Source organism: Gymnoscopelus braueri (genome assembly GCF_963280865.1).
Source record: "Gymnoscopelus braueri genome assembly, chromosome: 15".
Taxonomy (NCBI): domain Eukaryota; kingdom Metazoa; phylum Chordata; class Actinopteri; order Myctophiformes; family Myctophidae; genus Gymnoscopelus; species Gymnoscopelus braueri.
Window position 1 is genome coordinate 49,095,400 of NC_137620.1, and position 72,089 is coordinate 49,167,488.

The window sequence follows — 72,089 nt, forward strand, 5'->3', positions numbered from 1 at the left end:
AACAACAATCAAAACATTTGGAAACAAGCCCAAATATCAACTACATTTTAGAAAGAAGCCGCTTATAATAAGCAGACATGGCAACACTGGCATGCTGTTTGGATGTTATTGTTGGAGATCACACCCACATGGAACCTCCCCTGCCACAAGGAGGTGCAGTGCACCAAAGCATTATGGTCATTGTAGTAATGCAGCAGTCCAGTCAAACCCCAGTCAAAAACACATACTTCTATATTGTTCTGGCCAGAGGGTGCAAATTTCAAAATTTGCTACTGTTATCTACTACAAACATTATTAACATTGAGTGACTATAAGTTCTTCCAGGGGTGAAATGCTCCTTTAAAGCTCTATAAGGGTCCATTTGGTTACAAACTCCCAATTAGCTGGGCACCACCTGGAACTACCTCAGGGACCACTGGTTAAGAACAACTGGTCTAGCACTATTAATGTCATCTAAATTGACAACACAATAAAATCGAGTATCCAACAATGAAATCTTTATTCAGTTGCATTCAGAAAAGTACAAAAGTGTGACTCCAAACAAAACATAACTAAATGACGTGCCCAGGCCAACTTCAAATGTCATCATTTGAGCTGGAATTTGAATCCTCATTGGATAGACAGTCTGCATCTGCACCTTCACCTTCCTTGTCAAAATGTCCACGGAAATACATATCTGTCTTACGAGATCTTGCCTGCTGTGGGGGGGAGTCGGGCGGCATATCTTCAATGTCATGAAAAACGTCATTGATCATTCGTAATATGGCCCTTGCATGTTTGCGGCCGAAGACAGGAAGGTGGTTAACAATGTAATCCAAGTCGAAGATGTGTGCACATTTTGCCAAAACGCCAACAATCAACTCATTGCTAAATCCTGTACAAGCTGCCTGGCTAGTGAAGAGGTATGGCTTGTGGGCAACCAAATCATTTTTATACTTCTCTAACTTTTCCTTGAGTAAAGTTTTCTGAATACGCCCCACCTCCCTTGACTCACAGGTACAAAAATATTTTTCGGCAGCTCATAACTGGGCATAGGCTCCACACAAACACCTGGTGCATCACATGAACATAACTTATGGCAAAATGTACAGCATAGATGACTTGGCTCAAGACTTTGGGTATTCTCTTCAAACTGACTATACAGGGCTTTTCTGAAGCAGCTAGTTTTGCCTGTCTTAAGAATTTCTCTTACTTCCTTATCCACACGAATTGATTGTTTTGTGTCGTATAGAACAGCGTGTGATTGCAGTCCATTTCTCCCAGCTCTGCCAACCTGTTGGACTATCGCTTCTGTGTCGTCTGGTGGACCAAACATCACCACATGAGAGATATTGGGAAAGTTGAGGCCCATCCCAAGTGCTGTTGTGGCAACTACGACTCTGCAATTCCCCCCCTGTCCATTAAGTGAACTAATCACTCTGTCCTTGTTATCTTGAAAAGTCTTTGCATGGACAATGCCAATCAGTTGAGTGTCTGCCTTCTGCTCTGGGTCCTTGTCTAACCAGGCATCCTCACCAAGTTCTGCTTTCAGGTAGCAGAACACCTCTCCTACTGCCTTCCATGCACGGCAGTAGATAATGATCGGTGCCATCGATGTTGCCTCGGCTCGAACATCATCCACTATCCAGTCCAGGCATTGTAGTTTATCTCGTCGTGGTGTTGGGGCCAGTCCTAGTCGGATGTTGGTTCTGTTGGGGCTCACAGTCACACGTTTTGCATTTTCCATGTGTAGAAGTTTGGTGACTCTGTCTCTGGACTCCAGGTCTGCTGATGCTGTCACAGCCAACACTGGTGTGCCTGAACAAGACATAAGAATATAATACATGCCATGTTTATTTTATTGATCATAAGGTATGTCACAAATCAACAGTGCTATTTATTGCACAATTGTCAATAGCAATTACAAAACATATATAATATATTTGAAGCTAAAAACTACCAGGTGATTAGCCTGGTACCCAGTGGTTCTCAACCTGAGGGTCCCCAGATGACAGATGAGTACATTGAAATGTTAAGGCCTTTTAAGAACTTTTTAATACTATAAAAAAAGATTTCGAAAATAAACTTATTAAAGACAAGAAAAAGACAATGTACAAGCTGTGTGCTTGTAGATTGGCTATTTTCACAATATTTATCTGTGGACCCGAGTCAAACTAAATGTAATGCCTCAACTTGTACATTCCAAGTGCGAAAGGTTGAGCACCACTGGCATATTAAATAGTGATAATAGATTTGTAATAGTATATAAACAAAACATCACATGGATGCACCTGGGACGTATCATCAGTGTTGTAGCCTGGAGTCATAGGGTGTTTCGGGGCTCGCAACAACATACACCCTCGCCCATCAAAGTTGACTCTAGTCACTCTACTGAAATTAAACTCTAGGTTTACATATATAGGGTAATTAGCACTGAACATTTTTAAGTGTAAAATAAAATGTATTCTTGGCAAAAACTAGTTGTTCCTCCGGGCTATGAGATAATATCTACTCTACTCTATGGCCTGACAAGGTTGAGAACCAGTGACCTAGCTCCTGTACTTGCATTATTTACCTCACTACAGTTACAGGGCCAATTTCACTCACCTGGTTTTACAATGGATCGAAGTTCTCCAAGCTTTGCAAAGCTCTCTCTGAAGGCAGGCTTTCCTTTTGCACCCAGGCCCCTGATGATAATAATAAGGCAGACAGTGTTTTAATTAGCATGTGCACATTGAAGCGGATAGCCTAACGTTCCACTTGTGTTCACAGATAACATTAGGCCTACATTATGACTAGCCCTGGTAGCAGTGGTGGGAAAAGTACTCACATGTTCTACATAAGTAAAAGTATCAATACTGCAATGTAGATATACTTTGTTAAGTAGAAGACCCATTTTTAAATAATTGTAGTGGTGTAAAAAGTATCATATTTGCCTTGAGATTTAGTGGAGTAGAAGTACAATTGGGAATACTCCAGTAAATGTAACTCAAACTTGTACTAAAGCAAATGTACTTGGTTACTTTCAACCACTCCCTGGTAGTCTACTACAACACAAATAATCATAACTTTACACAGTAACAGGAGATCTACAAATACAATGTGTTTATATTTACCATTTGTACGCGACATGTACCTCGTCGACGACTATCCCCTTGAGGTTCTCACGATACACGGGATTTTCCTGCATATTTAGCCACTTCTCATTCAGCAACCAGGTCTCTGGACTGCCGAAAACTAGTTGGTAGCGTCCCTCTTCTATGTCCGTATCGCTGACGCTGTTAACACCAAGATGCATAGCCGTGATTCCTAGCTTTGATGCCTCTTTTATCTGGTCCTCCATCAGCGCAATGAGTGGCGAAACAACGATGAAAATAGGATTGATGTCGGGGGAAAGTTTCTTAGACACCAACGGTGCCAGTTGATAGATAAGACTCTTGCCAAATCCATTTGGAAGAATAGCAAGAACGTCTTTTCCGCCGATAAACTCCACAAGTGCATACTCTTGCTCTTGTTTCATTGATGTAATTGAGTCAATGTCTGCAATAACTTCACCTATGGCTGTTTTTATACGATCGATGTTAACGCTAGTTAGCTCCGCCATGTTTGTTGTTGTGGTGGGTAAAGGGTTAAGTGTCGCGCATTAGTCACGTCATAGTCTAGACCAGTCGGTCCCTGATTGGCCAACGTAAGCTGTCAATCACAGAACAATGAGCGACGACGCTGATAGGCTCGTCCGTTTGGCGTACACAGCCAATATTGCAGAATGGGCGATCAGGCCAGACTCACTCCTGAAATCAAATGGAAATGAGATTTCCGGAGGGAGGGTTTACCAGGCTAGCTAGAGCCTGGCCGATGCCCGATTTGTGGGTCCAATAAAGTGTTGATTTTGTGACGAAAAATTACGAAAAATATTCGTCGACCACTTTAGCATAAGCAACAGAGCCGAGCTCATGCCTCCTTCAAAGCATGAGAGCCAACTGAGCTTTTTGTCACATGACAGGGGGGGGTTTCCCTGGTTAGACGTAGCGCGTGGAAGGAACACGTTATTCCAACCAGTTACTTTCCCCTCCATCAGGCACCCCGGCTGACCAGGGGGAGCTGTATAGTGACCAGGATTGCTACATGTTTTTGTGAGGCCTTTTACCAACCCCACCGACCTAGGGTATGGGCACTGATGACGCGGAGGAGAAGACACGCCCCCAGCGTCCCCGGCGGGAATCGAACCCAGGACCTTCTAGCTGAGAGGCGACAGCGCTACCGACTGCGCCACCGTGTCAGTATTTGATATTAGCTTGGATTCCCCATCGATGATTGAGGAAATGGATTTGGTTCCATGTGTACACTCTCAGAGTTATAGACCTGTAAGGGTCCATTTGGAACCCCCTTAGGGAACCCTGGTGGTCCCTGGACCACACTTTGAGAACCACTACTCTATGTGATTCAATTAAGTCACTCAATTAAGTCCACAGAGGAGAGGGGAGGGAGAGAGACACACTTCATGATAAAAGAGTGCGACAAAAAAGGAGTGCAAATAGCACTCTGCTGATGTGATCAGCAGATAATAAATTATTCTCAGACATAATTGGGGTTTTGCTGCTCCCTGGTGGTCAATGTTGCTCACTTCAGGACACGTGTTGCCAATGTTGATGTGAAGAAGTGGTGAGCTGTAATCTATACATTTATACATGTTTTAAACTTTATATTATAACTTTATTTAACCCTCTAATGTTGATGTGAAGAAGTGGTGAGCTGTAATCTATACATTTATACATGTTTTAAACTTTATAATATAACTTTATTTAACCCTCTAATGTTGATGTGAAGAAGTGGTGAGCTGTAATCTATACATTTATACATGTTTTAAACTTTATATTATAACTTTATTTAACCCTCTAATGTTGATGTGAAGAAGTGGTGAGCTGTAATCTATACATTTATACATGTTTTAAACTTTATAATATAACTTTATTTAACCCTCTAATGTTGATGTGAAGAAGTGGTGAGCTGTAATCTATACATTTATACATGTTTTAAACTTTATAATATAACTTTATTTAACCCTCTAATGTTGATGTGAAGAAGTGGTGAGCTGTAATCTATACATTTATACATGTTTTAAACTTTATAATATAACTTTATTTAACCCTCCAATGTTGATGTGAAGAAGTGGTGAGCTGTAATCTATACATTTATACATGTTTTAAACTTTATATTATAACTTTATTTAACCCTCTAATGTTGATGTGAAGAAGTGGTGAGCTGTAATCTATACATTTATACATGTTTTAAACTTTATAATATAACTTTATTTAACCCTCTAATGTTGATGTGAAGAAGTGGTGAGCTGTAATCTATACATTTATACATGTTTTAAACTTTATAATATAACTTTATTTAACCCTCCAATGTTGATGTGAAGAAGTGGTGAGCTGTAATCTATACATTTATACATGTTTTAAACTTTATAATATAACTTTATTTAACCCTCCAATGTTGATGTGAAGAAGTGATGAGCTGTAATCTATAAATTTATACATGTTTTAAACTTTATAATATAACTTTATTTAACCCTCTAATGTTGATGTGAAGAAGTGGTGAGCTGTAATCTATACATTTATACATGTTTTAAACTTTATAATATAACTTTATTTAACCCTCTAATGTTGATGTGAAGAAGTGATGAGCTGTAATCTATACATTTATACATGTTTTAAACTTTATAATATAACTTTATTTAACCCCCTTGAAGCCCATGGCATACAGTAGGCCTATATACAATGTCATAGACCCCTTGTATATTGTCACCATGGAGTGGAAACTTTATACGTCCTTTATACGGTTCCTTTATATATATATATATATATATATATATATATATATATATATATATATCGTATATTGTAACATTGTGACACTAACATTGTGAAAAATGCAAATCTACAACGCAACACTTTGTGAGCTTGTAGATCTGCTATTTGCACTCCTTTTTTGTCACACTCTTTTATCATGAAGTGTGTCTCTCTCCCTCCCCTCTCCTCTGTGGACTTAATTGAGTGACTGTCACCTGATAACTCAGCTGTGTTGCATCTAAGTTGACGAGACTCTGTGAGTATATAAAGAGTGGGGTTTGCACACATCTGATGGCTGCACTCTCACCATCATGTTGACTTCTTCCTTGTGTCAAAGACTTGCTTGTGTTTGACATGCTCAGATAGCTGCAATGAACAAAGATGACCTTGTTTTCCCTCCTCTGTTGGATAGGAAGGCCTACCTTTGTAATTTACTTGTATAGAGTTGTCAATTGGCCAACTTCCTTATTTTGGGTCCTACTTTTTCCTCCCCGGCTGTGAGAGACTAGTCATGCTCATAGAATGTCTCCCATGCTTGATTGTTTTTTGTTATTGAATACTTTAATTAGTCAGAAACGTAGCTAAACAGCACGAGGTACTGCCCGACAATTAATGCTAAAAGGATAAAACAAAGTCCTGGGGACTTGTTTCCATTGTGGTCCTATGTATTCAATACAACTCGCCAATACTATCAATATTCAACCAATACAATTCAAAAAATCTGAAAATGTGGGGGAAAATATGTCCTTAGTGAATGACACCACCTTACTATGGGAAATTGCATTACCTCCCCCTGTGGTCTTCTATAGATAGTAACTCAGGCTAGTTTTGCAAGAAACCAGTGATTGACATGTTTTAATGGATGGGGTCAGGGCATTCTACAGTCTGGTGGCAGAGCAGTAGAATGATAATTGTCCCATATTTGTTCTATATTTGGGCAGTACCAGATCGGTTACACATCGCTATTTCGACGCACCGGTACTTCGATCATTGACTTCCATTGTTCGGAGTGGGGGGGTTCATCTTTTTTTTTTAAAACCCCGCCACTCCGACAGCCAGACACCGCTATTTAGATCAACCAACACACCTCCATTCCGATTATAAAAATATCAGCCATTTCTAATATTAATAATATATTTGTATTAACATTATTATTATTATCATTATTATTATTTTTATTATTATTATTATTATTATTATTATTATTATTACCATTATCATTGTTATTAATATTACATATTATTATTATTATTATTATTATTATTATTTGGTCCCTGAGTCCCGATGAGACTATAGACGAATCGACAGCAGCTATATTTATTGTATTTTAATGTCAATAAAATTATGTATTCTCTAAATATTAATATACTAATATTTCCTGAATGAATTAACTTGGTAAATAGGGTCGGGATGACATGTTGCTATAGTCATCGATTACCCCAACCAACATCAAAGTTACCGTGCATTAATTATTCATTAATCCTCCTTTTATTTAATCAAATGAAAGTTTATTATTTCATCTGTCTTGCATGTATGTCCTTTCACGAAAGCAATTGGCACTACTTTATTTAGTGTCCAAGTGCAAGCATTTGGAGAGATTCAGTTTTAACCTATAGAAATCATCTCTGAAGTGTCTATGTTACTTCTGTGTATTAATTATGATTTGATTAATACTCAATCAAATGATATATGTTGAAATGTAACTTTCGGATCAGCGCGCATCATGCATTGTATAACTCTGTAATTTCTCCTTCACTTTGCTGCCCAAAAATAGCTGATCTACAAGCTCACAATGCATCAAAGCGCGACGTTTTTGCTCTATAGCTTCTGTCTATTTAAATTTGCTGTATGAGTCATGATAGTAATAGTAGCCTGCTTATTAATCTACAATCACCATCAACGGGCTTTGCCCCATGCAGAATGAAATGACTGAGCGCACGTCAGGGTGTGTGTGTGTGTGTGTGTGTGTGTGTGTGTTTGCGCGCGCGCGCGTGTCTGTGAGGTCGGCCGCGAATGAATGGTGATGGCTTGATAAACTTTCCATGTGAGGATATAGACTATCTTCTGCAGCCAATCTCCTCATTCCACTCCAAACATAATGTTGAAATATCAACTCGCTCGTTCTTTTTTATATAGTGTTTTTATACATGGTGCTCTCTCTCTCTCTCTCTCTCTCTCTCTCTCTCTCTCTCTCTCTCTCTCTCTCTCTCTCTCTCTCTCTCTCTCTCTCTCTCCACTCACCCTCGACAAACCTTCCATTCATACAAAAGACAACTTAAATGTCTTTCATCCACCTGCTTTGAAGTCCACGAGTGAGTGGGCCATCAACGTGTTTATTTTCCCAGCGGGGGGCTAACGATCATGACACCAGCCAGCTGACTGTTAATGGTTGATAGAGTGGATGACAGTGAGAAGGGGAAGCGTGTCTTTTGACCACAGCCTCTTTGTTCATAATGCTTGTTATGTGACGCTGGAAAATAAATATGACTGATCAATGCAATCTCTGCGATTATGAGTAAACAAAGAGAGACTCTTGTTGACTCTCTCTCTCCCTCTCCCCCCTCTGTGTGTGTGTGTGTGTGTGTGTGTGTGTGTGCGCGCGCGTGTGTTCTGAATCCCAATTTTTACAATAACCAATGAGCAAATCAGAGTACAACGCATATACCGAAAAGGGTATGGACAGTAGGCTACTGTATGAACATCAAAACTGACCGTGCAGTGTGAGAGAATGGTTTGGCCTGAGTGAGTAGGCTACACACACAACCCCTGATTCCATATTTCACAGTAAGGGAGGGCTGGGGGTACCAGATATTGAATGGATTTATCTTTTGAAAAATAACAGATCTTCAAGCTCACAATACGTTGCAAAGCCAACCATTTTGAGCTTGTAGATCAGATCTTTTCAAATGGCCAAAAAGGGCTGAAGTGTTTAATATATATTTTGTAATAATAATCAAAATCTATAAAGTAACTAGTAACTAAAGTTGTCAAATAATTGTAGTGAACTACAATATAATATTTGTCTCTGAGATGTAGAAGTAGAAGTAGAACTACTGAAAATTGGAAATACTCCAGTAAAGTAAAAAATACCTCAAAATTACTTTGGTGAAGAGTGATTAAGTGATAAAGTCCAAACCCCTTTTTTCCATCACGAAACCAACAGAAACTATGTAGTATTTCCACTCCAAAAAAGGCCATTAATTTTTCCATTATCCAAAAATATTGATATCAATTATTTTAAGCGTAGAATCAAGCCATCATGGCTACTGGTGAATCATGACCATAACACATTTGATTCTGTGAAAAACTATTTTTGAAAACCGCAAAACAAAATGTATCAATTAAATATAGTATATCATATGAATATATATATATATATATATATATATATATATTTCAAATTATTTTCACATAATCTAATGTTTTAATTCTAAATAGTTAAAGAACAACAAACAATTTACTTTGGTATATGCTGTTTATAGCATTTATTGTGAAGATTATTTTGCTACACAAAGTTGTGGATGCTGTGTTGGGCTGCGTCCCAGTACTGCTCCAGGGTCCTCCTTCCTCTCCGGTAGTGGCGCTTGAGCCTCTGAAGCCTGTTGGAGAAATCCCTTAGTTAATTCATATTATTAATGAATTAATATAGTAATAATTAATGTTAGCAGGTGAACACATTTTTGTTGTGCACAATAAGTTCTATAATAACTAGTAGCCAACTCCAGTCCTCTGCATCTCAGCCTCAGATCGTCCCACCCTCCCTACTCCTTCTCCCCTGGATGCTCCTCAAATGACCAAGCTAAGCTTAGGCCAAAGCCTCCACCTGCTCCCTGGACCCCATGCCTACAGCCTTTTATCATTTAATTATTGTTAGTATAAAGAAACTCTCAAACCTCTCCTCAAGCTGTCGCCATTTCCTCCGTTGGGCCGGTGGTGGAGACCCTCGTTCTGCTATGGCGCACACCGTCTCCACAAGCTTTTGTTCATCCTTCAAAACGCGGATGAAAATCCAAATGTTGGGGTGGCACCTGCCCACCCGTGCGTTCCATCTGTGATGGAAACCTGAAATAATCATAGATTTATAAGAACTAGGCTACATGCACACATGGCACATTGACATTTCATTCCCACATTGCTCAGTGATATTGAAGCAAATAGAACAGATTTGGAAAGAGAAATGAATAATAATGATAATAATAAATGTAATAATAATATTAATAATAATATTAATAATAATAATAAAGTTAATAAATCTTCTTCTAAAGTTCTTACCCTCCACTGCGTTGTTGCTGCGGTTATCGGAGCGACGGTGATAGACGCTCCATACTTCCCGCGGGAATAGCGCTTGCTCCCCCACGTAGGTGGCTTCCATGTAGGCTAGGAAGTCACCTACTGCGGGGTAGCGACGAACCAGCCGGTGGGTCTGTCTGGTCATGGAAAAGAGCCTGAAATTCTGCCTCAGGACGGCAACAGGGAGGTAGCCTGTAGCCATGGCTTTCCTGACCCACTGTTTCAGGTGCCTATCCCGCCGATATGGACCTGTAAAAAGTTGAGTGAAGAAAAAAATGTTATTATTATTATTATCAAATTCCAATAAGTCAGATTTGCAATCAGTATTAGAAATCTTTCCTGTCAACTGGGCTTTAGGATAGCCAGGCAAGATGTTGGCTGTTATTATTATTATCCAGATTTTACTCACAACCATGCTAGACATAACCTACAACACCTCTAAATTGAAATAATTTCTTCTTCAACCTGTGAAAAAAACACACATAATAACTTTTTGTTGTGTTCTGTTAATACACATTCACTGACCTGCCAGACCAAGGTGCTGTATTTTACGCCACAAACTCTGACAGAAGTGGAAATAGCATCCAGTAATGCGGGTTTGTGGCAGCTCAACCCGGAAGGCGCCATGTCAAAGTCCATCAGGACTTTGTCAGGGCTCCATCTTGTACATGTATGAATGGATGGATGGATGGACGGACAGACGGACGGATGGACGGACGGACGGACGGACGGACGCATGGACAGACAGATAGATGGGAGAGATAAGAGAGGGAAAACATGATTATTCTAGTTTCCACAAAATGTTAAAAAGCCAGGTTCAGTGAGATACAGTGAGCGTCCACACACACACACACACACACACACACACACACACACACACACACACACACACACACACACACACACACACACACACACACACACACACACACACACACACACACACACAGCAGCCACTGTCCATGGTGCTGAAGTCTATATTGCAGCATTTAACAGCATGACTTTGTGCGTTTAAATGACATTTAAAAATCTAGTTTTCTAAGTGGTGGAAAAAGTACTCCAGTAAAAGTCAGGAATTCTAAATGCACTTGATTAAAAGTACAAAAGTTTTGGATACAAAATTGCTTAAAGTACCAAACGTACTTAAAGTTATGCAGAATGTCCCATTACAGAACTTTTCAAACGTATGAAAATCTTTTGAAAATAGCAGATCTACAAGCTCACAATGCATGGCATCGAGACGCATTGTGAGCTTGTAGATCGGCTGTTTTCAAAAGGTCGAAATGTATATGCGCTGAAGTGGTTAATGTATGTTTTTTTGAATAATAATCAAAATCTACAAAGTAACTAGTAACTAAAGTTTTCAAATAATTGTAGTGGAGTAAAAGTACAATATTTGCCTCTGAGATGTAGTGGAGTAGAAGTAAAAGTACAGAAAATTCTAAATACTCCAGTAAAGTAAAAATACCTAAACATGTATAGTTTTTCTCCTACTCTACCACATCTCAGAGGCGAATATTGTACTTTTTACTACAAAATGAACCACGTCAGCCCTATACATTTCAGCCATTTGAAAATAGTCGATCTACAAGCTCACAATGCGTCGTAATGCTAGGCATTGTGAGCTTGTAGATCTGCTAGGCCTATTTCCTAAATATTTTAATACATTTTTAACTTGTGAAATGGGGCATTATGCCCAAATGAGTACTTTTGGCACTTTAAGTACATTTTGATGCCAATACTTTTGTGTGACTTACCGTTGTCCTGTGAGGCGCTCGACCCTCCTCTTCACATGACGGAGGAGAGCGCGATACATCTCCTCCGTCTTCCCGCTCATGAGCACCATGATGAATGGCACCACCCTTTCCATGTACCGGCCGTGGATGGTGACAAACTGGTAGAACGGGCCTGGACAGGATCGGAAGGTGCCGTCCACATAGATCTATAACAAAATTCAAATTTCATTTTATTCATACTGATATAAATTAGACTTGTATCAAATTGTTGGGGAAACCCTTATGAAAAATATTCTGCCCCAGCACTTAGCTTGATCAAGCATTTATAATATTTCATATTGAAATTATAGGCTACATTTCATTTGACTGACAGGACGTTTTATGGGAGAGGGGTTCTAACCTGGTCACACTGGCTCAGTTTGAGGACGTTAGCCTCTGTCCCAAACACGAGGAACCCGTGCTGCTGGTTGTGCTTGGACAGAAAGCCGTCCCCTTGCCAGGTGTGGGCCCACTGGCCCTCCACTTCGACCTCGTCTACGGTGTGGGGGATGGGGGGGAAGAGGTTGGCCCGCAGTCTCTCCAAGCGGGATTTCACGGCGTTGAAGGGGGGCAGATGCCCAACTTCGGCAGTTCGGGCCACTATTTGGTCATAGACCCGCTTGACGGGGATCGTAGGGTCGGCCGCCACCTGCTGCAGCATCTGCTGAATTAAAGCCGTGGTGGCGACCAGGTCCTCCTCCGCCTCGTGGCCATGGTCACCTGGTGGCTTCAGCACCACGATGGCTGGATCTTCCGCCTCCACATCCAGCCACCGTGTGTGCATGTAAACGTTGCACCCAGGGCGGGCGCAACGCCAGTAATTTTTTTCCGCTGTTGCCTTATTGCGGAGATAACGGAAATCATCTATAATGAGGGCTTTCCCTCCCCTACTATTGGCGACCTGAATGTAAGCCATGATGATGATGAAGAGAGAGAATCTATCTCAGGTGGGACTCTATTTTATAGACGTATACTGATTGATTAACACCTGCTTCCAATACTTTGCGCCATTGCCTCAAACTCATTGGCCTTGGCTAACTGAATCATTTATTGGCATCAGGTAAAAAACAGTTCAACTTGATGACATCCCAATGGCATGTCATCAAGTTAATCCGTTTTTTACGCGCGGACCTGTCTGTCTGTGGTGACGAGGAGCTGTCTGTGGCGCTGACCTACTTTTGGCGTTGACCTGTCTGTCTAGTGATGAGGAACTGTCTATGGCGCTGACCTGTCTCTCTTTAGTGATTAGGGGCTATCTGTGGCGCTGACCTGGGGGTGTATTTTTCGGCCCTTTTAATTTTAGATTTATATTTGATAAATTAAATTCGGAAAACGGTCTTTTTTCTAACTTAGAAATAGGTTTTATATGACCTGATTCGAAATGTGTATGGTTCTAAACAGAATTAGGAATTTATTAGATATTTCACTAAAAGTAGCAATACCACAATATAAAAATACTCTGTTACAAGTAAAAGGCCTGTGTAAAAAAAATTACTTGAGTAAAAGTACAAAAGTATTGACATCATATCTATACTTAAAGTATCAAAAGTGAAAGTATTAAAATATAAAAAAAATTGCTGATCTACAAGCTCACAATGCATCAATGTGAAGCGATGTGAGCTTGTAGATCTGCTATTTTCAAATAGCCTATATATAAAGTAAGTGGTTAATACATTAAGTGGTTAATGTATGGTTTAATATAATAATCTATAAATGCAAAGTAACTAGTAAATAAAGATTTCAAATAATTGTAGTGGAGTAAAAAGTATAATATTTGCCTCTGAGATGTAGTGGAGTAGAAATGAATACTGAAAGTTGAACCCCCCCCCCCATAATAATAACTCTTAATGATGTGTGCTTGTATAACGACCCCTCAGGTGTCATAACTTATTGAATCACATCTTGAGTTCAATTCCAGCTGTCTTTATTTGTATTTATTATTATTATTATTATTATTATTATTATTATTATTATTATTATACAGACAGACAGTGAATGATTTAACTCAGCTATTATAGGAACTAGGCCTATATATTATACTATCAGACAGCCCTATCTACCTATCTATCTATCTATCTACATACCTACCTAGATCAATGACCAGTTTTGTATTTCAAGTGACGTCTCCGTGACGCTCATTATTGTAGGCTACTTACTGTAGGCTACACGCATGTATCCATACGTCTCCACTCCACAAGTTCATAGATTCAGAATCCATAGTCCATGAAATAATCTGACAGAAACGAATCCACAACTCAGCAGTGAAAAAGATGCACTCATTGATAGATATTCCTGTTCGTGCCTATCTCCAGTGATTGTGGCATGCAGTTATTCCACAAATATGCCTAGGCCTAGCTAAATAGATCACCCATAAGCGGTGAACTATAGGTCTATCATAGTCCGACTTCACAAACTATTAGTATACAAAATGATAATGGTCACAATGTTTAATAGTATTTTTTATGTATTCTTCAAATGTTTTTTATATAGCAAATATAGGTTTATGTAATATGTATACAGCACGTTGTGCTTCACAGAATAGGTTTGCAAATAAAGATGAAAAAATAAAACACATTACAGATGAGAGAGCACCTGAGACAAGAGTCATTTGTTTCTGGAAATAATCTACTGAGCTTGGCCCTAGTGTAATGGATCCTATGAACCACTTTCAGCTGAATAAGGCACATACGAGCGCAGGCACAGGAGGAGTTAATCCTAGACAGTACGTCGGCCCAATATTCCTCGCTCAGCTCGGTTCCAAGTCCCCCCCCCCCCATGTACCCCTCAACCCAGAGAGAGAAGTTGTCCTAAAGGAGGTAAGAGCACTGTAAATTGATGAAATGTTAAACAGGGAATCTGATCCAGACATTATGGTCTCTAATAGGGTTTTCTCTGGTAAACTAGGGAAGGGTATAAAATGGGTACTTGCAAAGTTGCGTAGTTGAAAAATGGTTTTGCATATCCAGTTTAGTAGAGAGATCTCCCAAGGAGATAAATAAACCATCACTAGATCACTGAAAGAGACAAGGCCCTTCTCCTTCCACTTATTGTTGGTCAAATCCAAAGCAGAGGGTAAGAACAGGTGTTTATTATAACAGTAATTTCAATGCATTGTTAAAGGCAGATCAGAATACGTTATTGATGCACTTAGCACTCAACTGTCTGAATAATAGTGAATGTCTTTTCTGAGCTTTGCTCTCAACACTTTCTGTCAGTTATGTAACATAAGAGATTTAAATAGGTTTAAATATGATTCATTAATTAATTCTTAGAATTAATTATTCTCATTCATAAATGTTCAGGGTTACATTTGTAAAAGAAAACAAAAAACAGAGGCCTTTTTCTCTACCACTCAAGACCTATATATTTCTTTAATCTTTGTATGACTAATAGCAAAAAATAGCAGATCTAAAAGCTCACAGCGTGTTGCAATGCGGTGCACTGTAACAGATCAGTTAGTTTAATTTTATTTTGGGACAAAACAAATGTTGGTCAACATTTATTACTAATGTGGACCAACATAGGGATGCCAGAGTTAATGTGATTAACAGAATTTTTTGTTTTTAAATTGATAAATAGTGATGTAAGCAAACATAAATATCTCATGGAACTACTTGCGGATTATACCAGGGTCAGTCCACTTTATGTGGATTATGCGGTCGACACACACTGACTTTTTGCACCTTAATCCCATGTATAACGCACTGACTTTTTTTGTCTTTTATTGTGCTTTTTTCTTTTTTTTCTCTATAAGCACCTTAACGTCCATAAGTATATCATGCACAGTATACACATTGCTGCTATGCTCAGGCACCTTCGTCATATTTTTAAATCTCAGGTACTAGTGTAAATATGTAGATAACTTGTTTGGCCTTTTTGTTGTTCTCTTGATTGATCTCCTTCCCACTTGCCCCCCGCCCCCCCCCCCCCTTCTTCCTCCCCCCTCTTCTTTCTATGGAAATAACTTTTTGATGTACGAAAACGAATTTCACCCACTTTTTTACCTTGTAAACCTGTGATGTGACAATAAACCTGATTCTATTCTACTGTTCTACTGAAGTGCAGTTACCCAACTGGACCACAGGGTGGCATCTCGGTGCAGCATCATGTGGCAAAAAAAGTTATTATAGAAGAGGTATAGAAGAGGAAAAGTACTCACTTGTGACACATGCACACGTTCAGGGAGACCTCCTCTACCACACCACACTCTCAGCTAAGCCGGACAGTTGTAAAATAAAGTGTGGCTGGCCGTCCAGTGAGGTCAGAGGTCAGAAAAGTGCCATTTTCAGACAATAGTGGACGCTGGACAGGAGACGGCTCTTTGTGTCATGAAGATGTAAAAAAAAAAAGTAAAGAAAAAAAAAACACTTGAATACAGTGAACTTTTAAACCACCTCTTTATTTTGACAATAAACATCCAAGCCTGCAATACTTCTGACTGCATTGAGCTACATTATGTTCTTATTGTGGGGTTCGGGGACACCCAGAGGTCCTTGAAGGGGTTCCAGGGGGTCCCCAGCAAAATGAGTTAATAATATAGCATCACTTTACATCTTTAATAGCAGTTATTGCTATTTAAAAACGCTTTGGCGCTATGCACTCCAGTGAACAATATTTATCCATTTAGATACATTATTAATGTTATTAAAACCGTTTTTGTTACACAGAAATATAATGTGTGTTGTATAGCTTCGTTTAAATGCTCAATTTTATAGTTTTAATGTGCAAATGAACCGTTTTTCAATGGTTTTCAATGGCTTCCGTTTACTCTAGAAGATGCTCTTATTCTGAAGAGATGGTCCACCGGAAGTCTTGTTGAGTTATTGTTGCTAGCGGAACACATCTCGCAGAGAGACCCGACCGTAACGCTCCAGCTGTAAAAGCTGCTCATTGAGCTCAACGCTGGAGGAAGAGGGAGAGAATATCCTCGTGAAGAAGCTCTTGGGAAAGTGGATATATTTTTTACTAAACAGGCGTTTTCTGCCATAACTTTCAGATGGATTATGAAACTATAGATGTCCAGAGCTGACCCCAGTTTACAGTCATTAAGTATTGGGTGAGTACTAGGCAGTGGTGGAAAGTAACTAAGTACATTTACTTAAGTACTGTACTTAAGTACAATTTTGAGATATTTGTACTTTACTTGAGTATTTCCAATTTCCAATACTTTTACTTCTACTCCACTACATCTCAGAGGCAAATATTGTACTTTTACTCCACTACAATTATTTGAAAACTTTAGTTACTAGTTACTTTTCAGATATAAATTATGATATAATGAAACATACATTAACTACTTTAAACCTATTTTAAACCTATGCTAATTGAAAATAGCAGATCTACAAGCTCACAACGCGTCGCATCGCGACGCGTTGTGAGCTTGTAGATCGGCTATTTTCAAATATTTAGTACTTTTACTTTTGGTACTTTAAGTACATTTTGATGCCAATACTTTTGTACTTTTACTCAAGTATTTATTTTATTCTGGACTTTTACTTGTAACAAAGTATTTTTATATTGCAGTATTGGTACTTTTAAGTTAAGTCTTAAGTAAAGAATTTGAGTACTTTTTCCACCACTGGGCTACACACTGCACACACAGCGCTACAACTTTTAGTATCACCGAGATGAAACAATGGTTGTAATGTGTATATAATGGAACCATCGCCTACATGTATGTACAGTATCCTGACACTGTAGTCTTTCTGCGGTTGAATGGCAGCAGCTGAATCAGACTCGGTGGAAAGAGGAGAAACAGTAACTTAAACATTACATTCACAGACTGTCAGTCACTGGATTATAAAACACTTCTTTATTAAACACTCTGAATATTATGGAACACAAGCGTCCTGGAGGGACTGCTAACACCCGTTTAGCACTTTATATTATAGTTGTGTAGGACTACTACATGTAGGGAGAACTACAGGGGTATTAAACACAGAACTGCACTGACTGTTTGGTGTGTGTGTGTGTGTGTGTGTGTGTGTGTGTGTGTGTGTGTGTGTGTGTGTGTGTGTGTGTGTGTGTGTGTGTGTGTGTTTAAAGCTAAACATTATTAAACCAGTGTGAACGCAGCTCAGGTGTCAATCATAACAGCAGCAGTGAGTCATTAAACATGGCATAAGAGAACCAAGCCAAAATAAACAAGAATAAAGATAAATAATACTGAGCTGCTGCTGGTACCACATGATCTGCTCTGTCTGGATCTCTGAATGACTGAATAGCCAATAGCCTACAGTGGCATCAACAATACATATAATGTACAGTGAATATTAATTATTATACCACAGTCACCAGTGAATGAATAGGCTATATGTAGCCTACATTCTATCATCAGTGAATTATTCACTCGTATGTATATTCATTCATATAATATACTACTACTGAATTAATGAATATAAAAAAGACAAAGTAGTGTTGTTCTCATGGGGTGTGGAGACTGATAATCTGTTGTTTATATTCATAACTTACTTACTGAGTCATTAGGAAAGCACTGGAAAAGCCTGGACTTGTTTCACTCTATTTATGCATACAGTTGAAACCACTGTAGGCTGTAGAGGCGGGTCTACTATGACACAGATAGAACAAGGGAAAAGTGCGCAGCAGATGCAGGAACCAACCATTTTGAGACTTTGAGACAAACACATTCACCATAATAACTTAACATCTACAACAATATTCAGATGACACAACAAAACAGAGGGACCAAAACTTAGTAGGCTAAGTAAGTGTTGTTGTTTGTTTAATAGCCTACTAGAAGTTCTAGAACCACTTGGTTCACACAGAAACTGTTTGTGTTTCTCTAATCCAACCCGAGTCTTCCTCGATCTTATAGCCTACCCGTTCTTTTTGTGGTTGTTATATGACGTCACCGCCAACATGTAGAAGGCAAGGCGGACCAGAACATACATGTTCACATATACGTGAATTATTTAGCCGAGCGAGACGGTTTTTAACGGAGCGGCGAGCGTGTTTATGGAAAGGTGTGTAGGAGCATAAACTCTGAGACAGCCGGGGCGCGCACCACAGGTTTGAGCATAACCGGAAGCCTCGCCCCAAAACACACTCGCCCCCACTTGTTTTCGCAGACCAGCTGTTCTTGTATTTGTTTTACTGAGGATAGGGTTACTTAGAATAGAAATAAGGTTAGGATTAGAATAGGCATAGTCTTACTGAGGTTAAGGTTAGGAATAAGGTTAGGTTTAGGCATAGTTTACTGACGTTACGTTTAGGAATACCAGACGAAGACCGCCGGAATTACCCCGGGGCGACTGTGTTTTGGGGCGACCGTTTTGGCACTCGTTTGATCTCTCTCTCTCTCTTTCTCTCTCTCTCGCTCTCTCTCTCTCTCTCTCTCTCTCTCTCTCTCTCTCTCTCTCTCTCTCTCTCTCTCTCCCCCCCACTCTTCCCCTCTCTCTCTCTCACCCCCCACTCCTCCCCCCCCTCTCTCTCTCTCTCTCTCTCTCTCTATCTCTCTCTCTCTCTGTCTCTCTCTCCCCCCCACTCTTCCCCTCTCTCTCCCCCCCCACTCCTCTCTCTCTCTCTCTCTCTCTCTCTCTCTCTCTCTCTCTCTCTCTCGCTCTCTCGCTCTCTCGCTCTCTCTCTCTCTCTCTCTCTGTCTCTCTCTCCCCCCCACTCTTCCCCTCTCTCTCTCTCTCCCCCCCACTCCTCCTCTCTCTCTCTCTCTCTCTCTCTCTCTCTCTCTCTCTCTCTCTCTCTCTCTATCTATCTCTATCTCTCTCTCTCTGTTTATCACCGTAAATGACCCCCCCCCCTCAACTGTTTACTGTACATGTTGCATTGTATATTATTGTTTGTCTTTAAATGTTTCTATGAATTGAATACACAAGAACCCCAATGGAAACAAGCCATAGTGAATAATTGTGGTATGGGTAAATGTGGTAGGGCCTGCACTTATTTTTAACTCTATGGTGGTATGATGTCATTTTATGTCATTCCGCAGGAGTCATTTCGACTCATTTCTTTCCACACTGGCAGAGGAGAAACAAGCGACCAGGTTTTGATCGATTGTTTGATTGATTGAATACTTTATTAATAGTTTGCAAAGTACAGTTCAATACAAGGTCTGTTAAGAGGATTTTAAACCCCAAAAAGCACTATGTGGCTTGTTTCCATCGGGGTCCTTTGTACTCAATTCATAGAAACATTTAATGACAGACAAATATACAATACTATGCAAAGACATCATATATATTGCAGCCACCTGTAAGTGCTCTTTTACAGCGGTTATGAAGGAGAGTAAGGATTCACATGTTTTTATAACTGTTGGTAGGGCATTCCACATTTTTGTGGCATAGCAGTAGAACACATTTAATCCCATGTTAGAGCCAAACCTGGTGTTGTGATTGATTGTGAACGGCATTGACATTTTAGAAGTAGTTTGACAGGTACATGGGTGTCTTTGTGGTGTGGTGTATCTTGTAGACCAGGTCCATTGCAAGTTGCTGTACTCTGTCCTCTACCCTGAGCAGGGGTCATCGCCATGCCAGCTTGTGATGGACATTTTCATCGATATTTTATTTTTGCCACAGACATACAAAATAAGTTATTGTCTCCGCCAGGCCGAAAGGCATGGCGAGAGAGTATGTTTTACCCTCCGTCCGTCCGTCCGTCCGTGTGTCCGTGTGTGTGTCCGTGTGTCCGTCTGTCACCAGCTAATCTCTGCCACCGTTGGCTTGATCGCAGCGAAACTGTGCACACACACTCCCTGGATGCCAATTCCGAACTTCTGCACCACATTTTTCACATGGGCCTTTTATAGCGCCACCAGGAGGCCGATTTGTGCAAAACATATTTTTTCACAGTACTCCTACAGATTTTGTCCAAAAATCTCGCAAACCGGTACACAGTATCTCTATAGTCATTAAACAAAACTTGTCTTTCAGATTTTTCATATTTCATCCTCATTGGCAAAAAATGGCTTCCAAAGTTTGCAGGAGTGCTCCATTTTCAACAAAATGCCTCAAATCATAAACACAGCATGCAATTTCGGTGAAATTTTGCACGCATATTTCCACTATGCCGAGGAAGAAATGCCACTTGAAAATTTTCAAATCAGCCTCATGGTGGCGCTATAACAGGCCGATTCATGTTTTTACCTATAACTGCACCGATCTGTGTAAAACTTTGTATGCGCACTCCCTAGAGGTCAAGGAAAAACCTTTGCCCTGCATTTGGCCTCCTGGTGGCGCTATAAAAGGCAGATGGGAACATCTGCCTTTTATAGCGCCACCAGGAGGCCGACTTCTGTAAAACACATTTCTTTATATTACTCCTTCCGATTTTATCCAAATTTCACGCAAATCGGTACACATGATCTCCATAGTCATGTGATCAAGACGGATGTGTTTGATTTTCTATCCTCATTGGCTAAGATTGACATCTAAAGTTTGCAGTAGTGGCTTGTTTTGAACAAAATTCCGCAAATCATGAACGCACTGTCCGATTGCGGTCAAACTTTGCACGCACATTCACACTATGTTGAGGAACAAATGCCACCCTTTTAACATTGGCCTATTATAGCGCCACCAGCAGCTCTAATTTAGCACAAAAAAAATTTGCACAAAATGCCTCAAACCATGAATGCAGTGTCCGATTGCCGTGCAAGGCCTAAGAACAAATGGTACCCTTTAAACATTGGCCTATTATAGCGCCACCAGGAGGCCACAATAACCTACCTGACCTGGCGGAGACCTGTGCTACGAGGAGCACTTTTTCTAGTTCATATTTTTTTGTAACCAGAAATACGTAATGAGCTCCCAATGTGCCATATTGTCTATGCCAATGTGCTACACATTTTACAATAATAGTATATCTGCATTAACCACCAAGCCACAAATAAATATAAGCCGTCGTTTTAAAAAGCCGATATACAAGCAGGGGCAGTGGTGGCCTAAAGGTTAGAGGAGCGCCCTCGTTGCCGGAAGGTTGCCGGTTCGAATCCCCGGACTGGCAGGAAAAATCTGGGTGGGGAAGTGAATGGTCACCACTTCCCCAACACCGCTGAAGTGCCCTTGAGCAAGACACTGAACCCCAACTGCTCCAGTGGAGCTGCTTAGTGGTTGTACTAGTCAGCTCCCAGGTTTTAATGTGTCTGTCTGTCTGTGTGTTTCTATGTGCAGGTTTTAATGTGTCTGTCTGTCTGTCTGTGTGTTTCTATGTGCAGGTTTTAATGTGTCTGTCTGTCTGTCTGTGTGTTTCTATGTGCAGGTTTTAAAGGTTTAATGACATTCACTTTTACACCACATTCAAAGTCTTTGTCCTGGTCCTTCAAAAGTGTACAAAAAGTTTTAAGTGAAAATTCCATTCCAGTGATCAATGGCAGGTGTTTTTCTCTCACATTTCTAAAGCCTTTTCAACTGCAATGAAAAAATAAATCTTTGCCTGCGGGTGTCGCTGGTGAGGGATTTTGCCTGTCAATCATCGCCTCTGCTCCGCCCCCCCCAAAGGAAAGGATAGGGGAGGGGAGGGGCGAGGAGGAGAGTGGGCGGGATTATTCGACAGTGACCTCACTGTCGAAGGGCCAAGCTCAGATTACTTTTCAGCCTAATTATTCAGAAAACCCCAGACCACAGAAAATCCACTGAATGTTTTAAGTTCAGGTTTTTTGGGTGTAATTGAGGTCATAAAACCCCAAATAAAAAAGTGAAAATGAATGTCATGATACCTTTAATGTGTCTGTCTGTCTGTCTGTCTGTGTGTTTCTATGTGCAGGGCGTTGCTGAAAATGAGCACTTGTGCTCAGCTACTACCCTGGGTAAATAAAGAAGGAAAAAAAGAAAAAAAAAGCTCACAACACATTACATCATGACATGTTGAGAGATTGTTGATCTGGTATTTTCGAAACATTTTAGGAATGTTTCTAATTAATTATTTATGTATTTACATAGCCTATAATGACATGCCCAACATGGGGATGCCAGGGTTAAAGAGGTTACCTAGTTCTGAAGAAAACCTTAAGACTGTCAAAAGGCTAAGACAGGCATTAAATATGGCATGATCAAGTTCTACCAGTTCTACCTTACCAATCCAAAACTATTTTTAGGATTGGTATGGTAGCTTCGATAGTTGTGGTTTCTTTCCATCTTGATGAGAAATCTTCTATCATGATGAGAAAGTCTTAGACCTTGCTTAGTTGTGATATAAGATGTGGAACAATGGAAAAAGAAAGGTCAGAATCAAAAACATCATACAACTAGACGCGTCGCAATTCAGGGCAATTGCAAAGTGTGGTTGCACCGACGCCGGTCGGGACTCGAGGAATACGCTGGGAGGAATACCGTCGGAGGCTGCGCCAATTACATTGTCACGTCACTCCTGAGATCACTTATTATTATGTTGAGAGGATTGATCCCCCCAACTTAAGGTTTTTGCATCAAACGGTTACATTTTGAGCATTTGTGGCGCCCCCTATGGATCAAAGTGGAAATTTGGGGATTCGTTAGTAAACCACCCTCGACATGTGATTCAAATCTGGGATCTCGATTGGACGTTTCGTTCGTGATTTTTGGCATTCTTTGTAAAACGGGCCCCTCCCACTAACTTTGGAAGCCAATTACGGACGAACGGTGAGGACTATCAAAATGCCGTTTGGATAGGTTTATCGCATGGGTCCATAGATCACGTGTACCGATTTTTGTGAGATTTGGAAAAAATCTGTAGGAAAAGGTGCAAAAAGTGTGTTTTGAAGAAAATTCAAAATGGCGGTAAATCTATCCTGACGCAAATGGGCGTGGCCTATATGTGGAGTTGCGTTATGACCCAAGGAATCCAGGGGAAATTTTTTTTTTTTGAATTTTTATTCTACCTTCTACGGTTCAAGAGTTATAGGCTAAAACGTAAAGTGGGCTGTTATGGCGCCACCATGAGGCCGACTGGTGTAATTATTTTTTCAATAATTTTGGACTAAATTATGAACCTCCCCTCCAAGTGTTGTAACTCTAGCTCTTACGGTTTCTGAGAAAAAAAATACTTGAATGTGAGTTTTTTCATTTTCCCATTAAAGTGGATGGGGAAATTTAATGCACTAATAAATCAATATCAATTAAACTATGTTACCAATCTCTTAGCAAAATGATAGCACACGATTCCCGGTGAGGCCGGTCATTTTGACATATGGCACTAAATTGGGAAAAATAAACTGTGGGAGGAGTAGCGGGACAAAATAATGTTTATCTAGAAAGATTAATAAAGTGGGAAGAGTACTATAGTCTGGTTGCACTGTTAGGGCAACCACACTAACTACATGATGAGTGATTAGATACTGATGAAGGGCATGACAGGATTTAAAGGAATGCAGTGTCACAACTACTTTCATTCAAGGGCTCCTAACTTTAATCAGAGGTGAGACCATGTATAAGCTGGAGGTCTGATGGTGATTGTGGACCCAGGCTGTGGATCAAGGGTTTACACTGATTATGATTGTGAAGTGTTATTATAGTTATATATTGTTATTTTTGGACACTTTGAAACACTTTCTCTCAACGGTGAAAATATTTTTCAACAAGCTTTACTTATTCCAGTTCTGCCCTCCTTTGCTTTTGTAGCAAATGGATCCTTCTGAACAGATGTGTTTTTGATCTTTTCCTACAGTTTAATTGTCTGACCACACCCCATATGAATCTATTGTCTTACAAAATAAGAGGTTTCTCCAACAAAGGATTAAACACACATTGTGCTATGTTCAGGGAATTAAGGTATATAACTATTATCAAACATTACTTATAGCTGTCTTGTCCTCACTTGATGCAATCATGTACCGTTTACCATGTACAATACCACACATCTCCTGCAACATGTTAATGAGCATGTCATCCGACACTTTATTATTCACCAAATTGTTCAAACCAATTTGAATTATTGAAAGATTAGATTGTGAATATTTAGTATGTTTTTACACTATCATGAACAAAATATATAAACTATATTTTTATTTTTTTCTAAAGAAATAAAATAAAATGGGTCACGGACATGGACAAGTCTTGCCGTGGACACGTTTGTCGGTGTGCGGACATGTTGAAGACCTCTGGTCTGAGCTTGTAGATCGGCTATTTTCATACTTCTGTTGGGCTTGTTTTCATAGACCTAGTTGCTTATTTCTCACGCAATATTTGGCAAAGCTGCTTCAGGAACGCATGCTTCTGTGCACACAACACACACTGTCTCAAGGTAAACAAGGTTCTTTGAGGACAACAGTCCTTGAAAAAAACTAGTCCAGAGGGGGGGCAGTGGGGGGGATTAGTCATGTAAAACTGAATCATGAATTAATCCTGTAAAACTGTAGTTAAGACATTATGTTGTTTTTAACATTGAAGAGGAAGCAGCTGCTTCCTCTTCTTTACTGAGAAGTGTAACTGCAGTCTGAACAGTAACATGACATTAGAGAATGAGGTTAGATGGAACAGAGTGATTCTAAAGTTGTTTTTCCCATGATGATATAGATATCTCTAGACAGTGGCGTGGCCGTGCATACTTCCTTTGTACTTAATGTGTAGCTGACAAATGCATTGATAATATAATGTAAGCTGATATTGGCAGACAACTGTCTCTCACACTGGAATAAAGCCTAGCAATTCACTAATGCAGTGCAGGGGTTTTTCGGTTTGATTCAGTGACTTCAGTGGGTCTGAAAAGGGTCTTATTCATTTAAGAAAAGCTTTTAGTTTCTGTCTGACTTTTGTTGATTTGTAACAAGGCAGGGACTATGAACACAACTCCTGTGCTAGCTACCAACACATAAGTAATGGTAACAGGGTTGTAATGGGTTAATCAGCAAGAGAACTCAGATGAGGCTGATCTTGGTTGGAAATATTGTTTGACTCACCACCACAAAAATGAATTAGTCAAGTTGAAAGGAGAATATGTGGAAATATTGAAAGGAGAATATGTGGAAATATCTGCTAGATGTATCAGTCAGGTGTGTGTGTGTGTGTGTGTGTGTGTGTGTGTGTGTGTGTGTGTGTGTGTGTGTGTGTGTGTGTGTGTGTGTGTGTGTGTGTGTGTGTGTGTGTGTGTGTGTGTGTGTGTGTGTGTGTGTGTGTAATCAAAACCTCAGGAATCTCCTCAAACACAAAGCAGTCTGTGTGCCAAACTTCAAGATGAGAGAAAACTTGACTCACAAGTCTGTCTATAAATGCTTCACTCAACTAGAGACTAAAGACAGTCTCCCTGCATTCGTTGTGAAAACTGGAAACTTTAAGAGAGAAAACAAAACAACTGCATTGCATAACCAGTCCAAAGTTTTTAGAACAGCCTTCATTCTTGCCTGCCTGCCTGTCTCTCTCTCTCTCTCTCTCTCTCCCTCCCTCTCTCTGTCTGAGGCTAGTGGCACAGCAACATTACACAGGGTGTGTCTGTGGCCTTGGGGAGCGTCATCGGAACGGCAGCAGCATTTAACACTTTGTGTGCACTTTTGTGTGCAAAGTGGCTGATCTACAAGCTCACGTTGTGAGCTTGTAGATCAGCCATTTCTTTTGCGACACTGTCATATGGCGAAGTAGGACATTAATTTACAACAGAAAAACAGTTATGTGGAGATATGGGGTTTCTGCCCGTCAGTGACCATATGCAGGGTGTTTCAAGTTTGCCTCCCAGTGTGGTTTAAAATGCTTTGATGGAGTACTATGCTCTGTCATTTAATATACTCAGAGCAGAGCATGTTAGTGGAGCTGAGCGGCTGGTAAATGCCACGTTCCACGCTCCAAGGAGGCTGTTGACGTGTCCGCTATACGACAACAGGTTGTTTTTGCTGTGTGTCTGAAACACTGTCTTTTGGCACAAATGCGTCAGTATAGAGAGCCTAGGTGGACAGCAACTATGATGCTGCTTTTTTAAGACGGACAATATTAAATCCTGTGGGTTCATGATTAATCACCAGGTTCCAGAGAGCTAGAGGGGACTCAGTCACAAAGCAGGTGTGGTTCAGCCAAAACCAGTTGCTATATAAACATAACGGACACAAGGAATGTATAAACTGTGTGGATGATGGATACATTTGAATGAAATATGAAGAGATCAGGGACGTGCGCTCTGCGCCTCTGTTTCAGTATTGAGGATTTCTTTGTGTCTGACCGTGTGACCGGTCATGCTCAAACATGTGGTGAGCGGCTTGGAGTGGCAGGCGGTCCTCACTCATAGTTCTGCTCCTACCGTTTTATAAACCCGCTCCCCGCCACGTTAAAAAATGATCCCGATCCGCTCACATGCTCTGACTCAAAGCTAGACAAGGGGCCTGTCGGGCAAATTTGCCAACTTAGCAAAAACAGGCAAAGTAGAAAAGCACCTGGAGCCCAGACGGGCCCCATGGGATTTGTTTGCCCAGGGTCCAAATATTCTCCAGAATTGTCGCTGTTCACTTGAGGTTTTGCTGTCCTTTCTGGTTGCCTTAGGCCCCTGCACCTTCTGTATGCTGGTTGTTGATGGCACATGGCAGGTCACTACAGTAAGGCCTGATGTACACATGCTTTAAACCCTTGCTCCTGTCGTTATATAATTGGTATAATAAAATTATAAAAACTCTTACCTTACATTAGAAGTAGTGGTGCACGATAAGTAAGATATATAAGATAAGTTGATATCAGGAATTATGACGTCATCCCGATAAAACCGATAACATTAATAATAGCTCCGATAATATATAATATTTGTCAGCTGTGATCTGCATGGACTCTCTCGGTTAGACACCGTTGTGTGGAGAAGTATAACTCTTGGTTAGACACCGTTGTGTGGAGAAGTATAACTCTTGGTTAGACACCGTTGTACTGGAGAATTATAACTTGGTTAGACACCGTTGTGTGGAGACTCGCACATGTTTTAGCAGCAGCAGCAGCACAGCCCCTCCTCCCCCCCCCCCCCCCACACACACACACACACACACACACTGTTAGGCTACGCTACAGAGAGAGAGTGAGAGAAACGGCATGAGGAGCTGGTTGAGACCTGATCTCAAACGTGTTAAAACGTCTTGGATAGACTACTGTCTGGAATAATAACTTATCATCATACATACAGGTCTACTCAGGGACGCCGATAGGGGGGGGGCTTCGGGTCCAGCGCCCCCACGCTCAATTGGTCAGCCCCCTCATGAATCTCAGATGTCAGGCTCAAACTTACAGTACCATTACCATTACCATTACTATAGCGGGGCGCAGATAGGTGTTAACGCTCCGTTGACCGGTTTAGTTGCCAATAATTCAGCTGTAAGCCAGTGTTTTTTATTGCTGCTACACAATAAATTGTAAAAATAAATTCTACATTCATAAATAATACAAAATGAAATAATAATAATGATTAAAAGGTTCTATGATTAAATGTATTCTATTGGTCAAAGCTATGTTAAATCCACCTTTGCCCACTACTAGTATTTCTTACCATAAGGTGTGCTAATACTACAGATTCATATACATTTGAAAAAATATATTTATGATTTTTTAGTATAAGTATATATATTTGTATTATCGGTTATCGGTATTGGTATCGGTCTTGAGAAGCAGGAAGTTATCGGTATCGGTATCGGTTTCAAAAAAACAATATTGTGCATCCCTAATTAGAAGATATAGTCCTTTGCTTTGTAATGATCATTATGTAGTAGTCCAGACTGTTCACTTGTGTGTCAAAATGGCTCCATGTGTTATCAGTATCCTACGTGTTTTCATTTGCTATGACCCACCACTTGACTCCATATATGGTAGTGGGGGAGGGGGAAAAAGAAGTCCAAGTAATATAATACAGTGGTTCTCAGAGTGGGGTGTTTTAATAAATAGTCCCCCCAGGAAAGCGCGGAGAAAAAGTCTTGATTCCGCGGAGAGCAATTCTTGATTCCGCGGCTTATCGTTAATATTCCGCGGGCATTAAAAAACAACCTGAAATTACCAGTTATCAAGCAAAAATAGATTAAGTTTTAATAATCAAGTAAATTCCATAATGAAATAGATACAATTAATTGTTATACCATTCTAAAACACAAAAATACCGTGGAACATAGTAATTGAGTCAATGTTACTGGTTATAAATAGAGGTGGTCCGATCAGGCCGATAGCAATCACTGATCCAATCATTTTTTATTTTTTATAATTTTTGTATTTATGCATGTAGAATGCATTTTTACCATTTATTTTGTAGCAATACAAGACAATTATGTCTCAAAACAAAAGCTTACAGTTGAATTATTGGCGACTAAAGAAATATGAATTAAATAAATTAAGACAAATACTGACAATGCCTCTGAACATTGGCTTGCAGTTATTGCACATTGCCAAATGCAATAATAATATTAGTCTTGTCATTCAGGATGGGAAATAATAAAGTTGTCCTTTTGAGGAGAAGTAGAACTTAGAAGTCACACTTGAAGTTAAACATGAGGGAGGGGGTCCCTCTACAGGGAATTACTTGATATCTAAGCTGCACGGACAGACACAAGAATCACAGCTGCCATTAATTAGTGCTGTTCAGTGTTGATTGCCTAGTGGTCAAATTGGGGTCAACGAGCCATCGTTAACTTGCTTTGAAGTTTAGCTGTAGTTCTGCGCAGCACTCTCACTCTCTCTCTCTCTCTCTCTCTCTCTCTCTCTCCTTCTCTTTCTACGTGCCTGTGGTGTGTGAGAGGAGGGGGGGAGAGGGGGGAGTTTAGCAGCAGCTCACATTTTTGAAAGGTTTCGTATCATTTTTAAACATTTAACAACACAAATCTTGTATGGGGGGTACCTGGCACAAAATATTTTCAGATGGGGGTCCGCGACCGAATACATATCAATCTGGGGGTCCCTCACATGAAAAAGTTTGAGAACCACTGATGTAATGAATGTTATGTGATTTAATGTAATGTAAGAGTAAAGATAAAGTAATGAAAGGATAGAATCCACAACCAAACTTGACCCACATATGAGAACTTGGCTCTATGTCAAAGACATAAAGTTGTTTCAGTGTGACCACAGGAACACAACCGTGATGTTGGAATTGGCTGCCGCTGCAATATTGGCGGGGTGCCAGGACAAAGCTTCCAGTGTCCCATGGGGCATTGAGGGAATTATGGGCATCACTTCCTGTTGTCAGTCATTCAATTCACATTCCTACATAATTTCCATAAGAAACTTGTGGATATGGTGCCAAATTGGTCAGGGCCAGGTCACCACTGGGTTTTCCCCTGTACACTGATGACTGCAGCTGACTGTATGCATCATGTGACCTCTGCAGGGGAAGTTGGTAATGTGATACTTTTAGGGTGAAGTCAGTCTTCCTCCATCTGGCTTCCTGACGCTCTGTCGCTGTAAGCACAGTGAACAATATCCAAATATTTACTTTCCCCATTTGAATCCCATGATCAGCCCTTCTGCAAACACCATGTTAATGATAACTTCATCTCTGAGTAAAATAATAAAAAGCTGCCTCATACAGTACAGACATAGACAGCACACGCACACACACTGTGTATATGTGACACATGTATGCAGACACATAGCAAGTTGAGGTAGTCACAGTTATTCATCACTAGGGTTGGGTATTGTTTTTGTGTGTGTGTGTGTGTGTGTGTGTGTGTGTGTGTGTGTGTGTGTGTGTGTGTGTGTGTGTGTGTGTGTGTGTGTGTGTGTGTGTGTGTGTGTGTGTGTGTGTGTGTGTTCCCATAGCAACCGTTGCGGGGGAACGGTGTGAACACGTGTGGGAACGCTCCTCCCTAGTGGCTCCCTGAAGCTTTACACATTTTTACAAAGAAATAAGAAATAATTAATATATATCTTTTTTTTAACATACATTTTTTAATTTATGGTTGCTGTATGAGGCCAAACGTGACACAAACATTCTTACGTTTTCCAATGTTGTAAAAATGTGTAGAATAAATATTAAGTTTCAACAATTCTGTCAACTAAGAATTACATCATAGCCTGCGACACACGTTTCGGCACGGCGCCAGCCAGCCATGTAAACAAACCGGTGGGTGTGTGGTTCACTGCTACGCTATGGATTCTAAAGGCAAAAAAAGAAAGATAGCTGAGGAAAACAGAGGATTTAACAGTTCGTGGACAGAGGCATTTGCTTTCATTGCCACTTCAGATGGATTTCCTGAATGTTTGCAATGAAAAGTTATCAAGTAAGTCCTCTGGTGCGCTGATCCTGCTCAGTGTTGCCATGTCTGATTACTATAAGCGACTTTGGGCTTGTTTTCCTGTAAAGTCGCTTGTAAATATTCAGTTGCTGGTTGCTTTTATTTTGTCTTGTTTCTGAAGTGTAGTTGCTTATTTGGGCTTGCTTTCAAGATTATTTTTGAAAATAGCTGATTTAATAGGGCTCAAGTGGTGAAACTGGTCGCTTCTTTTGGGCTTGTTTTCATAGACCTCGTCACTTGTTTCTCTCACAGAATCTAGCAACACTGATCCTGCTGCGTGGAATATTTGACAACATTAAAATGAATGCTCATTTACTATTTGCAAGTAACTAGTAATTTGTATAGGCTAATATACACTTTATATGGCTAATATGCATATGCTGCCTTCATTATAAGGCTTACATATTGTTTGCGGCTCCAGACATATTTTGTATGATTTGTTTTGGTCCAAAATGTCTCTTTAAACATCTAGGGTTGCCGACCCCTGCCCTGGATGGATGTAGGATGGTTTTACATGCAGTTCTTGTGTGTGTGCGTGTGTGTGTGTGTGTGTGTGTGTGTGTGTTGTGCACAGTGTGTAGATATTATTGTGTTGTTGTTGTTTAAATAAATTACAGAATGAGGCTTTAATGTTTAATGAAACATCCTGTAGCCTTTAGACCCTTAAAGCCTCAATTCACTGTACTTGGTCTGCTCTTTTAGACTGTAGGGTCATTTAACCCTTAAAGCCTCAATACGCTGTACTTGATCTGCTCTTTTTATCCTTTTTATCCCTTTTACGTCAAACCTCTTTGTTGAAAAGAGCAGATCTACAAGCTCACAACGCTTGTGAGCTTGTAGATCTGCTCTTTTCTGGCTGATGTTCCCCTCAGAATAGAGATGCTGGGGTTCAAATGGTTAATGTGAAATAATAAAAGGTCCTTTCACACAAAGATATGGTGGACCCCCTTGTAGTGACTCTGAGGACCCTCTAGGGGTCCCTGACCCCCTTGTAGTGACTCTGAGGACCCTCTAGGGGTCCCTGACCCCCTTTTAGTGACTCTGAGGATCCTCTAGGGGTCTCTGAACCCCTAGTGACTCTGAGGATCCTCTAAGGGTCTCTGAACCCCTTGTAGTGACTCTGAGGACCCTCTAGGGGTCCCTGACCCCCTTGTAGTGACTCTGAGGACCCTCTAGGGGTCCCTGACCCCCTTTTAGTGACTCTGAGGATCCTCTAGGGGTCTCTGAACCCCTTGTAGTGACTCTGAGGACCCTCTAGGGGTCCCTGACCCCCTTGTAGTGACTGAGGACCCTCTAGGGGTCCCTGACCCCCTTGTAGTGACTCTGAGGACCCTCTAGGGGTCCCTGACCCCCTTGTAGTGACTGAGGACCCTCTAGGGGTCCTGGACCCCCTGATTTAAACCCTGTATACTTAGTTAGATCTACAAGCTCACATGCTGATGCATTGTGAGCTTGTAGATCTGCTATTATAACGTGTCAGAACAGGGAGGTTCATGTGGTTTAGAGACCAGAGAGACCAGCTTTAGAGGTGTGCTCCCCCACCTCCAGAATCAGCACCACAACACTGTGTGTGTGTGTGTGTGTGTGTGTGTGTGTGTGTGTGTGTGTGTGTGTGTGAGAGAACATGTAAAGACTCATCTCATTGCGAAACATTTTTCTTCCATATTGTCTTGTCTTCTGCTTTCTACTTCTAACCCCTCACCCTTCTGTCTGTCTGTCTGTCTGTCTGTCTGTCTGTCTGTCTGTGTCTCTCTCTCTCTCTCTCTCTCTCTCTCTCTCTCTCTCTCTCAGAGGGGAGTGTTTTAGGAAAAGTACTCAGGTGTGTGTGGGAGGAGGGGATGATGACATCATGCAGGTGCGTGTGTGTGTCAGGGAGTGGTGTATGAAGGAAGTACATTTCACAACAACAGCAGAACAGTGAGTCCATTATGAGACGACATATGTACGGTATGTTTACATACTTTCATTACTTTCAGTGGTGGAGAAAGTACTCAAGTGTTTTACTTAAGTAAAAGTATCAATAGTGTAATGTAGAAATACTCTGTTACAAGTAAGGAAGTTTTGATACTTTGATTCGTTTTAATAATTTAGTTTTACGTGTGGAGTTGCATTGGAAGGAAGCAGATCTACAAGCTCACAACAGTAGTTGTGTGTTGATGTTGTGTTGATGTTGAGTAGTAGCAGATGTACAAGCTCTCAGTGAGCTTGTAGATCTGTTATATTCTAGGCTCAACACCATGGTATGAAGGAGCATACAGCTGTGAAAGTGTTGGCTTGTGTTGTTGTGGTTAGCCTAGCCGTTAGCTCACACTGAATTGACTGGATAGAGGAGGGGAGCAGATCTACAAGCTCACAACATGTCACTCTGCAACACGTTGAGAGCTTGTAGATCGGCAACACCGGCCCACAGCCAGTATGAATCATCTGTGTTGACACAAGTTGATGACGCTAACACAGGGGGAGGAGTTAAGGTGGCAGACGTGTGTGTGTGTGTGTGTGTGTGTGTGTGTGTGTGTGTGTGTGTGTGTGTGTGTGTGTGTGTGTGTGTGTGTGTGTGTGTGTGTGTGTGTGTGTGTGTGTGTGTGTGTGTGTGTGTGGTGCACAGTGTGTAGATATTATTGTGTTGTTGTTGTTTAAATAAATTACAGAATGAGCCTTTAGACCCTTAAAGCCTCAATACACTGTACTTGGTCTGCTCTTTTAGACTGTTGGATCATTTAACCCTTAAAGCCTCAATACACTGTACACTTCACCAAGGCTCTGTACTTGGTCTGCTCTTTTTCCCTCTACGTCAAACCTCTTTGCCAAAAAGAGCAGATATACAAGCTCACAACGCTTGTGAGCTTGTAGATCTGCTCTTTTCTGGCTGATGTTCCCCTCAGAATACAGATGCTGGGGTTCAAATGGTTAATGTGAAATAATAAAAGGTCCTTTCACACAAAGATATGGTGGACCCCCTTGTAGTGACTCTGAGGACCCTCTAGGGGTCCCTGACCCCCTTGTAGTGACTCTGAGGACCCTCTAGGGGTCCCTGACCCCTTGTAGTGACTCTGAGGATCCTCTAGGGGTCTCTGACCCCTTGTAGTGACTCTGAGGATCCTCTAGGGGTCTCTGACCCCCTAGAGGATCCTCTAGGGGTCCCTGACCCCCTTGTAGTGACTCTGAGGACCCTCTAGGGGTCCCTGACCCCCTTGTAGTGACTCTGAGGACCCTCTAGGGATCTCTGACCCCCTTGTAGTGACTCTGAGGACCCTCTAGGGGTCTCTGACCCCTTGTAGTGACTCTGAGGATCCTCTAGGTGTCTCTGACCCCCTAGAGGATCCTCTAGGGGTCCCTGACCCCCTTGTAGTGACTCTGAGGATCCTCTAGGGGTCCCGGACCCCGTGTTGAAGACCCCTGATTTAAACCCTGTATACTTAGTTAGATCTACAAGCTCACATTGTGATGCATTGTGAGCTTGTAGATCTGCTATTATAACGTGTCAGAACAGGGAGGTTCATGTGGTTTAGAGACCAGAGAAATATTATGATAAAAAATAGCAGATCTACAAGTTGTGAACTTGTAGATCTGCTATTGTCAGTGCGTGACACCGTCGTAAGATGAAGTATAAATCAAGCTGTATTTCTATTGATTTATACTGTGTGTGTGTGTGTGTGTGTGTGTGTGTGTGTGTGTGTGTGTGTGTGTGTGTGTGTGTGTGTGTGTGTGTGTGTGTGTGTGTGTGTGTGTGTGTGTGTGGTCTGTCAGTATCATTTCCTCTTCTTAAAGTAAAGACGAGACAAAGTTTCTTTAATGAATGTCAGTGTGATGTTGATGTGTCTCATGACACTGTGTGTGGTGAAGGGGTTAATATGTTTAATCATTACATAATAAGTCTTTAATTAATTAATGAGCCTCAGAGACAGTAGAACCTCCCACTCCATTATGAGACAATATATGGAGGTTAAGTTTAGATCATTTGATTATTTTAATATCTTTATTAATTACATAATAATCCTCAGAGCTCTATAGTTCTAGTTCTATAGTTTTATAGCTATAGTTCTATAGCTATAGTTCTATAGATCTATAGTTGCATACATTGTCCTGTATGTCATTGAGCTTAAAGCTGTAAATGTTCACATTAAAGGATAAAAGTGTTGATTTGTTTACTTTGTGTTGTTGTGGTTAGCCTAGCCGTTAGCCTAGCCGTTAGCCTAGCTGTGAGGAGGGGAGGAGAACAAAACTAAAACGTGTGGAGTTGATTTGGAGGGAAGCAGATCTACAAGCTCACACCACGTCACCCTGCAACACGTTGTGAACTTGTAGATCGGCTGTTTACGGCGCACAGCCAAGTACTTTCAGACGAGACGAGGAAGCCTTGAAGCTTTGGATGTTTGGAGGCTCTGTGGTTGAAATGTTATGTTGTGTAGTTGATGCTGTGTAGTTGATGTTGTGTGGGTGTTGTGTTGATGTTGTGTAGTTGTGTTTTGTTGATGTTGTGTTGTGTGGTTGTGTTGATGTTGTGTAGTAGCTCTCAGTGAGCTTGAGAATCTGTTATATTCCAGGCTTAACACCGTTGTATGAAGGAGCATATATTGGACATGACTGACTGACTGACTGACTGTGTGTGTGTGTGTGTGTGTGTGTGTGTGTGTGTGTGTGTGTGTGTGTGTGTGTGTGTGTGTGTGTGTGTGTGTGGCTGGCAAATGCAGTATTTCCTGTTTTCTGATCTATTTCATTGACTGTAACCCTGACAGGTTTAATAAAGACCTAAAGATGAGTGAGTGTGTGGAGAGAGAGGAGGAGGGACCTGACAAACATCACATCCACAGACCAGAGTCTCCAACAGTGAAGAGTGACTGGACTAAAGAACCTGGACCTCCACACACACAGTATGTCTCTGTAATGTTTATCTATAGATTATAAGTTACAGTTTGTGAATGAAGTGGTACAAATCACAATGTGATGTTCAGTGGTGAAGCTGCTCTATACAGACTGAGGCCACGTTTACACGACAACGGTCTCTAGTGAAAAGGTCAAAGCTGTTGCTGTTGCATTCTCTCTTTTTATTCTGCCTTTAGACATTGACGCAACAGTAGCCTCGATCTCCAGGCTTTTATTGTTTAGTTTTGCTAAAAAATAAAAGCCTGGAGGAGCGCGTCGGTGTACCCGGTATAGGAAGTGTTTCATTTCCCCAACCAACCAGAGTGCAGTGGGCGTCGCTCGTAATGTTGTGTTAACGGGGCGGGGGTTGACGGACAGATCGGTGAACCAATGGGGTCAGGCGCAATCTCTCCGCGCCTCTATACACCCGCCCCTCTATACACGAAAACAGGAGCGCTAGTGCAGCCTAACGCAACAGTGACTGAAAACGCTGTAGTGTGCATGCCAGGTGGCTAGGTGGCGCTGTGACTCACTGCTGCTAACATCTAACTATGGTTTACATGCTTGGGTTGTCATGTCCGCTTATTATAAGCGACTTTAGGCTTGTATTTCCTGTAAAGTTGCTTATCGGTTGTTGCGGATCGCGTTTTTTTTTTTTTAAAGTTTAGTTAATTTATTTTATTTTAATTTTATTATTGTTTTCAAACATGTGCATGTCAAATTATTGTATATCTCTGCAGACCCCAATCTGAATTTAAAAAAGTATATATATTTATTCCAAATATTATTTCACTATTTATTTTCAAGATCTTTTTGAAAATAGCAGATCTACAAGCTTGTAGATCTGCTATTTTTAAATAGCCAATGTACTTTGTAAAGTGCTCATGTAAACCTAGTCACTTATTTTGGGCTTGTTTTCATAAAACTGGGTTGGGGGGTGGGTGGGAGTCGTGTGGGTTTATGTTGACCAATACACACCATTAGTGTTAAATTGGAGCTTGAAATGTACAAAAGTATTGCCATCAAAATGTAAGTACCTAGTGAAAGGTAAATGGTGCATTTATTCAAAGCGCTTTACACGCTCATTCATACACCGATGGCAGAGGAAACCATGCAAGACACCTGCTCATCAGGAGCAATTAGGGGTTCAGTGTCTTGCTCAAGGACACTTCCACACTAACTCTGGGGGAGGCGGGGATCGAACTGTGAACATCGCGGTTGCCATCTGGCCGCTCTACCGGCCACTTTACCCGTGAGCCACTGCCACCCCCTGTACTCACATTTTCCAAAGATTCTCAAGCTCTTTACAAAATAGCAGATCTACAAGCTCACAATGCATCAAATTGTAGATCAGCTTTTTTCGAATAGTCGAAGTATGACAGAGGGGGTCAAGTGTCAAGTGGTGTGGGAGGTGGGTTGGCGGTGGTTTATGGGGTATGTGTGTGTGTGTGTGTGGGGGGGGGGGGGGGGGGGGTGGAGTTTTGGAGCTTGAAATGTACAAACGTTTTAGCATCAAAATATATACTTTGAGTACCAAAGTAAAAGTACTCAAATGTTCAGAAAATAGCAGATCTACAAGCTCGCGTCACATTGTAGATCGGCTCTGTGTGGTTACTGTAGGTTTTGTATTAATAATCAAAATTTGCAAAGTAACTAAAGCTGTCATATGTAATTGTAGTGGAGTAGAAGTAACAAAAATGGAAAGTAAAACCTCAAAATTGTACTGTGCATTGTAAGCCCTTGCATAGTACTTGAGTAAATGTACTTAGTTACTTTGGAGCCAATGACTGACAGGCTATTAATGGTCTTAACTCAAAATGTATACATCACACAGATCTTTGGATTAAATCAGAGGGCAGACCCGTGCGATCTTGGTGATGTAAAATAAATATCTGTATATCTGTGTAAAAATGCGGCCACAATGACTTCTACGAAAACACAGGGCATTTCTCCTCTGTCCTTCTCTCTCCCCACTAACTAAACCCATTGCAAATTATATGCATACGTGTCTACAGTAAGCTGAATATTTTACAATTTGAATTGAATTTCTAAGTGAAAGTATATAGGAGTAGTTAGGTGCCAAACTTTTGAGGAGAATATATAAATAGTGAGAACATCAATAGTGCTGCAGCGAGCCCACAATAATAACTGTATAAACATTTGTATGATTCCAGGAGTGTTCACCACAGACCAGAGTCTCCAACACCCAGCTGTGTGTCTATGAAGAGTGACACATCTAAAGGAAGACTTATTGACTTCAGTAATGAACCTGGACCTCCACACACAAAGTATGTGAATCCATCACAATATACACAACACTATAACATGAATAATGGTTACAATAAAGACATTGAATAAACTGGCGTTTTCAATCACGTATTAATTAAAACAATGTTTTTTGAGTCTCCAACACTCAGCTGTGTGTCTATGAAGAGTGACACGTCTAAAAGACATCCTCTTAACTTCAGTAATGAATCTGGACCTCCACACACACAGTATGTGAATCCTCCTATACAATAAACACCAGGCATGTGCACGCATAGACATCAAAGAGGGTTTAAGTCCCTTCCCTTTTACCCGTCTGTAAATAGTGCTTTCTCTACAGACCATGAATGCAGCAGTTACTATGGTGAAAGAACCCCCCCCCCCTTTCCATGCCATGTACCTGAAGGCAGGGAGAGTTGGCTTTCCTGAACTTGAATGAAGCAAGAATCCATGCCGTACGCCACATCTCCAGTAAAGCTTGATTTTACTTAATTGGGTGCTGTGTTGTGCACCGGAAATAGCTAATATACATGCACACAACGCTTCACAGCATGACATGTTGTGAGCTTGTAGATCGACAATTTTTGGTGCACGATACCGCACACAACAAAATATATCGAAAATCTGAACCGAGCCGGGCGCGCACATGTCCACTCACCGAGCCCAATCGCACAGAGTCGCAGACACAATGAGAGGTCCATCTTAATTTATGCTTAAGGCATTGAATGAGAAAACTGACCTAATAACTGCTAACTGCTAATTTCATTTTGATAGTTAACCATTCATTCTACTGGATTGTTATGGTAGGATGTGATATCCCAGGCTCAAGAGTTGAGCCTGGGATAAAAGTCCAACTTTTAATCTTTATGAGTTACACTTTGAATTCAGCAGCATTTGAATTTTCATGGCCTGTTTAGTGGTTCTGTTTTTATGAAGTCATGCTTGACCTTCAGCCACACTGTAACAAATTACTAGGAATATCTAATCAAAAAAGTGACTTTTTCATTCACATGATAATTGTATAAACATTTATATGATTCCAGAAGTGTTCACCACAGACCAGAGTCTCCAACACCCAGCTGTGTGTCTATGAAGAGTGACTGGTCTAAAGGACACCCTCCTGACTTCAGTAATGAACCTGGACCTCCACAGACAAAGTAAGATCACTGATCTCTGTGAACTCCAACTATCTGCTCACAGATGTAAACAGTAGTAGAGTATCTCACTGTCAGCTGTAGTGATCTTTGATTCACTGATTCTTAGTTTGTCTTGGACATTCACCGGGGTTCCTCAGGGCTCTCTACTTGGTCCGAAAATAGCCGATCTACAAGCTCACAACGTGTGCGGTCGTGAGCTTGTAGATCTGCTATTTTAGCTGAATGTTCACCCAGATGTGGTTAAATAATCAGATCTCATCCCCCAGTCACATTTATATTTACATAAAAAGATGGGTGGGGGCAGGGAGCAGAGGCCACTCCCACAGGGCTCTTTCTGTGGAGCCCGGTGAAGGAGTGAGTTGTTTGACTCTCTGGGGGCAAGATGGTAGAGGATAGAATTCTAAGTCCTATTGTAATTTGAGGACAGCCATGTTTGCCACGTTTTCTTTAATTGTGGTCAGTGTGGATAGGGAATGAGGACCTTTAATGACTGTTGCCAGGGCATTCCACATTTTGGTGGCAGTATTGTAGAATGCATTTTTCCAGAATCTACAGGGAATTAGGTCAGATCATCTCTCACTGTAAAGAAGAAGCTAGGTACATGGACACTGTTCCTCTGAATATCTTAACACATTGCATGCCAATCGTGTAGATCTACGCAAACCTAAATAAAGCCGCAGTGTGCCAATCGCGTAGCCTACGTGAAGTGGTCTTTTTTTTTTCTTTTTTTCCCCGCAGTGACACATTTCATTGTAGCACTCTCTCGCAGTGACACATTTCATTGTAGCACTCTCTCGCAGTGACACATTTCATTGTAGCACACCCGGATACGGAAATTACGTCAATCGAAGATTTTCGTTCCCATCTGCCGCCGTTCTAAAGCTTCTGCTAAATCACCATTATCTCGGTGTTGTTTTTCTCCGCGCTGAACGCTGTTTGAAACGGGTTTTAGAAACTGCTACTACTGCAAAACGGAATGTCGCCGATTGAAAATTTCTTCTCTGGGCCATCACACAACTACCCTGTGTGTCTAAGAACAGTTGAACACGCGATCATACGGGATTTAGAGAGGTCTGTGGCGAGGTGAAAAAAATAAAAAAATAACAATAAATCGCTACATTATAATATTAAACTCTGGCATGGAATTTGTTAAAGACGGGTTGCCGTGATTTCCCCCCCCCCCCCCCCAAAACATAATCATCAGGTATTATGGTTATACTAGGAGGAAGATTTTTTTCAAAAAAGTGTACAGAAAGTGTTAATATTGTGTTTTTATGTGGACACGCCTCCAGTTCATTAAGCATACCTGGCTCTCACCTTAGCACCTCCCACCTGAACCAGTCCCTCCGCCTCCTCCTACAAGACCACCCACCTGTCCTAGTCCCTCCTCCTCCTCCTCATGAAAGGACTGCCCATGGCCCTTCCCAGTTGTTTATTCACCTGTTTCCTAGGCTGTGTGTTTTCCACTTCCTGTCAATTTCATTGGATATCATTGGTCATCTGACCAGTTTCATTGGATTTCATTGGATCAAATCGACAGGAAGTGATGCCCACACAGCCTAGGAAACAGGTGAATAAAATTATCTAGAGCAGTGGCTGTCAAACTGGGGTCTGGGGACCCCCAGGGGTCCTTGAGGGGGTTCCAGAGGGTCCACAGCAAAATTAGTTTAGTATCAAAATCAGTGTAACCAGTTGAAACCTATACATTGGCCATTTGAAAATAGCAGATCTACAAGCTCACATTTTCAAATAGCCAATGCATATAAGTAGGTTTAAGTTGGACCCATATTTGGTTCCATTTATATATATATATATATATATATATATATATATATATATATATATATATATATATATAATATATATATATATATTTTTATTTTTAGTTGGAAATAAATGGGTCCATTTGGTTCCATTTGTTCAGTTGCCTGTACAGTTACAGATATGTAGGCAATGTAAGGGTACATTTTGTTCCTTAGTATCAATCATTTTGCTGAGTTGCGCAAATGCATTTATTTATTTATTATTGAGAACAGAATGGATTATTTTTTCTTTGCCGATTTTAAGTAAGAGAAAGAAAGGAACTTACCAGTATGAACCTGTTTTGAGTAACCACAGTACACGCTTTCTACTATTCAGTGAGTCTTATTTTGAAAAGCCACTACAGGAAGTCTGATAGTGAATCACTGGCTACTTGTTGCTACTGCTTGGGACATGAATGAATGGATTACGTTTTTGGATCGCTCATACATTGCCTGCCAAGAACGCATATATGCCTTCTTTAGAATCCATCACTTGACTGCCAAGAACGACTTACATTTTATTTTTTTTTACATTAAAAAAAAAAAAAAAAAAACCCCAAAGACCAAGGAGATATGATTTTTCGAAGATCTTGACTCCTATCCACTTCCTTGTTAACTTAAAACTTAAAAATTCTGTATCTCGGCTCCTGAGTACCGGTACATTTTTTTTTTCAATGAAAAATCTCTGGCATAAAACTGCAAACAATCTGAAATAATTATAATTCTGGCAGTCAATTTTTACCAACGTGAACACCATGCATTATGGAAGTATTTATCTTTCAATCATCTGTTGCAATGGTGGTGAGTTCTGTTCTCTCTCTCTCTTTCTCCTTCTGTCTCTCTGTGTGTTTACTGTGCCTGACGCCCTCCCCCCTCCCGTTGCCATGTTGCTACATGTGCTTTTTCTTAGCCAAGCCCACAGCTGTTGTGTTATGACAATGAGGGGGAGGGTATATTTTTACTGCGTCATTAAATGGCTGTTTTTCTATTGGCACGTTTGACCCTCAGGTTTCAGGCTCCAGGAAGAAACTCAAAGTAGTCAGAGAAGACATAAAACACCATAAAAACACCAGCAGGGGGCTTAATGAAGTTCTATCAACCTCATAGACACATGAAAAACAGAAAAGTGCAAAATCATGGCACCAAAGACCAGACCCATTGTTCCTCAAGTCCAGACCCATTGTTCCTCTGAGTATCTTAAAGTCCAGACCCATTGCAAGTGTCTATACTCTGTCTTCTACCGTGAGAAATCCTAGCGTTTCAAAGTGAGCTGGGGTCAGGTGAGGTGAGAACCATTTGAATAATCCTCTCTTTCTCTCAGGGTCCATCAGCGGAGAGCAGGGTCTCCTGTACCCAGCTGTGTCTCCATGAAGAGTGACACTTCCATGCCTAAATATATTGACTTCAAAGATGAACACCAGTCTACTGATCACAGGTCAGAATGTAAAACACACAGAAAACAACACATGATTCAGGCCCCGTTTAGATGACAACGTTCTCTAGAGAAAACGGCCAAATAAAATATCAGATGAGCCGTCCGTTTAGACGGTGGAAACCACAACAAAGTGAAACCACCTTCCAGAGTGGAAATCTATTAAAACTCTACGCCTCGCTACAGTTCTCAAAATTAAGGCCTGGCCCTAACTGGGCCCTACTGGCCCGGCCCGAAAATTCGTAAAGTGTATCAATATGTGCTTAATGTCCTCAATGTCAAGCATCCAACAAGCTTTTAACTGAGCAGATTGGACTTTCTGTTCCAGAGATAATGGACAAAACATCTTGAAAACGGTCACTTTCGCCGTTTTTCGATCGCAGATTTTCAATTGAGTTTTGGCCATTGTCGCCCGTCTTTCTTTAATAAGATGGGCTAGGAAGGTCGGACGGCGACAAACTAGATACCTGAGTAAAGTTCACTTTGAGTTGCATCCGACACATCCACTGATATTTCCGTCGACCTTACCGTTAGGCCGCTAAGGGCCAGTTGAAATGCATTTTTTACGGGTACTATATTTTTATTCTTAAAAAAAATAAAAATAATCACGGAACCCGAGGCTCTGCCCCGCCCGACTAATTAGCATATATTTTGGACCCGGCCCGAAAACGTTGGGTCGGGTAGGGTCGGGTTGGGGCAGAATTTGAGAACTGTACGCCACACGTCTCCATGTAAACAGGAAATACGGGGGAATACGCAAAACGTGTGATGTCATGGTTCACGTCTGCTCTGGTGCAGAGCCATAGAACCACTGTTGCCAGAATTTGTGAGAGAAATAAGCAGTCAGTTCTATGAAAACAAGCCCAAAAGAAGCAACTAGGCTGCATGAGCACGTTAAACCTATACAGTACATTGGCTATTTGAAAATAGCAGATCTACAAGCTCACACCGTGTTGCATTCACAACGCGTTGTGAGCTTGTAGATCTGCTATTTTCAAAATTACTTTGAAAAGAAAGTATTTTTGGAATATATATACATATATTATGTAAATTCAGATTTATTTATTTCTTTTATTTTGTGTTTATCCTGTTGAAACCAAGGGGCAAACCCACTCTGCTGGAATTGAAGCTCACTTCTGGGTTCTCGTTCAGCCTGCTGTTCCCGTTAATGGCCCAGCAGATGTCGCTATTTCACCTTCTACCGTTTGCAATTTATTATAATATCTCAATAGAAGTCAATGAGGTTTTGGGTGAACTTTACAGTACACTTGATTTTATTACCTTAGTAAACCTTTTCATAAACACTTTATGTTTTCAATCACTAGTTTAAAGTCTTTTTTAAATCATCATGATAATGTTTAGTAAATTATGGTTCCATTAATTTTAAAAAGAATGATAAAGTGCACACACGGAGGTCCGATAGCGTCGGGCCCACCGCTTGTTTTTTGAAAAACACTTGGAAAACAACAGAAATCCGAGAAAAATAACGTGGAAGCAGACAGTCTTTTTTTTTGCTTCTGGTCACGTGATCTCTGGGTGTACACTTCTTCGGTGGTGTTTGGAAAATATCCAGGCTCCCCCCCCCACCCACCCAAAAAAAATAAATATGTTTTTTACGTCCGTGGCAACGCAGCTTTCATTTCATTTATTGTACAAATTTAGCGAGAGGCGAGGTCCCCAGGCTGAGAGCACCGTGCACCGTGGTGGAAAGACTGACGCGATCACAAGGCAACCGCACCGCTGTCTGTCTGTCTGTCTGATGGTCTGTCACAGGAGAGCAGCTCGCCCGCCTGCACCTAACAGTTTCAGGAAGTGAACGGGTTCGTTCACGCCAACGACCGAAGCATTTTAGAACGAATCTGTCATGAACATCCCATCACTGCAGACGGTAGAAACCCCATTGAGTTTCTGGTGTGTGGGGGAAATGTGTATGGATTCCCTCCCTCCCTGCTTCTCTCCATTGAATATCAAGGGGCACTAAAATAAAAAAATAAATACAAATAAAACACGATACAATGGTTGGTTTTGTTTTGATCGCGGCGATTCTTCCGGTTGTCCGGAAATTAGCTGTTCACAGACAGATTCACGTAAGTGAAAACATAATCCCTCCCCTCGGCTGCCGTTCTGGCCTGGTGGAGATAAATACTAAAAACACAAGACATATAGTCTAAGAGCAGTTTATCCTCTATATCCAATGTTTAGCTATAGATTATACATTTCTATGCTATAGATTATTAGTTACTATGCAGACTGACTGCTTGTGTGCATGCATGTGCTTTCTTTCTGTCTGTTAATCTATCATGGCAGGCCATGAGAGAGTTAATTTCCAAGTTGTATTTCATTGGCTGAGCACTGTTAGGACTACAGCATGATTTATACTTTATACTACGGTGTTGCATGCCGAAAATAACGGATCTACAAGCTAACAACGTCACAACACGCCCAATAATAGGCTATTATTGGGCATATACCTTTGACCCCTTTTGATAAAAAATAAAGGCAGGAGGATAATAATAATAGTAATGGGCCATTACTAAAAAAAACAAAAACTATTCGACAGTTTCTAATATTATTCATTTTATTGCCATTTCTTTTTTGTTTATCCTTTTGAAACCCAATAAGTTTTACTCTCTCTGAGTCTCTGTTTAGAAAGTATTTGACCCAGAACTTTCTCACCATAGCAGACAAAAAGCTGATCATTCTGTCTGATTGCTTGTGTCCATGTGACATAGTGTTCAAGGCCCTTACCGGGCACAAATTCACTGTGGGCACCACTCACATCACCCTCACTCAAGGGACGGGCGTAGGCCGACAAGTGCAAATCCCGGGTCACACGTCCGGAGCACAGAACCTTGGGGCAGAAAAGAGGTGTTATGTCGGAGGGTGACACTCATCTTGTCAGGACCCAGCCTGCATGAAGCTCAGTGAGCCTCTCAGAGGAGGCGACAGCCAATAGGAACGCCACCTTCCAGGAAAAGGTGCTTAAGGGAAATAGAGCCCAAGCACAAAACATTCACCATCCAGTCCAATATGATAGCAGGAGCCCCGACACACTGCAACGTATGCACCACTCCATCCAGGAGCCCTAAATCAGACCACATCTCAGGGGCCAGGCCCACAACTGGAGGCGACGTGGGTTTGGATGCCACAGAGTCCCCTGGACCTGTGAAAGCAGGTCGGGCCTCTGTGGCAGCCGCCACGGTGTTCCCGAGATGAGAGACAACAACGAACTGAACCAGGGACATCTGGGCCAGTATGGGGCAGTATCAAGAGTAACTGACGGCCCTCCATCATGACCCCGTCCAGCCGCATGGATCAGGGGAAACGGGGGGAAAGCATAAAGCATTGTCATCGGCCAAACATGGGCCAGGGCATCCAGGCCCAAGGGCCCTGGGGGGTTCGTCATGGAGAACCAACTGGGGCAGTGAGAGTCATCCTGAGAGGCGCTCTCCCCAACCTGTCCCAGAGCTGCTGTACCACTTGAGGATGTAGACGCCAGTCTCCCTCTCGTGGCCCATCCCTTGAGAGTATGTCCGCTGCCCAGTTTCAGATCCCTGGAAAAGGCGCAGCTCGAAGAGATGAAAGGTGGGTGTGAGCCCATAGCAAGAGTTCCCGCGTCATCTCGTGAAGACGGCGGGACCTCAACCCCCCCTGGTAATTGACATAAGCCGTCCTTCCAGATATGGCAAAAAAAAGATGGAGAGCTAGTTAACAAACACTCCTGCGTCACCAGGAGGCGACGGTGTCTGTGTAGCCTTGTTCAGAACCTGAAGCCCCTGTGAAGACAGATGCACCAGAACCGCGTTATTACACTTGATGAAGGTATGTGGCGCCAGAGAAAGCCCGAAGGGGAGTACCTGGTAGTCATAGGCCACTCCCTCGAACGCAAACCGAAGGCACTTCCTGTGGAGTGGATGGATGAAAATATGCATCCTTCAGATACAGCGTGGTGAACTATAGGCCCTTGGAGATGGCCTGTAACATGTGAGCTGGGGACAGCATCTTGAACCTCAAGTGTTTTAAGCAACGGTTGAGGACATGCAGGTCCAGGATAGGACGGTAGCCGCCGTCCTTCGGACCAAGGACATATGTGGAGTAAAACCCACTGAGCCGTTCTGACGGCTCTAGTTTCTGTACAGCCCCTTTTGCGAGAAGCAAGGTTACCTCCAACCGGAGGACCTTTCTTCTGACATGGCCAGACACAGTAGTCACCCCGAACGCCCTGTTAGGGCGTTGGTCAACACCAGAATTTAGGTTTATAGCCCCTCAGTATGGTGTCCAGCACCCAAGGGGACTCCACTCGCTCCACCCAGTTTGCCCTTGGGCCTGGGAGAAGCGGCTCAAGACCAAGCAAGAGCCCCTTTGGCTGCCAGGGTCTCAAAGGAGAAGGTCTGCGACGTGAAGTAGAGCAGGTCTGCGACGTGAAGTGGACATGAACTCCAAGCATGTCACAAGACATGCAGCTTAAGGAGTCCTCAGTCCAAGACATTGCATACAAGCGTCATGCACGTCCTCTGCAGGCATGCGCATATTGCAAAACACACAGTAAAAAGCCATAAACAATGCAATAAACGTGGAAGAAACAGTGTATATTTGTTATGCTTACCAAGCCTATATAGCCAGCCTATAGGGGCCAAAACACTGTAATTCAACACCCACGGCCGCTTAACAGCTCCCAGCTGTAAACAGGGTGTACAGTACGAATGTTATGTATATAACCATGGTTAAACACTGCAAATTAACACGCACGCCCGTTTGTTAGCTCTTAGCTGCATACGGGGCAAAGACAGAACCATGTGGAGGTTCTGGTCCTACACACCCGCTGCATAGACTGTCACTCACCTGTTTATCAGCCCATGGCCTTATACAGGGAGGATTAAATAGTTTATATTCCTCTTTATACTTACCAAGCCCACCTTATATAGCTTTGCTTACATGGGGGAATTCACTGGAACGAAAAAAAAATTCAATGACTGTCTGTTCATGGCGTAGGGTTATCTATCGATGCACCTGTTGTACTGTATTTCGAGTACTATTTGTACTGTTGTTATTTTGTTGATATGTCTTTTTTTTTTGCCACAGACCAGAGTCTCCAACACCCAGCTGTGTGTCTATGAAGAGTGACTGGTCTAGACTGGAACCTCTGAACTTCAGCGCTAATGAACCTGGACCTCCAGACACAGAGTATGTGAACCCTCTACAGTGTACACAACAATATAACAGAATAAAGTGATCTCATGCTAAGTTTGGAGGTCTGAGTACATAATGCATTTACAGTATATATACAGGGGTGCACATAACATTTTTGGTCTAGTTCTCAGGGGAGCACCTGGATATGTTACTTGGTGCTCACCAAATAAAGAAATAAATGATGGGGTAGATTGTTAACAGTACATTTAGTACAGTCAATAGTTATGCTAAAATGACCCCCCCCCCCCCCCTATTGTGGTCCATTGTACTCAATTCATCAGTAAATGATGAATGGGTGATCACTGGGTATTATCATTATATAAGTTCATAAAGTATATTAAGGATAATGATAATAATAATAATAATAATAATAATAATAATAATAATATTTTTCACGTTAGACCTGACCCAGGCCCTCCACCTCCTCCTGACTTAGTCCCCTGAAACTTATGATGCATAATATGTTGATTGTAAATGGTATTGCCCTCACTGACTTTTGATTATATTATCCACTGCATCATTGACATTATTCACAGCACTGGTGAGAGTCGGAGGACCCCCAGGGGTCCTTGAGGAGGTTCCAGGGGGTACCTTGTGGGCTTGTAGATCTGCTATTTCATTTTAGTATAGTAGAGATGTATACCTTCAACCTTACATTCCAAAAGGAAAAATCACAATATTTCTTTCTCCATATTGATCGATATATATAGATCACAATCTCTAATTTAACGCTGCCAGCTTAAAGAGTATCATGACTAAAGCCTGGAGAAACAGATGGTCCATTAGATAAACCAATGCTTCACAGACTGAGGGGTTCTTGAGGGGGTTCCAGGAGACCCCCAGATAAATGATTGATGGTTTATATGATTTATATCTCTGGCACTGTGACCCTAATATACATTGTAAAAAGTTCAGTGTTAATTTAACTCTTGAGAGTGTACACATGGAACCAAATGGACCCTTACAGGTCTGTAACTCTGAGAGTGTACACATGGAACCTAATGGACCCATAAGGGTCTACACTCTCAGAGTTAAATTAAGACTGAGGTTTTTGAATACATGCAGTTTGAATCCATGCAGTGCAAATGAGGTGAACCGTAATAATAATAATAATAATAATAATATGATGTACTGAAACTGTCTGCAACTCACCAGAGACGTATGGACATGCTGTACAGCCAGGATGCAGTGCCTGTAGTTCATGTTAAACAGGACCTCTCTTGTCTGGACTGGTGATAGCTGGCATGATAGTAGGCTATTTGTATAAGGATTGACAGCGTTCACATCATTAGCGCTAATAGGTGAACACGTGAATAAATACATTTGCCTGTGTGACAAATTACGCAAATGAAGCCACTAGAAAAATATATGCGCTTTTGCTGTAAGTTTATTTTTATTTATATTTTTTCCCAAATCTCAAAATGTAATGAAAAGAGCAGATCTACAAGCTCACAACACATGCCATTGTGGTGTGGTGTGACCTTGTAGATTGGCACTATTCATCGTACAATTAATTATAGGGCTTAAGTGGTTAATATATTAATATTAACTTCTAATAATTATATAATATGATTTCATATTTTAACAATAATATTAACGTATCTATATTATATTGTCTTCATCTCCACAGAGAGAGATTCATAAACACACCTGAACTGAAGACATCCAGTAAAACCACAAGTGGACAAAGTAAGACTGGACACAATGTACTAAATGTCTTTATTGTTTTATCAGTATCCATGTTCAAATACTGATGCTACAAATCTAACTCTGGACAAAAATATGATCAAAAGTTAATTTATTTTGACATTTTTTTCTTCATGAATTCTAGATTTGCATTTATTAAATAATTAGTTATAAAGATATGCTATAAAATCAGATGTAAAGTTATAAATGAACCTGAATATGTAAAATGTATTCTATCTTCTCATAGCAGATGTCAGTCTGCAGGAGGATTTAAAGGATTATAAGATCAGTTTGAACAGACTTGATCGTGTGACATACGTCACTGAAGTGCCCTCCCTCAGCAGCATCTACACAGAGCTCTACGTCACAGTGGGAGAGAGTGAAGGGGTTAATAACCAACATGAGGTCTGGCAGCTTGAGACAGCTTCCAAGAAGAAGACTCTCCATGACAAACCAATCAACTGCTGTGACATCTTTAAGCCCCTCCTCCTTGGCAGAGACAAACCCAACAGAAGAGTTCTGACCAAGGGCATCGCTGGCATTGGAAAAACATTCTCTGTGCGTAAGTTCACTCTGGACTGGGCAAAGGGTTTGGAAAATCAAGACGTCATTCTCCTGATTCCCTTTTCATTCCGGGAGCTGAACTTGGTCAGAGATGAGAAGCACAGTCTTCTCAACCTGATCCATGTTTTCCACCCAACATTAAAGAAGGTCACAGCAGAGCAGCTCGCTGTCTGGAAAGTTGGCTTCATCTTTGATGGTTTGGATGAAAGCAGGTTTCCGTTGCACTTCGACAACAATGACATTGTTTCTGATGTCACAGTGACATCATCAGTGGACGTGTTGTTGACAAACCTAATCAAAGGGAATCTGCTCCCCTCAGCTCTCCTCTGGATAACTACCAGACCCGCAGCAGCCAATCAGATCCCTCCTGCATGTGTTGACATGGTGACAGAAGTACGAGGGTTCACAGACTCCCAGAAGGAGGAGTTCTTCAGGAAAAGATTCAGTGATGAGAAGCTGGCCAGCAGAATCATCTCACACATGAAGACATCAAAGAGCCTCCACATCATGTGTCACATCCCAGTCTTCTGTTCGATCACTGCTACCGTTCTGGAGGACATGGTGAAGACAGACGATACAGGACAACTGCCCAAGACCCTGACTCAGATGTACGGCCACTTCATGTTCGTCCAGACAAAGAGGTGGAAGAAGAAGTATCATGACAGTCATGATGTGAATCAAAAGCAGCTCATGGAGGCTGACGGGGAGGTTCTTCTGAAGCTGGGCAGGCTGGCGTTTGAACATCTGGAGAAAGGTAACATCATGTTTTACCAAGAAGACCTGGAAGAGTGTGGTCTTGATGTAACAGACGCCTCGCTGTACTCAGGATTGTGCACAGAGATCTTCAAAGAAGAGACTGTGCAATCTCAGAGAAAAGTCTACAGCTTTGTTCATCTGAGCATCCAGGAGTTTCTGGCTGCAGTCTACCTGTTCCACTGTTTCACACAGAAGAACACGAAGGTACTGAAGACTTTCCTGGGAGTTGATGTGAGTTCCTTGGATGACTTCCTGCAGAGAGCCATGGAAAAAGCCCTGAAGAGTAAGAATGGCCACCTGGACCTCTTTGTCCGCTTCCTTCATGGCCTCTCACTGGAGTCCAACCAGAGTCTGTTAGGAGGCCTGCTGGGTCAAACAGAGAACAGTCCAGAGAGCATCCAGAGAGCCATTAACAACCTGAAGAAGATGAATGATCAAAGGTTCTCTCCTGACAGATGCATCAACATATTCCACTGTTTAATGGAGATGAACGACCACTCACTGCATCAGGAGATCCAACAGTACCTGGAGTCAGGGGACAGATCAAAGACAAAACTTACTCACTCCCAGTGTTCAGCTCTGGCCTTCATGCTGCTGATGTCAGAGGAGGTTCTGGATGAGTTGGACCTGTCCAAATACAGATCAACAGTCTGGGGGAAATCCAGACTGGTCCCAGCTGTGAGGAACAGCACAAAGGCTCGGTTAGTAGTCATTTGAATAGAAAACCTATTAGAAGAGAATCAATCTACCATCACACCTAACACTATAAGTAGAAGTGATGGTTAACGTAAAATATCAGATAATAATGAAGTCTCAAATAGTGACTGGTGGTATTGTGTGTAAGTGCAATAAAGGCTAGTCCTATTAAAAGGATCCCTGGCTAATAAGCCATCCATACATTTTAATTGCCCTCTATAACTAACCTTAAAAATTATCTTCAATATTCTCATCCCGACACGTTCTTTGCTTGTAGGTCTGCTCTGGTTGGGAAGTAATAGTACCATTGTACTTCAGAGTATAAGTTAGACGTTGAAGCTAAATAATGCTTAATTTATAAGACGGGGTCCCTTGCTGAAAATAACAATGCAAGCAAATGCATTGTCGCGATGTGACACGTTGTCTGCTTGTAAATCTGTTCTTGTCGGCAAACTTCACCATCAGAGTATAAATCTGGCTTCATTCATTTGAGACAAAACAAATTAACAACATTTCTACACATATTTTGTCTATTTTCACCAGACGAATCTGTGCATGTCTAAATTCAGAAAGTAGGCCTAAACGCAAACATGCGTACACATACACTGCGCGCGCACACACACACACACACACACACACACACACACACACACACACACACACACACACACACACACACACACACACACACACACACACACACACACACACACACATTCACAAACAGCGCATTTTAGCATGCTCTTAAACTCGACATTGACAACTTCCAAATATCCAAAATTAATCCAAACTACTACCGATTTCACATTTAATATAACTTGAATGTGTAATAGAACTCACACACACGCACATACAAAAGTTTACGCAAAGTTGAAGCGTAGTCCGAGGAACGGCCGACATTTTCCTAAAACGTTTCAGAGAGTTACTGCCCGCCCACTTAGTCTATACGTCTTGACGTAGGCTGACGTCAGAAACACTCATGTTGATGGCAAGGAGATTTAAGTAAACATCAATAAAAGGTTGGGAGATCTGTTTAATTAATCCACAAACATTGTTAGGAAACATCAAAGGCCAAGTGACCTTGCCCCTAAAATGACAAAACGGACCATACCACCTGAGAAATGGACCATCCCATTAGTGAAGGGGTGTACAGAGGATGGCCCTATAAACAATTAATTTAATTTAGTTTAGTTTATTTGAAAAGTAATAACATTACAGTTATAACCACCAGAGGAGGAGACACAATGTCCAGGACTTATTTCCATTCTAGTCCACACTTAACAACATGTCCGATCACAGGGTGACAGTCATGTACAATATATATTATCACATGAACCATACATTGCACATGAGGCCTAAGTCAAATTCAGTTCAATTAAATATATTTCCTGAATTATACTGGAACCTTTTCCAGTAACCAGAGCTGTGTTAGATGCTTAAAAGTCCTCAAATTACAGTTTCAAGGCTGTTCCATTGGGTTGCTCCTATGCACTTAAAATAACCATTTTCCACTAGACCTTTACATTTGAAGAAGTACACATTAACCATACTCACTGTAGTATAAAAACTATGAGTGTTCCTGACCTGAGTACAAAAGTACCCCCCCCCCCCAAAATAAATAAATACATAAATACATAATAATAATAATAAGAATAAGAATAATAAAAGATGAATTGAAGAAAAGGGAGGTTGACAGCTAAACTCTAAAACAATCTGTTAATAAACTCTAAAACAATCTGTTAATAAAATCTAAAACAATCTGTTAATAAACTCTAAAACGATACTCCAAAGCCTCTCAGTACTGTGAGCAGTGTTTACCTTTCCAAAATATAACCATAGAAGAAGAAGACAACTAGAAAGCTGCTATATCGGGAAATTGCAAGTGTGGTTGTCCCGACGCAGGCCGTTGGTTGTGACCATCAGGACCCAGGAATCCTCTGCGATAAATAGTGTTGGAGGACATGCAACATGATATTCATATATAATGGGTAAATAGTGTTGGAGGACATGCAACATGATATTCATATATAATGGGTAAATAGTGTTGGAGGACATGCAACATGATATTCATATATAATAGATAAATAGTGTTGGAGGACATGCAACATGATATTCATATATAATAGATAAATAGTGTTGGAGGACATGCAACATGATATTCATATATAATAGATAAATAGTGTTGGAGGACATGCAACATGATATTCATATATAATAGATAAATAGTGTTGGAGGACATGCAACATGATATTCAAATGTGGTGTTTATCAGATCTTGTGTTCCTGATAAATAGTGTTTTGTTTTTTAAGAAATAGGCCCCTCCCACTAGTTTTACAAGCCAATCACATCACTCACTCCTGAGATCATGTTTAATTAATCTGGAGGGGATTGCTCAACCAAAGCATCATGTTTTGGATGGATAGATGGATAGATGGATAGATGGATAGATAGATAGATAGCTTTATTGATCTCGCGGGGGAAAATCTGTGGCCCAAACATGTTTTTGCAACAAACGGTTACATTTTTAGGAACCCCTGGTCTAAGTGGAAATACTTTTGGCTCTGTGTTGAGTACACATCCCTCAACGTGTGATTCAACATGTTGACGTTTTGTTCATGTTTCTTGGCATGTTTTTGTAAAATAGGCCCCTCCCACTAACTTTGAAGGCCAATTATGGGTGAACGGTATGGACTGTAAACATTCTGTATGATGCGTTATTAGTCTCATGGGTCCAGAGATCATGTGTACCAATTTGTGTGAGATTTGGACACAATCTGTAGGAGAAGAAGCAAAAAGTTAAAATATTTAATGAAATTACTAAATTAGTTCATAGATCCATGTGCATTACACACTGTAGTATACAGATTATTTCACTTCTATGTTTTCTGGTTCCCTTTGCTTATGACCTAATATCTGGTTAACTAGATAGACATTTGCTTAGTTAATTTCCTTGAACATGAACTTGATCCAATATGTGTTGATAATCTCTGATTTTACGTATTCTACATTTTCAGATTTGTTGGCTGTCGACTCGAAAAGACAGATTATGAGATTGTGGCTTCAGCTCTCAGCTTTAATCCTTCACATCTGAGAGAATTGGACCTCAGCTATAATGACATGAAGGATGATTCATTCATGGAGCTCATCTCTGCTGGATTGAAGAGTCCACATTGTAGACTGGAGATACTACGGTCAGATTAATTAACCAGCATTATTTTGATTAGTTTTGTTTTATTATTTATTGTTTGAATATAATAAGAAGAGTGAATGAAGTTTACATAATGGTATCCCACACTGAGTAGAATCATGATACGGTTCAAGTTTGGCCCGAGTTTGTGTTGGCTAGTCCACACTCTCAAAATGATACGGTACAGTAACTACAATATGTGATCCATCATGGCTGCTATACGGAATTATTAGGTCTTATCAGGTGTATGTATACCTGGTAACTTACCAGGCCTGTCTGTCTGTCTGTCTGTCGATCTGATGTGAACTTGCTGCTGCCTGTTGGAGGATTAAGATGATCTAGTTCACATTATTCCTGACTTTCTGCTCTTGGGTTTTTACTCCAAAACTCTGATAGTTAATCCAGATATATAATCTGTAATTACAGACTTGCTGGCTGTAACATCACACAGACAGGATTTGACGTTCTGGCCTCCGCTCTCAGCTCTAATCTTTCCCATTTGAGAGAATTGGATCTCAGTTTCATCAGCCTGCAGGAATCACAACTGGACCAGCTCTCTGCTGCACTGAAGAGTCCACATTGTAGACTGCAGATCCTGAGGTAAATAATGTGTTTTCTCTCTGTGTGGATCTCTACTTGAACATCAACAGCAGTTTGTTAAATATGTATTTCTATGCAGGTTGTCAGGCTGTGGGGTCACAGAGGAAGGCTGTTCTTCTCTGGCTTCAGCTCTGACCTTCAACCCCTCCCATCTGAACCAGCTGGACTTGAACTTCAGCCACATAGGAGACTCTGGTCTGAAGAAGCTCTCAGCTGCACTGGAGACTCTCAAGTGAGTAGACTTGGACTGTGTCCATGTTGGTTAGTGCAGTGTTTACCTTACAATGTTTAACTGGCTGGGCCAGGCAGACCAATGTGCAGGTGGGAGGGGGTGCTTCACCCATAAAGTCCAATGTGCAAGTCCACCACAACAATCCTCATCCTTCCATCCCTTCTTTATATGTGACCCCACAGGATTATGAAATAGTCCTCTCACATCCCGTGATTTTCCATTAGAGTAGGAGAACGTCACTACAATCTGTCCAAAATGAGATAATAGCGCAGCAATACTCTAGACACACTAGAGTATGTCTGACATGCAATTCAGAGCTTCAATCAATCATGTAAATCATGAAAAAATGCATAACAGCAAGGACACATATATATATATATATATATATATATATATATATATATATATATATATATATATATATATATATATATTATATATATATATATATATGCGCATGTATGCATGTATGTAAAATAATGATTGGCAATCGCGGTAATATCCATGTTCTATACTAGCCTGGTAAACCCTCCCTCCGGAAATCTCATTTATAATTTATTTCAGGAGTGAGTCTGGCATGATCGCCCATTCTGCAATTTTGGCTGCGGGCTGGAGTTGGGCGGGAGTAATACCGTTGACTGACAACCCCTTCATCCAATCAGCAGTGTCCCACTTCAGCCAGTGCATTTTCACCAGCTCCAGACAAATATGACGCAACAGGACTTTTGAGACGGCCATGCCCAAAATAGGTTGCCTTATTCGGATACATGCTTGTCACTGCCCGCCCCTGCCGGTTCTCTACATTTTTATTTTTAAATGGGCTCCGTCGTGATTAATTGACCACATATATGAAGTTAAACAACTCAATTCTATCCAAATGATATCTTAAAAGTAAATTCCGTGTCTCAAAAAATAAGTTTGAGAGTGTTTTAAAACCGAAAGTAAAAAGTTTAACTGCCCACAGAAACAATGGCGGCTCGTTCCATTTTTGTCGGCTGCACTCGGTCCCATTCGGGCTCACTCGAACTCGCCACCTGATTGGCCAACTGTCGCTGTCAATCACAGAACGATGAGCGACAATGCTGATAGGCTCGTCCATTTGGTGAACGGGCTAGAAACGCCCAGACAAGCCTTCAGGCCAGACTCCTTCCTGAAATCAAATGGAAATGAGATTTTCCGGAGGGAGGGGCTTTACCAGGCTAGTTCTATACCATACCATAATGCATTGAGGTGGACTGTTTTGTGTAAATAATATGTCCCACTCAAAACCCACTCTGTCATACAGGATGCAGTGATGAGTCATCATGTTCACCAGAGCAGAATGATAAACAGCATCTAAAAGCTTTAGGAGAGAAGGAACAGTTTCTTATTAATGACATGTCCATAGTCTAACACACAGAGAAAGACTGTTTAAACTAGAAGAATGTGCTCCTCAGAGCACAGGTCTCCACCAGGGAAGGTAGCTTATTGTGGGCCAGCAATGTTTCACGGCATTTAACGCTGTGTTCATGATTTCAGGCATTTTGTTCAAAATGCACTCCTTTAGAAACTTTTAAAAACTTTAGAAGCCAATCAGGATGGAATATGAAAAATCAAACAGATTTGTCTTGGATGACATGACTATAGAGGTAATGTGTTTGGACAAAATGTGTAATAATATTTTAAAAAGTGTTTTGAATAAATCTACCACCTGGCAGTAGCCAGGAGACAGTAGCCTCCATGGACTATGTGCGCACAGTTTCATGTCGACCGGTCCAACAGTGCCGGAGATTAGCTGCTCACAGACAGACCTACACACACACTGACGGACACACGGGGGCGGAGACTATAACCCTTTATCTGTATATAAATACTGTATTAACTATTTCACTGCCAGACTTATTTCTGGCTGCGTGCAGCCACTGACAGAGATTTTTCGATCGTCTTACCTTTTCAAGTATTCACATATTTATCTCCAGTATGATCTATCCCCTGATGGTTGGTAATCACAGGAGGGCCTTTGGGGGAAAAAGTCGTAAAAGTCGTCCTTGGCAGTGAATGAGTTAAATACTTAAGTATTCAAAAGTCAACATTTAGACATGATAAAGAAATGCAAAGATTCTTCAGAAATGTTAAAAAATATAGCATGAAAATATCAGATCTACAAGTTCACAACGGACCACTATGCAATGTGTTGTGAGTTTGTAGATCTGCTATTTTCATTTTACCTCGAGACAGAAACTATAATTACATCCTCTTCATATCAGCTGTCTTTGAAAAAATAAATCACACTTTTAGATATTAAAAGTATATTAGTACTATTAGTGCTATTAGTATTATTAGTACTATTAGTATATTAGATATATTAGTATATTAGATATATTAGATATATTAGTAATTTTGATCATTTCATCATTCTATGGTAGGAGAATGAAAATACACTTTATAAATGTAAAATCTAAACACATGTCTAAACCCTCTCCTCCAAGCCGGGCCGGACGGGCTGCCTGGTCAACATAATGTTAGGAGAAACACTGTGGTGTACATAATAATAATAATAAAACTAACAATACTATTACTAATACTAATACTTACTAATACTAATACTAATACTAATACTAATACTAGTACTAACAATAACAATACTAACTAGAAAAAGTGCTCCTCGGAGCACAGGTCTCCGCCAGGTCAGGTAGGTTATTGTGGCCTCCTGGTGGCGCTATAATAGGCCAATGTTTAAAGGGTACCATGTGTTCTTAGGCCTTGGAATCGGAACTGCATTCATGGTTTGAGGCATTTTGTGCATTTTTTTTTTTGCTAAATTAGACCTGCTGGTGGCGCTATAACAGGCCAATGTTAAAAGGGTGGCATTTGTTCCTCAACATAGTGTGAATGTGCGTGCAAAGTTTGACCGCAATCGGACGGTGCGTTCATGATTTGCGGAATTTTGTTCAAAACAAGCCACTACTGCAAACTTTAGATGTCAATCTTAGCCAATGAGGATGGAAAATCAAACACATCCGTCTTGATCACATGACTATGGAAATCATGTGTACCGATTTGCGTGAAATTTGGATAAAATCGGAAGGAGTAATATAAAGAAATGTTTTACATAAGTCGGCCTCCTGGTGGCGCTATAAAAGGCAGATGGGAAAAATGCAGGGCAAAGGTTTTTCCTTGACCTCTAGGGAGTGCGCATACAAAGTTTTACACAGATCGGTGCAGGTAAAAACATGAATCGGCCTGTTATAGCACCACCATGAGGCTGATTTGAAATTTTTCAAGTGGCATTTCTTCCTCGGCATAGTGGAAATATGCGTGCAAAATTTCACCGAAATTGCATGCTGTGTTCATGATTTGAGGCATTTTGTTGAAAATGGAGCACTCCTGCAAACTTTGGAAGCCATTTTTAGCCAATCAGGATGGACTATGAAAAATCTGAAAGACAAATTTTGTTTAATGACTATAGAGATACTGTGTACCGATTTGCGAGATTTTTGGACAAAATCTGTAGGAGTACTGTCAAAAAATATGTTTTGCACAAATCGGCCACCTGGTGGCGCTATAAAAGGCCCATGTGAAAAATTTGGGGCAGAAGTTCGGAATTGGCATCCAGGGAGTGTGTGTGCACAGTTTCGCTGCGATCAAGCCAACGGTGGCAGAGATTAGCTAGTGACAGACGGACACACGGACACACACACGGACACACGGACGGACGGACGGACGGAGGGTAAAACATACTCTCTCGCCATGCCTTTCGGCCTGGCGGAGACAATAATAATGTCAGGTAGTGGAGACGTTGTGTTAGACAATTAGACATTGATTCAATCAATCAGTCAAACTTTATTTATAAAGCACAATTCACACAACAAGTGCAGTTCAATGTGCTTCACAGGAAAAAATTAAGTTAAAGACTTAAAATGCATTTTAAAAAGAAAATACTTTAAAAGAACAAGTAAAACAGAAGAGAAATGCAGCAATCTAAGTAAAAGCAATGCTAAAAGGATGTGTTATATATAAGATTTATTATAAAAATGTCCACAGATTCAGAGACCCTCAGATCCCCCGGCAGGCTGTTCCAAAGCGTGGGACCATAATAGCTAAAAGCTGCTCCTCCATACTTTTTAGTTTTAGTCTGTAGAATGTGTAGGAGACCAGCGCTAGAGGATCTAAGGGCCCTGCCGGGCACGTACTGAGGAAGCATTGCTGACAAGTAGGAAGGTGCATTCCCATTAAATGACTTCAAAAACACTAAAAGGATCTTAAAATCTATTCTAAAACTGACAGGCAGCCAATGCAGGGACTTTAAAATAGGTGTAATGTGTGTCTCTGTTTGGTCTTTGTCAACACACGAGCTGCTGCGTTCTGGACAAGTTGTAACAGACCTATAGTTTATTTAGTAAGACCAGACAGGAGAGCATTACAGTAATCAAGCCTGCTAGTGATAAAACACTATTCATTGTTGTTCTACTTCCTACAGTGTGAATCATGGAGGAGAACACTGGATTAAACCTCAACTCCTGACAAGATGTGAGTATCTGTCTGTCTGTCTGTCTGTCTGTCTGTCTGTCTGTCTCATTAACATGTTATACATTGTTGTATACTCCGTTGGCCCCTCCCTCCCTGTAGTCAACTAACTAAGTACATTTACTCAAGTACTGTACTTGAGTACAATTTTGAGTTTTTTATTTTTTATTTTTTTACTTCACTGGAGTATTTCCAATTGTCAGTACTTTTACTTCTACTCCACTACATCTCAGAGGCAAATATTATACTTTTACTCCACTACAATTATTTGAAAACTTTAGTTACTTTGTAGATGCAGATTATTATTACAAAACATACACTTCAGCCCTATATACATTTCGGCCATTTGAAAATAGTCGATCCACAAGCTCACAATACGTTGTGATGCGACGCATTGTGAGTTTGTAGATCTGCTATTTTCAAAATATTTTTTATACATTTCATACATTTGAAAATTGGGCATTCTGCATGATGAGTACTTTTACTTTTGGTACTTTAAGTACATTTTGATATCAATACTTTTGTACTTGTACTCAAGTCAATTTTAAATTCCGGACTTTTACTTGTAACAGGTTATTTCTACATTGCAGTATTGATACTTTTACTTAGGTAAAACATTTGAGTACTTTTCCACCACTGCAACTCCCCTAGAATGTAGTGATTTTTTTAATATAAATATAACATGTTAAACTCAAATCTTTGCTAATAATAATTTTTAATGATAATATTCCCTGTCCTGAAAACCAGTGGTGGACAAAGTATTTACTCAAGTAAATACTCTAGTATTGAAAAGTGCCTTTTACTATTACAGCACTTTTTTTTAAATAAATCAATGCATTGTTGTATTGAAATTAAGAACCAAAAAAGAAATATATAAAAACATAACTTTTTAAATATAGTTAGAATATCAGATATACAAGCTCACAACGCGCCGCGGTGTGATGCGTTGTGAGCTTGTAGATCTGATATTTTCACTATATTTGAAATAGAGCTTAAATGGTTAACCCATTAAGACCTGAGGCTGATTCTACAAATGTCTTCTAAATCCTGGTTCTCAAACCTTTTCATGTCAAGGACCCCCAACATTATTATGTATTTGGCCGTGGACCCCCTTCTCAAAATATTTAGTTCCAGGGACCGCCAGAAGCAAAGATTTGAGTTAAAAATGTTCACTTTAAAGATACATATATATATTCAAAGATTTGCACACATGTTAAGTTTTTTTTCAAAATAGCAGATCTACAAGCTCATAGCGCGGCACTCGGTGCCGCGCTATGAGCTTAATAAAACATTATTTAATTATTTTTATTTTGTATGTTAAATACTTAAACCCACTTCACTGACAGTTCCTCAGGGCTCTGTTTCCCTCTACACCAAATATGTTCCCTGAAAAATATCAGATCTACAAGCTCACAACCACACATGGTTCCTCAAAGAACCTTATTTGAACCATTAACCACTTAAACCCCTGCATCCCAATGTTGGCCATGTCTTAATACGTGAACGTTCATCAGAAATACCAGATCTACAAGCTCACAACGCTTCATGCTGCGATGCATTGTGAGCTTGTAGATCTGCTATTTTCGACAGAGATTTGGAGTGTGGAGGGGAAAAGAACTGAGCAGACCAAATATAGAGCCCTGGGAGACACCGGTCCATGAAGGGTTAAAGTGGTTAAGGGTTCTCAAAGTGGGGTCCGGGGACCCCCAGGGGTCCTTGGGGGGGTTCCAGGGGGTCCCCAGCTAAATGTGTTCATACAGCATCACACTCATTTTAACCCCTTGTTTTCCATATTCTACACGTTGGCTAATGAACCCATTCAGACCTGGAAAGCATCTCTGTGTCATTTTACATTTATCTTTATATTTAGAAACAGCTTTTTCACAAACGTCTAAAACCTCTGATCTCCATATTATAACTTTATGACTTTTAACCTAAGTTAACCCTTTCAGACCGAGAACGCATCTGTGTCATTTTACATTTATTTGGCTATTCAAAAATAGCAGATCTAGAGTGCCGCGCGACGAGCTTGTAGATCTGCTATTGTTTTGAAAAATCGTGAAAATGTGTTTCACATCTTTGAATATATATTTTTCCATAGCAAACATTTTTTACTCTGTTAAGACTTCTGGGGGTCCCTGGAACCACATATTTTGAGGTGGGGGTCCGCGGCCAAAATTCATATAATTGTGGGGGTCCTTGACAAAGTTTGAGAACCACTGATTATAGAAACATTTTTTTTTTTCAAAAACCTGTTATGATTTAGAAGACATTTGTAGAAGCAAAGATTTGAGTTACAAATGTTTTCTTTGAAAAATATATATATTCAAAGATTTGCTCAAATTTTCAAGATTTTTCAAAAATAGCAGATCTACAAGCTCATAGCGCGGCACTCGGTGCCGCGCCATGAGCTTGTAGATCTGCTAATTTGAATAGCCCAAAGAAACCTAAAAAGACACAGACTTACCCGGTCTGAAAGGGTTAACGTCCTACTTGACCTCCTACACAAGCATCAAAAGTATCAGATCTACAAGCTGTGTGTGTGTGTGTGTGTGTGTGTGTGTGTGTGTGTGTGTGTGTGTGTGTGTGTGTGTGTGTGTGTGTGTGTGTGTGTGTGTGTGTGTGTGTGTGTGTGTGTGTGTGTGTGTGTGTCACTCAGTGAATGATGTTTTTAATTTACTGTGTTTTTTATTCTCATCAGATTTCTCTCATCTCACTCTGGACACAAACACAGCAGCCTGTCTCCTCTCTCTGTCTGAGAACAACATGAAGGCGACACGGATGGAAGAGAGTCAGGATCCTCCTGATCATCCTGACAGGTTTGATAGAAAGGCTCAGGTTCTGTGTTCAGAGGGTCTGACTGGACGCTGTTACTGGGAGGTAGAGTGGAGTGGAGCGGTTCAGATAGCAGTGACTTACAGAGGGATCAACAGGAAAGGAGAGGGTGATGACTGTCAGCTTGGATTCAATGACAAGTCCTGGAGTCTGGTCTGTAAAGATGGTCACCATGGTAACCGTTACACTGTCACACACAATAGTAAGGTCACTTACCTTCCTGTCGATCCCTCTGACTCCTCCAACAGGGTAGCAGTGTATCTAGACTGTTCTGCAGGGTCTCTGTCTTTTTACAGAGTGTTAGAGGACACTCTGACACACCTTTACACCTTACAGAACACATTCACTGAACCTCTCTATGCTGGGTTTGGGATTTATTCTGTCTCCTCCTCTGTGTCTCTGTGTGAGGACAGACAGGGTGATGTATCATAATGTAATAATCAGGAACAGGTGTGGTGGGGGGGCTCTGTGTGTCTAACACATTTAAACATGAATATTGTATAGATGTATAGATCCATGAATTCAGTGGTTCTCAATGTGGGGTCTGGGGACCCCCAGGGGTCCTTGAGGGGGTTCCAGGGGGTCCTCAGGGACATTCATGTATATAGCATCAAAATCAGTGTAACCACCTTAACCATAATTATATACATTGAACTCTTTGAAAATAGCAGATCTACAAGCTCGAGTCGCGTCGCGTTCCTATACCCGGAACATCAACTGGTTGGTCCAGGCTTTTATTTTTTAGCAAAAATAAAAAATAAAAGCCTGGAGATCGAGGCTTAATTAAAAGTAATGCCTCAACTCCTACCATTCCAAGTGCTTGTCAGGGTGGGGGGTCCCCAGTTCAATTATGATTATTTTTAGGGGTCCCCAGTTCAAATATGATTATTTTGGGGGGTCCCCAGTTCAATTATGATTATTTTTAGGGGTCCCCAGTTCAAATATGATTATTTTGGGGGGTCTCCAGTTCAAATATGATTATTTTGGGGGGTCCTCAGTTCAAATATGATAAATTTGGGGGGTCCTCATTTCCAATATGATTAATTTGGGGGGTCCCTAGTTCAAATATGATTATTTTGGGGGGTCTCCAGTTCAAATATGATTATTTTGGGGGGTCTCCACCTATAAAGTGTGAGAATCTCTGGTCTAGAACATTTAAACGTGAATATTGTAAAGTTCTTTTAAAAATGGGTTTTGTAAATCATTGTATTTTACCTTTAAAATGTCATTTCATTTAATTATCTTCATTAAAATGAAACCAATGCTATTGTATCTACATTGAGCTGATGTTACATTAATTAATACTATTGTGTTAATAAAAACTACAAGAAAGAAAAACATTAGGATGTCATTTATTTACAGTGTACTGAGATAACACACACACACACACACACACACACACACACACACACACACACACACACACACACACACACACACACACACACACACACACACACACACACACACACACACACACACACACACACACACACACACGTTTGTATTACTGTATTGTGAGAACATCAACATGATATGACATTTTATGAATTCCATATAAATTAGCTTTTTGTCATTTTTAAGCTCACAGTCAGGGGTGGATTTAGGGATCTGGAGGCCCTTGGAACAGAAGTGTATTATTTGTTTGCTATTGATTTGTCAGTTATTTAGTCTGGCTTAAATATAAAGTAACTAAGTTAAACACCTGCCGATCCTGTTGTTTTTCCTTTTAGTTAATTATTATCCTTTCAAAGTAAAAGGCAGATTGTTACAAATGGCATTTTAAAATAATTTTCAAATACGGAGATAAGAGGTGTCTGCCTGACAGTATATGTAATGTGGCCCCCTGGAGTGAGTGTGTAAATATAGTGGCCCTCTACATCATTAAACAGACAGTATAATGTGGCCCCCTGGAGTGAGTGTGTAAATATAGTGGCCCTCTACATCATTAAACAGACAGTATAATGTGGCCCCCTGGAGTGAGTGTGTAAATATAGTGGCCCTCTACATCATTTGAAAATAGCCGATCTACAAGCTCACAATGTGTTGCATTGTGTGCTTGTAGATCTGCTATTTTCAAAAGATTTTCATACATTTGAAAATGTAGTGTATTTTGCACAAGCATGACAATACAGTTGAAAGGAAGTAGAAAGGCCCAGACCAGTAATGTTCCTCAAGTCGATTTATTGGACAACAAGAACGAAATGACAAAAGTCATATTCTACCAGGTGCTCTGTGTGTGTGTGTGTGTGTGTGTGTGTGTGTGTGTGTGTGTGTGTGTGTGTGTGTGTGTGTGTGTGTGTGTGTGTGTGTGTGTGTGTGTGTGTGTGTGTGTGTGTGTGTGTGTGTGTGTGTGTGTGTGTGTGTGTGTGTGATTGTTTTCATAGACCTGATTACTTGTTTTTCGGATTGCTTGTTTCTCGCCAAACCTGGCAACATTGAACGCGACGGTAAACGCTAATAATGTTTTTTATATAAGTGGTGGCAACATTTTTAGACACCACATGGGTCTTCCCAACAATAGCGAAGATTTAAGTCAGTGTGAACATAATAACTTAATAGCCAAACTAGGTCTAATGAAGCACGCTAGCATTTAGGCTAACTTTGTTCCCTGAGGCAGCAGTTGCAGTGTGCAACTGTTGCAGTATGAATGAGGGGAGCGGAGGGCGGTTACTACGGAGGACGGGCCGTCTCCCCATTGGCTTAAAGGAGTGAAGGACAGCCATGACAGCCAATGATGAATAGGTGGCGACTTGGTGTCGACTTGGTGTCGAATGATGATGATTAGTCTGACTGTTTATAGACTCAGGCGCTCTTCGAGCACCTGGTAAAAACAGAGTACAGAGCACAGGAGTCAGCCTTGCTGCTACATGGTGTGGCCGGAACAGAACAGAGAGCAAGAAGAAGAAGGAGGGACGGTTTCTTTGTCCTCACAGTATTTATATGCAGACTTCACATGTGTGTGTATGTACTTGCATACATTGACTTTGTGTGTGTTGGATGTGCACAGAGCTAGGTGTGTGTGCTACATCTCTGGAATGTGCACTGTAGACCACTCAGTATCCAAACTATGTCTTTGTGTGTGTGTGTTCAAATTGGCTCTATAAGTCCATATATGTGTATTATATACCACATTCCCCCCTACGGAGGGCCCTATTGGTCCTTCGTAAACGTGGGTACAATGAAGAAAATCAAAACACAAGCAAGAAAACCATACTTCAAAAACATACTCCTCAAAAAGACAGAACTCATCACACCACAACATCAACATCTTCTTGGCCCCCCTTGATAGACAGATTACTGGGACACAATCAGACCAACATAAAAACAGGCATTAAGATTACACAGTATTGTCATAAGGTGATTCACATTATATTTAAAGTAAAAATAGTCGGACTGCATAACAAATCAAACAAAATATCAGGAGAAAGAAGCGTGTCGACTCACATCCTGAGGCGTATTTCGTCTGACACAGAAAGGCAACACTGGGACTGACTTACTTCAATCATGCTTAAAATACAACACAACCCAAAACATTTCTACAGCTGACACAGAGATTCATTAACATCAATTCATACACCGAACACCGCTGAGCGTGGTATGGCGGTTATTCTAGATGCATAGATTAAACATAGATACAATCCCCTGTGTGCCAACCAGGCCTGGAATCTCGTCATTTTAGGGGCAAGGCCACTTGGCCTTTGGTGTTGTCATTTTTTGGAGGGCACAAAGGCCAAATGCCAGGGCAGGAAGGCCATCCAAAAAAATGAAGATTTTTAAGTCCAAAAATTTTTTTTAAGTCCACGGAAATAATGAATTTAACTTGAAGGTTAACACACTGACCGCCGGGCCCGTAGTTCTACGGGCCGTTAAATCCAACGCTTAAGCGCCGATCCCGTAGCCTACGGGCTGTGTGGTGCTTTTTCCTTTTTTTCGAATTTTTTTTTTTTTTCAATATTCCGGTACGGCACATTTCATTGTAACACCACCGGAAACAGAATTATTTGGGATCCGGTTTTGACGATCACGCCGGCTCCCATTCTAAAGTCTACACTGAAACGCCATTTTCTTCGATTGTAGTTTTTCTCCTCGCTGATCACTGTTTAACATAAACCGTTCTAACTCAACAATGGATGCCCCGTTTGACACGTGGTTTGGACTGGTAGACACAGGGAGATGTCCGCGATGTTTACAAACAGTGCACAGATCAATCTTAAGGATTTTAACGACGTCTATGGCGACGTGAAAAAAACAAAAAACAACAATAAAACGTTGGCACTGGTGAGTACATTATGAGATTAACCTCTGGCGGTCAATGTGTTAAGGATGATTGTATTTTAATATATTATAAGAATAGTATAACTACAGTATCTGTGAAATATAACCCATTTATTTCACAAAATAATGTGTTGGCAAATGACCAATATTTAGTTATATAGGTCTCAATATGTCACATTCAGCCCTGGACTTCACTGACTGAAGTAGGGGTCACATTAATCACATTAGATTCACAGATTAGAGATGTTATGTATTTTCCCCACAAGTTATTTTCATTCAAATGAAATGTGATTGAACTTGCACTAATAATAACTTTAGTTGATTTTTCACTCTTTAAAATATAATATTTCTTAATTATTAATAATTACAGCTTGTAGATTGGCTATTTTCACGATTTTAAATAGTTTTTAAATAATAATAAAAAAGGAACATACAAGATTTCCACCGGACAGCGATAATATATAGCCAATATATTGTTCTGTATCAGCATATGAGTCAGTTTTTGCAGATTTCATTCTAATTGGCTTCTATGCCTGCATATGAATTTCATGGGCCTGGGTAGGTCACCCTGGCTTGGCGGAGATATGCCCTGTTGCGCACACTCCGCACAGCAGTAGCCTACAACAGCAGATGAAAGCAATTCACTTAAATGAGGGCTGTGTTGCCAAAAAAAATTGACTAAAACTGTCACATTCTAGCTGCTGAAATAAACTTCCCATTTAGATCATTACTGACAAACGAACCGAACATAGATGTGGTTTGCAAAAGGATTATTTATTTCTTGTCCATCAGAGCGGTGAGGTCACTCTTTTGTATGATATTGATAGCCTAAACTTTTAATTTGTTTGCAGTTATTCTGTTGCTTGCTTTATATCAGACAAAGCCCATTTTCTGTAGGTAAACACATGTTTATTTTGTTAACCAAGGCAAGGTGTTTGTCTTTGTTTTCCCAAACACCCACTGTGTCACTGTGGCCGACCTTCCAGCGCAAATGGCCCAACTCTTTACCTGTTGTGCCCCTTTAAGGAACATTTGACAGACTTCTTGTTTTAACTATTTATTTGTACTAATTAAATAAGTTGAGTTCTGGCCCATTTTTATGTATGACTATGGCTGGAAGATACTTCAATGGCAGTGATGGATGTGGATGGGGGTAGAGTTGAGTATCATCGATCCAGCCTGGTGGTGCTGATAGATGTTTTCATGCTACATTACATTTTGCTGATTATATGTAGCGATTATATGTGACTGACACAACAATGTATCAGTCAGTAGTGAGGGGTTTCATTGTATCCAGTTCACAGCCACTCTGTTCACTCTGGTTGTTCTGCCTTCAGTTTTTGTATATTAGCTTCCCCTCCTGGGACTTTCAATGTACTTTATATTTTGTGACTCTTAGTTCAACATGCAGTTGAGCAGGAACAAGAAGTCAGCCTTATTTTGGCGCATGCAGCCACATTCATGAGTAAAGTGCTGCAAAATGACTTTGAAATGAACTCCTGTCATTTCTAGTTTAGCACAGAACATAGATCAATATTTGACATACAGTAGCCTCAATTCTGTTTAAATTGTTATGTTTGCTGTGCCTTCATCACAATATATCTTTAAGAGATATTTTAATGTTATTGCTACTCATTGACTGTTCTTATTTCATAGAGTTAGTTAGAATAGCTATCTTTGACGTTTATGCATAGGCTCTAGATCCGTATTTTCTACTTTGTCATAACTATGAGACTAATAGTCAAACACTTATCAAGTGTATGTTTATATTTACCCACATCTTCAAGAAAACAATGTTATTGTATGAACATTGTACAACTTCAATTAATAAAATTAATTGTGGATGTCATTCTGTGCAGTGAGGGTCATGTTATTCAATTGTCTGTACTGAGCTAAACTACTGTGGAGTGAACAAACGTATTATGTAACATGTGTGTGTGTAATCAGTTCTCTTTTCTCTTTTCTCTTTATTACCATACATTTTATCACATTTCATGACATATCTTTACTGGTGAATCATTGTCATTATCTTATAATCAAAGCATACTTATTTACACACATATAGACTATGGGTGCTGGGCCAATACAACTAAGATGAGAGGAGGTAGAGCCTGCACGCCAATGTAATTCCTTTGCCTGGAAATTGGTGTGCAGGCTCTGCCTCCTTTCATATTATATTATAATCAAACATTTCATAAATCCTCAAGTAATGTGATTTCTTAGGGCACTTTCACACTCAGGTCCCGGGTGCGCATTCCAGACCGCTTGGCTAGTGTGAATGTAGCGAATCGACCCGCGAAACGGATCACCGTTCCGTTCCCGAAACCACCTCGGGAGGCAGTCTCGGATCCGAATCATGCGTTTTCGGGTACGGTAGCTGCAATGTGAAAGCAAGCGTACCGTTAGACGGAAGTGGCCCGCTATTTGGAATAGGTGACGGTATATAAACTCGACAAAAACAGCCAACAAAAACACAGCTCTTCTAGCCGGTGCTACTGAATGAATGAAAACGCCCCAGAATGCATTGCGCACTTAAAGGGCTGGTGCATATTACTCTTAAGGTGGAACATAACAATTGAAATAATAATCAACTTATATGGGAGCCTTTCTAACAATTTTACTCATTCAATTCTGAACCGATTCTTAAAATTTAAAATTCTCTATTAGCTGTGAAGGGCCTTCTTTCATGTCTATCAGTCATGAAACATTGGCGGGTCTCCATCGCGCATTTCAGGTGCGCGAGCAGCGCATATATATCTTGTGGGTATCTTGTAGAGTTTCAGCTACTATGCATCCCAGAAATATATAGCTTATAAGGCTTTGTAATTTGAAATTTGTAAGTAAATATGGTAACTCATTTAGATGTAGGCCTACGTAGGTTTATAGTTTCCCAAGGACTATAGCCGTTTCACTCATGATGCAATTTCTCCTGAATGCACAGTTTAGTTTATCCCTTCTAAATAGCTTATGTGAGCATAATAAAGAATAGCAGAATAATACATTAAATTACTATCCAAAATACATTATAATGAGCATTATGAGGACCAGTTATATGAAGATAATATATAATATTATATTATAATGAGCATAATGAAGAATAGCAGAATAATTACTATCCAAAATAAATGAGAAGTTTATTTTTATTAATTCTACAGTTTCACACACAAACGTGGGCTACAAAAACGAAACATCTCTGTGCTTTATTGTCATAAATTGCACTCTTCTACCATATGAATCTGTCATTCATAATTATTGATGTAATTCACATGTATGTCTGTATTTGTTTGTTTGTTGATGTGGGCAACGAGACCAAAGTTATTTTGGTCTCATTTTAGTTTGTTTAAATGTGTTTTCTTTATTGCTTGTCAGAATTAACTTACTTGTTAACTATGGTAGGCTATTCCCTTATGCTTAAAAAAAAACGTGTATCTTTTATTTGACCTTTTCTCCAATTGTAGCATAAAATAAGGTAACTCATGTTTTGAAAAGTGCTATATAAATAAAGTTATTGTTTTATTATTATGTAGCCTACTTAAACCCTCTATTCTCAGTAAAACGGACCTACTTTTCTTGGACGCTTTTATCTGTCAACACCAAATCTCTCTGTCAAAAATAGCAGATCTACAAGCTCACAACGCGTCGCGCGTTGTGAGCTTGTAGATTGGCTATTTTTGGCTTATGTTCCCCCCATGCTGGGGTTCATGTGGTTAATACTATTCATAATAATGTAATGGTGTTTTAATTTTGTCAAGGCACCTTGAAATAAAATATTAATATTATCCAGTGATATAAAAACATTAGCTAATGTTTTCATATCACTGGATAATATTAATATTTTATATTGCACGTGCATGATGTTTTCATGATGAGTAGTGTTATTCAGTTCTCACCCCTTGCTTTCAACATATTTAAACGCATATTTGTGCGAGACCAGCACAAACATTGTCGCATAGTTGATGACGTCTGTGTCCACAGGGGAAACACTATGTGCATGCCGCCACCTGTAGGATCGGGGGTGTATATGCATGTGTTCTGTGGTGCGATAGGATCTATGCCCAATGTGAATGCAGGCCACTGAGGCCAGCATTCGAATTGGGAAACGTTTTCAATGAAAACGGATCCAGTGAGAAACGGCCCTTAATCTGGGAATTCTGGGAAGGTGTTACAAACCTCCCAGAACAAAGAAGTGACACCTTTCTCTCTGTTTTCTCAACTCTTTCTCTTCTCAACTCGTGTGACTCTTCAAAAGCCATATTTCCATGGTAGGTCAAATGCCACAACCAATATTTCATTTTGTAGCTACGATTCTCTGCTTTCATATGACACGAAAACACTAAAATGCTAAATAGCCAGAATTAGATAGCATGCTGAAATAGAAGTCATTGTTCTTGCAGTAATCAAATAAAACAAATACAGTTTGAAATGGTGTTTGAAATGACCAAACCTGCCTACCGATGATGTCACTGGTAGGCTAGGCTGGTAGTAATTGGTAATTGCTTAATTCCATCAAGTTTACTTTAGGTTTGTTTTATATAACAGTATTTTGTTTTATTCTTCTCAATTAACCAATACATTTAAAAGTCCAAGAATATGTTTTAGGGAGGATTTTTGCCTCCCTCGTTACTATAACTTATAAACAATCTTTGATAAAACTATATGTTTTTTGGTAGTGATACAGGTTTTCAATACTAATTATAATGTTTTTATGAGATGTTAGATGGCATGAATCAATGATTCATTTGCATGTGTAAAACCCATAAACAGCGAAGACGTGACGGGATTATTGGAATTAAGAAGTCCTTCTAAGTGCTATTTTGTCTTTTGATTTATATTTCCCGGTGAGTAATTCATCTTTCATATTAATAGCCATTTCAAGCTGTGTAATATGGAAATTGTGCTTATAAACATGTATTAAACAGTTTATAGGAGAAGAATATATCCAAGTAACAGTGGACTACAAAATATATATATGAGCAACATTTGTATATAAGAAGAATTAAAGAAGAAAAAGACGCTTCTAAAAGCCG

At 40.5% G+C, this 72,089-nt stretch overlaps 1 protein-coding gene across 1 annotated transcript; it reads left to right on the plus strand.

Moving 5' to 3' along the window:
- Positions 1–16,845: 16,845 nt before the first annotated feature.
- LOC308101610 (protein NLRC3-like) lies at positions 16,846–55,638 on the plus strand (the record flags this gene model as incomplete). Its single annotated transcript, XM_080451030.1, has 12 exons — positions 16,846–16,952; positions 35,750–35,884; positions 38,051–38,164; positions 39,185–39,298; positions 42,422–42,535; positions 47,615–47,716; positions 49,353–49,411; positions 49,656–51,429; positions 54,439–54,615; positions 55,038–55,211; positions 55,291–55,443; positions 55,626–55,638. The coding sequence occupies exons 1-12, from the start codon at positions 16,912–16,914 to the stop codon at positions 55,636–55,638; spliced, it is 2,970 nt and encodes a 989-aa protein (XP_080307156.1). The 5' UTR covers positions 16,846–16,911.
- Between the last annotated feature and the right edge of the window lie 16,451 nt (positions 55,639–72,089).